Genomic DNA, 69,465 nt, shown 5'->3' with positions numbered 1-69,465 from the left:
TTTTTTTTGAGTTGCCCCGATCGATCAGTCATTCAGCGATGGATGGCATGCACGACGACGGTCTTTATTCTCCGCGACCTTTTTTCATGTGGTTTTCTCATCACTGTTGCTTGAGGAGCAGAGCAGTAGAGAAGCATCAATCCATGTTGGTCTGCGTCTCTGTGCCTTGTCGTCGTGCCGCCATGCTCGACAGAATCTTCCTTTTCCATGCCAATGCGAGCCAAATCAAGAGCTCCTGCTAATGCACGGACAGTTGGATACTCATTGCAAGTGGTTGCACGGATCGATCGACGTAGGTGTGCCGCCGTGATTTTAGACGTATTCTCCGAGCACGTATCTCCAGTTCTCCACTGGCTAGTTATGGCGGGAATGCATGTATGCAGTACTCTGATTGATTCTGGAACGTACTACGACTAGTATTTCTATAGTACTATACTAATAGTGATACAATCCGTATACTTAACCCCAATATAGATTGAAATTGGACAGCGGAGACTTGTGCTTAACTCAAGTGTCGTTTCCGACGAGGATCCGACACCTGCCTGACCGCGGAATTTATAAAAGCATAGCAGGAGTATTGATCACCACGAAAATCGACAGGCTTACGTGCACAACGTCGATTTGGGCAAAGGATTTGGGGATCGCAGAAACCGCGATTCCCCCATGAATGCGCCCCCACTGCAAAGCTATGAGTATTCAATTTGTGCCTCAGACCATCGGCAACGACGAGTCAGCCGGACCTAAAGGAAAATTGTTCACGCAATCCATCCACAAGGACCGAGTTAAAAGCAGGGTGGGTGCAGTGGGAGTAGGACTAACTGGTATAGTACGAGAGTAGGAGTACTCGTTAAGATGTTAACCCCGGGACAAGTTGTTGGTAGGCAAACTAGCGGCCAGGTTAGGCTAGTTAACCCAGCGGATCAAGCCAAGCCATCCGTCTAATCCGAGCCAGCCTTCCCCCACAAGGATCAAATCGTTCGCGCGCCGGCACATGGTCTCTTGCACGAAAGACAATCATCGGGCCGGCAGCGCGGACTGGTCACGCACCGTCTCGCAGGCTTCTCGAGCGGCCGCATTGGCGTCTTCCGGAGCTCGCCCATCACCCACGCGCACGCACACGTTCCTCCAGGCTGACGCGGCGCGGACAGGCGAGCCGCCGTGGCCGCGAGCGACGACGTACGTACGGCGGGCGAAGCGTGGCCCGGGCTGTGCGACGACGAGACGGCATTAACTTTGGCGTAGCCGGGAAGCCGCTGTCTTTACGCGGAAACCGTCGCTTTCGGGGCCTTTATGCGCTCCCGCTCACTGCCGCGCCACACGTCGCCATCGCGGCGCAGCTCTGAAGGCAGTGTGCAGTGCAGTCGTGCAGGTCCAGGACGACGACGAGCGGGAGGAGTCAATCGATTAATCGCTAGCGCGTCTCTTCTCTTTTCTTGTTTTTTTGTTGTTGTTGTTGTTGTGCTGTGGTTAAGGTGGAGCTGGAAGGCTGGGACGATTTTGAATGGCGTGGACGAATCTTACCGTGGCTTCCAAGGCCGGTGACGAGCTGCTAAAACACCGGAAAGGTGCAAATCGGATGCGTCATGCGTGAATATCACACTGTCCATTTGGCCCAAATCTTGCTGGATCACTTTTTACCACTAAACAAAACAAGCTAGAAAAGGGATAGTCGAAGATAAGATGCTTGTTAATTATACATATTCTTGTCCCCCAAATCAAGCAAGGCGAGGAAAAGGAACTGACTTTATACAACCTCGCATGCTAGATTTGGCAAAGAAAAGAAGAAAAAATGGAAGGAAAAAAAACAAAATACAAAGGGAGAAAAGAAGAAAGAGAACAGAGCAGAAGCAGAGTAAAGAAGAAGAAAAGAAGCACCGCCATGTACAAGCCACTGATCGATCTAATACACGGAAGCATGACTGGCTCCCATGAGCAGCCACATTGATCAGTAATCCCACAGCATGGGCTCCTCGAGGCGGAACACGACGCCGCCGGCCACGTCGTCATCGACGGCCCACGACGCCCCGCACGAGAGGCTCGAGGACGTCTCGTATCTCAGGTCCAGGAGCAGGTCCGGGAGGTCGAACAGCGTGCTGTCAGGGTCCGCTTCGGCGTCCGGCGGTGGCGGCTGCGGCGAGGCGGCGCTGGCGACGGAGCAGGTGTCGGGGCTCTTGGCATTGGCGTCGACGGAGACGGAGGGGAAGTCGGCTGCGGCGGCGGCGAGCAGCGCCGCCGCCTGCACGTCCTTGGGCGCCGCGGTGGCCGGGCGCGGGAGCAGGTGCGCGAGGTCCGGGAAGTTGAGGTGCGCGGTGCGGCCCTTGATGGCGAGCGCGGCCACGTCGTGCGCGCGCGCGGCCATCTCCGCGGTGGCGAACGTGCCCAGCCAGATGCGCGACTTCTTGCGGGGCTCCCTGATCTCGGACACCCACTTCCCCCAGCTCCGCATGCGCACGCCGCGGTACGTCGGGTGCCGGCCGTCGTTGCGCGGCCGCTTCTTCGGGGCGACGGTGGCGGAGGACGATGATGTCGACGTAGACGAAGACGACGAGGACGCCGTGTCAGGGGAGGTCGGGGAGGCCAGGTCGTGGGAGTCGTCCATGGCTGCCGCGGTGGTGCGGGTGTGGACTGGAGTAGTTGGAGGCTTGGAGGGGAGCGGAGTGGAGAGGGCAATGGGGTTTTATGGTGTGGCGCAGTGGCGACGTGGCACGGGAAGATAAACAAAGGGCCATACCTGGTTTGTGGGCCAGGCCTCTTTTTCCTGTTTTTTTTTTCAATTTTCTGTTTGAGATGATTAGTAGTAGTATGACACGGCTGGAATTAATTTTCTTCTACTCCCTCCGTTCCACAATATAAGAGATTTTGAGTTTTTTATTACAACGTTTGACCACTTATTTTATTTAATTTTTTTTTGCCAACATAAAAAACGAAAAGTTGTGTTTAAAATACTATAGATAATAAAGTAAGTCACAAATAAAATAAATAATAATTTCAAAAAATTTTAAATAAGACGAGTGTTCAAACGTTGCAAGCAAAATCTTATAATCCCTTATATTATGGAACGGAGGGAGTATATAAGTTCAATGCAACCGATCTACCCGTGTTAATCAGGTTTATGGCATCCAGGTCAGTGTGGAATGGATTTTTTTTCGGCCAAAAAGTGTGAAATGGATTTATTGCATTGTGCACAGCAATGTGGTGCAAAGATATTTGGAAACGTGGAGGCAAGTGTTATCTCTAAACTGAGATTTACTATTTTGTCATGGTTCAATTACCTGGATATCACATATTTAAATTCTAAGCTAGACAGAATATGCTTTCACCCTGTCATTTTCCTGAGTAAGGGGACCCAAGTTCAAATATTCTTTCGTGGGCCATTTATGTGTATATATGTTGAGGACTCGAGAAAATCGTCATGACTATCATATTTCTTTTGTAGTTTAATGCTTCCCAACAAATTAAAACATGTTCAAGAAACGTTTTTTTGTTGGTTTCCACCAAACACCAAATTTGCAAAAGAGAACAAAAATACTACTACTCATTTTCATCTTATAAGTCATTTTAACATCTTTCTTAATCAAACTTAACCAAGTTTGATTAAGTTTATAGAAAAATAGTAACATCTAAAATATCAAATTAGTTTCACTCAATCTAGCATTGTATATGTTTTTGTAATTTGTTTGTTTTGTGTTAAAAGTACTACTATAGTTTTTTTATAAATTGTGTGTTAAATCTAGACCGTGCTATGTCTAAATTCGTAGTTATAAACGTCATGATTTAAAACTCCAGCAGATACATGCATGTACGACTCTATAATCACATAAATGACAAATCCACATAACTCAGTTTTAGCATTATAATGCAGATTTTCCGCAGGGACACGCGAAAATTTCATTTAGTTGAGCAATTCTAGGTGAGGATCCTTGGTGGAAACAAGCCCTATGGTAGTTCGTGTTTTTTTTTTTGTCAAGATATCCTATAACCTGTCCCAGATGGGAAACTAACAAAACTGGTTGTTGGTAGATCACTGCTATATAAACAATTTTTTTTACGAGAACCATACAATTTGCAGGCGGATAGTAAGTTAGTAACCAATAGCCTCTACAAAAGTTGACCTGCATTTTCGCGTACGGTTTGTTAAGAGACCCGTATAAAAAACAGTTTTCTCAAGTGGGTCTCTTAACAGAGCCACATACGAAAATAAGCTTATTTTCACATGCAGACTCTTAAACGATCTCACGCAGGCGAAGCCTCTTAAAGCTATGTCTGCAAGTCTAATCACACTCATCTCTTCCCTCCCAACAACTTCAAATTTTACTAAGGCCTAGTTCTATTTCTCAACTACAATCTTCAACTTCCTCATTTTCCGTTAGCACGCTTTTCAAACTACTCCATCCGTCCCAAAATATAAACATTTTTAGCTATGAATCTGGACAACTGTGTGTCTAGATTCATAGCCAAAAGTGGCTATATTTTGGGACGGAGGTAGTATTAAATAATGCATTTTTTTAAAAAAAATTATATATAGAATATATTTAAAAATTCATATAAATTCATTTTAAGTTTATAATTATTAATACTTATGGCATGTTTAGATCCCACCCCAAAATTTTACACCCTATTACATCGAACGTTTAACCACCTGCATGAAGTATTATATATAGGCTTAAAAAAACTAATTGCACATATTGCGACTATTTTGCGAGACGAATCTTTTAAACCTAATTGCTCCATGATTTGACAATGTGGTGCTACATTAAGCATTTGCTAATGACGGATTAATTAGGCTTAATAAATTCATTCTCGCGGTATACTGACGGATTCTGTAATTATTTTTTTATTAGTGCCCAAACATCCCATGTGACACCCTATATAATATCCGATGTGAGACGCCAAAACTTTACACCCCTGAATCTAAACACCCCTTAATTAATCACGTGCTAATGGGATTTCTCGTTTTGTGTGGGTCAAAAATATCTCTCAAAACAAAGAGATCGAACGCAGCCTAAGCCTCAATCCGTATCTCCTCAACTTCTCTCCCACCTCTCATTCCCCTAATCCCTCCCCACTCATTTTCTCTCTCCCCACACATTTTCTCTCCGTTTCTTCTCCTGGCCGGCCTCTCTACCAACCTCTCCTCAACCTCCTCCTCCTCCTCTCTCTCTCTCTCTCCCCAACCTCCCCTCGGTGGCATCGGCAGCCCCAAGCGGCAGTGTGTCGATAGCATGGGTCGTAGCCATCCCGTCGCCACAGCTGGATCCGGTGGCGTGCGGCAGCCGTCCTGTCGCCACCGCTGGATCCGGTGGTGGTGGCCCTCCCCGCACAGCCCCGTGCGGATCCGGTGGACAACATAAGCACCCGTACATGAAAATCGGATTCTCGCACGCAGGTGAGTCATCCGCATGAAAAAATAGTGATTTTTTTAGATATTTTCGAACAGACGTGTGGATCAACCGCACATATAAATAGGTTTTACCTGTTTGGAAACATACTTTTTTAAGTAGTGGATGTTGATAAGCTATGCGTATCTACAGAGTCCTGTATTTTATTTATTTTTTAAATATGGGAAGCTAACTATGAGCAACTTCATTGAAGAAGTATAAGACTGTTTCACCTACTAATAATAGAAGGAAGCTACAGCTGGACGTTTTTCGTATACTCTTCCAATATAGCATTGTGTTCTCTCTAAATTGTAAGAGGTTGAGACGTGGTTTTTTCTTATATTTCGTGATGGAGATAGTAGTAGATTATTACGGATGACCTCAGTTGTAGTATGGTGCTAACAAGAATACGGTGGGCTTATTATGATTAGATTGAGTCAAGGACTGCTAAACAAGGCCCCCGTCTGCAGTGCCTTACTGCCTTGAGCCTTCTTAATTTCCACCATAGAACCTACGTATACGCACATCGAAGCGTGGCGATCGATACCCCAAGGAAGAACATATCGTCGGACAAGGCGAAGTCCATGGCGCCGCCGGATCCCCACCCAAGTTTTTACACGGGCGCCGCCAATCCGTTCAGGCCATGCCGTGCGTTGATCGATCGATCATCGATGCACGCGCCGGCGGTCGAAGCCACCACGCTTCGTCGACCGTGGCCGGCCCGCTGCTTTGGACTTGGACGCAGAGTTGAGTTGCCTTGCCTGGGCATGGCGCGGGCCGTGTCGTGTCGCAAGCCGGCCGCGACTTTCCACGCTCGTGGGCCTGTGAAAGTGGGGACGGTGTGGGCTCAACCACGCACCGCTCCGCGCATCACGCAAAGTCGCAAAACACAGCTTCCCGTAAAACTACTTCGGGCGACTTTTGGTTGACCTGCTACAAAAAAAAAAAAATCCTGCTCCTTCCACCGATGGCCTGGTTACAGATTTCAGCCTTTCAGGTGTAGAATCGCATAGAAACGGAAGTGAGATGGAACGAGATGCTCCGCGTAGAACGGACAAGTCACTCGACGATGAGATGGCACGCGACGCGAGCGCCCCCGCGGTCTCACAGGCAGCAACGCACCAACTCTCGGCTCTCGCACACTCTCCTCCTCCGTAATCCGTATCTATGCTGATTGATGCAGAAATAGCTAAGCTACAAGTTACAACCACCACATACTGCAGGTTGCATAATCGTCAAACAGTACATATATTCCTACACTGTTGCCGTACCATGATTGGGCGAGTCCGCATTCTGTTGGACTGCTGCGAGCGCGAGCACGCGACGAGTATCACAGTGACACGGGAACGTCGAAACGGCCCCGCCCATAACGCTATCATTTAAGAACAAACGTACGCTTCCAATCTCCATGTCTCCTCATTCCCGCGTCCTGTATATGACCATGTACTACTGTACTATTCTCCTCTCTGCTCTTCACACGCTGTAATTCTACCGGCCATATGAGACATAAGAGGAGGCGTACCACTGATCAATCGAACACTGCTTCCGTTTGGTTATGATAATTAATTAGGGTGAGTTTGAGGAATAGGGGATTGAGAAGATTAGGAAAATATGAAAAATGAGGTGAGCCATTAGCATGTGATTAATTGAGTATTAACTATTTTAAATTGTAAAAATGGATTAATATGATTTTTTAAAGCAATTTTCCTATAGAATTTTTTTGCAAAAAACACACCGTTTAATAGTTTAAAAAGTGTGCGCGTGGAAAACGATATGCTATCTCACTCATTGTCTATGGAACTAACGCACCCTTAGAGCAAGTATAATAGTGAGCTATAAGCTTACTGTAAACTTATGTGGAGGAGAGAGGTAACAAAAAATCAAAGGGGTTGGCTCTCATGCAAGAGCTAGCTTAACACAATCTCCAAGACAAATACATTAAATGTATAAGTGAGAGATAAAGAGAGGAGAAGAAAATTATAGCCAACCTTATAGCTAATATTATTATATATGTTGGCTTTAAGATGAGGTGAGCTATACTATTATCCTTGCTCGGATGGGGGAGATGGGAACCCAACTCCTGCGCACGGAAAACAGAATAGTCCATTAACGCGTGATTAATTAAGTATTAGCTAATTTATTTTAAAAAAAATGGATTAATTTGATTTTTTTAAGCAACTTTCGTATACAAACTTTTTTTAAAAAATACACCGTTTAATAGTTTGAAAAGCGTGCGCGTGGAAAAACGAGAGAGAGGGGACGGGAAAAAGGTGCATGCGAACACAGCATTAGTTAACCTGTCGCCGATGATGATGTAACATGTGTGCTACAGGTAGCCGTGTGTCCTCTGCAAACGTACTGTACTACCCTCGCTAGGCTCCGGCTTGTGCATTACACGCTGTGATGACTGATGAGTAACCCGTCTGCAACGATCGTCGCTTTACCAGCTGTATCTAACCGTTCATCCCATACGTCTGTTTCTAGGATTCTTGCAAGGAACATTGTTGGGTAGCCCAGCAATTAATGATGGTACCATGTACTTGGAGTAGTTTTGATTTAACCCCGTGTCTCAAAGCTTCAAAAGGAATAGCAAGGCCACCATCTTCTAACTCGAGTACATGTGTAAATAGCTTCCTCTTTTGGTTTGTCGAGAGCAGGATTTTCTCAGCATGTCGACGGTAAACCCAGCATTTTCAATCACGAAAACTTATAGCTGTGTTTAAGAAGGGACGAAGGGAGTACTTTGTAGCAGATGATCATATAACAGTATAGTATGAAAGGAAGAGACATACAAGACCATGAAAATGTTTCGGAAACACATCAAACAATAGCGTAATTATGGCAACACTGAGGTCGAGGAGTGGAAGATGGAGATTGGAAAGGGAGGTATAAGGTTGTGGGCATGTGTCGACATAACATAACTCGACAAATACCCGCTAAAGTCTATGAGCTCTCACTTCATGGTATGTGGAGACCCACAGCCTCATCTTTTCGCTTATGCTTATCAACTAAAAATTGAATTTTCAACTTTAAATATAAAGTTGATTTCGGTGTTTTTTATCGAAGTTTATTTTTCAACATTTACGTTTATATAGTTAAGAACATATATATAAAAATTTTATTCATAAATTATTTTTTGTTTGTAAATATATCGTTTGGCTTATTCCCCGAATAAGCGTAACGAGGGATCCCTAGCCAAAAATTGAAAAACGAAAACGACGAAGATCATCTCTCATCTAGAACTTGGACATGAAGTAATAAAGGGAGAGTAGTTTTAGGTCTTAAAGAAGGTATTGGATGTATCTTAATTTTAGGAGGAAACTCCAAATTAGACATCCGATTTTCTGTAAAAAAAAAACGGACGGTCAAATATTTCAGTTGACCACCCGTGAAACATTAAAGAGAGAATCCATTATATGCCACTGACTTTGTTACACCTCTACGATTTACCACTGGCTTTGTCACGTTCTATAATATGCCATCGACTCTTGCTTAACTTCTACGATTTACCATCACCGTCTGGTTAGCCTCCGTTAGCATTGTACAATTTTGTCCAAATAACCAAAATACCCCTAGGACAAAGACTTCCAAAAATTGGATAAAATTATCAAAATATCATATTATAAATATAAGATTGTAAACATCCAAAATTTGGCCAAAAATTTAAAATTTGATATTTTAGAATTTGTATCCGAATTTTGAAAGTTTTTGTCTCAGGGGTATTTTGGTCATTTTGACAAATTTGTACAGTACTAACGGAGACTAACCGGACGGCGATAGTAAATCGTAGAAGTTAAATAAAAGTCGATGGCATATTGTAGAACGTGACAAAGTCAGTGGCATATAATGGATTCTCTCAACATTAAATTATACACGATGAAAAAAATAGTCATTTAAACATTTTTATTTTTTTAAAACACAACAAAGATATACATTGAAAGATGTCGCAATTATGTATTCAACTTCGAGCGTTAACGGATTGAAACATACGGTTTTTTTTCATCAAAATATAATAATGCAACATCTATTTATAAATATTTAATTACAACAAATAAATAGTGTGAGTAGATCGTAGATTGAATAAGTAGTTTATAAGAAAAAAATATTTAAAGAAAGGAGAAGAGAATAAGAGAAGAAGAAGAGAAACTAGCTAGCTGCACATGCGTGTAGGGGAGTGTTAGGGGGTTCGATTTGTTTCTCAATCGGGCGCCCGAGGGTGAGAAATCTCCAAATTTTTAATGTTTACTTATGGTACATTTTGTCACTTGACATACTCCCTTCGTCCTAATAAAAATGAATCTAGTACTGGATGTGACACATTCTAGTACAACAAATCTGGATAGAGGTATGTCTAGATTTATAGTACTAGGATATGTCATATCATCTAAAAGTTACTATATTTTAAAATGGAGGAAGTATTTTAAGAGCTGAGGTAGATTATAAAAGGATCTATGGACTCTGGCCCATTACCACCCTTACCCCGGGTCCCTTGCCTCTTGAGTATTGATACCCAAGTCTCTGCAAAGGTAGAGCTACTGTTTTTAAAGATCAAGAATCGTAGAAAATCTTTTTGCATGACGTGCGTGTGTAACTAGTTTATACTCCCAATGAATCTAGGCGCTACATCAACTTTATTAGAATATTATAGTACTCTGTAAAATTACTTGTAAGAATCTTAATGTACGGAAATTGTATATGCTTAGAAAAAAATTATTTAGGGGACAAGGGGCGAATATATAATGGCGTGTTAGAGCATAAAACTTGTTAAGGATCATTAATTCTGGTAGCTCCCCACAGGCCCACACAGAACATACTCCAGCAGGGAAGGACAAGAGGTTGGCAGATTAAACTAACGGAAAACAGAGAAGCTACACAAATTGGCTTGTCTTATTTTGTGGCCTTTACTGTCCAGCACTTAATTATAGCTTCTATTCTCGTTGTAAACTAAACACCCAGTTGATCTTGATGGTTCTCAAATAAGGAAATGGGCACAAAATCTTGAGATCTCTTGGAAAGATATGCTGTGGTATTTCTTCCCTTCCAATCAAAAAATAGGCACCTAATTAAACTACTTATACATATTATACTTTACGTTGTACCACTTGTCATGCATAAACTACATTTTCTTTATAATTGCATAAACTACATACTCCCTGCATTCCTTTTTACTTATCATCTTTTCTCAAAACAAATTATAAATATTGAAAAAGATGATGTATTATCGAAGTAATTTGCATGCTAAATATGATTATTATACTATTTGTGTTCACCAAAACATCATAATTTAAAAGTTTTTACTGGTCAAAGATAAATTTACACTGGTCAATAGTGTCAAATAAAAAGAATGGAGGGAGTATACAAAATAAATACTTGCATATCCACATATTATTCATATATAGGCCTTCAAAGACCGAAACGTGATTATTATCTGGCTTCAGCCTGTAATGCAGGGATATTTGCTGAATCCAGATCGAAGAAGAAGTTTGTCCAGAATTTAAACCAAATCGTACTAGTAATATGCCCGTGCTAAACGCTACGGTGCAATTCGATTTATCTTTAATAATTGTTAAAATTTCATGTTAGCGGAAATTTTTTTCTATGATATGTGCATTTGAACTTTAATTCAATTCATGTCGTACATTAAATATATTTATTTTACGTAAAATATAATAATATGATACTGCATGGGCACAATAAATCTTTACAAGAATTAAGTATATATAATCACTTCAGTATATAGTACGCTATTATGTTACAAAAGTGAGTTATTTTATTATTTGTTGCGGAAACAAAATAAAGCATTATTTGCGATCTGGAGGAGGTGCGGGAGAGAGGCTGCAGTGGTTGGCGATTTGACGGAGGGGAAAGGAAACCGAGTGGTGACCGCGTGCGCGATTATTTGTGATCCCTAATACATTGCAGGGGAAATCTGTTATGTGCTGCCTACTCAAAGGCAGAATTTTCTAAGCCAATCTCATTGTCATCCAAAGTACTACTGTCAATGAACTGACAAAAGAATTGATGAACCAAAGCAGTGACATACTTCTAGACAAACAACTTGGGCGAACTGAGAGAGCTCCCATGGTTATAACATATGGAAACTGATCCTACAATAAAGAAAATAATTTACACTGTAATATAAGAAAACAACTTTTCTGCTACTTGAGGTTTAGAAACTGAACTTGAGGTGATGTGTTTAGAAACTGAACTTGAAACCATGGTTCTGGTTTGATCCACCTGAACATCTCATGGTTATCCATAAGTACAAGGCAAATATGAGTAGATGGCTAATTCGCTATGGAGCAAAATAATACTGAAAGACTGGAGGTGGAGGTTACCTTCTGTTGTTTTTATGTAATGAAATATGTGACACAGAAGATCTCAAGAAAAGTTTCTATGTACGGATAAGGGCTATGGCTTATAAACATGTTCATGTTTTTTTTCCGGTTTGCAAATTGGTATTCTAACCTGGACCAGAAACCTACCATGAGTTTTAATATTAACATAATTGTTTTGCATTGGAATAATGAATGTTATGCAAACATTATGCAGTCTCCTGAAATGAATCATCCGATAATACCAAAGTAAATGAAGCAGCACCGCATTTATAGAGAAAAAAAATGTTTTCCCTAAGTAGTCCTACACTTCCAGTTGTAAGAAGGATTCAAACTTCAGAAAAATCACCCTTCCATTTGTATTCATGCTTTAAAATTGTAAAATTTTATCTTATATTCTTTTCTTTTTACCAATGCTTTCATACACTTCGGGGACAGACGGCGGAGATGAGACGAACATGGGTAGATGCATGGCAACCTACGGAGCGGCGACAGTTAGGGTTGGGAGATGCCGCAGCGATGTGGTGGTGGCGGTGCGTGTGGCAGTGCCGGTTGGTAGTGGCCACGGAGGAGATCGGCGTGGTGTCACTGGTGTTGTCCTCGACTGTCGGTGGCGGCATGGAGATGTCGAGGGTGGGCTTTGGCGGCGCCGGTGTGGCCCCCCGAGGTGGAGGTTGCCGGATGTTGTATCAATAATCCCTAATCCTATACAGCAAAATAAGAAAATCAGGAGGAAGATTACGGTGGTGCAATGTTTCATGAAGCTTATTGCACTTTGCTTAAAAATGAACCATCTTGGTACATAATTAGCCAAAAGCTTACTGAAGTCATAAGTTCATCTTGACCAAATCTGTCAAGAATCCAGAAACAGTTGGATTGTCCTAACATATGCATGGTGATGGTGATTTCATTAATCAAGGAATGAATCTCTACTATACTGATAATTGACATAGATGGTGCATCATCTTAAATATTCTGTCACTGCCAGTGAAAATCGAATTTTAAGGTTTGATTTCTGAAATGTGTAAAATCTTAAATAACCAGATACTATATATTGTTCTTTGGAGATGTTTAGACATGTGCAGACAGTTATGCGTTGTTCATAGACATGGATACTTTAGTTATCATTATCTAAAAACATGAATTCTTTAGATACCAAAACGATGCTTTCGGTTTTCTTTCTTTTGATTGATTCTGGATTATATTAAGAACCGTATGATCAAATCAGCGGCGACTGATGGGGAGAGAGGAAATATATATAATACTGGATTGTGGATTAAAAAAAGGAGAGAAGGATGATTTCTGTACCTTAATTTCGGCGAATCAGATCGAGGATGGGGCGACACTGTTCTGAAAGCAGAGATCGGTGGTTGCACGGAGACGGTCGACGAGCCGGAGATTGGGGGCGGCACGAAGGAGACCGGCGACGCGGAGTTCCTGGTGGAGATCGGGGGCGGTGCGGAGGAGACCGGCGAGAAGGGCGATGAACGGCGGAGTGGCGAGTAGAGGAGACAACTGGCGGGGTGGGAGGGCGGGTGCGGTGTGCGGCGCGCGACGGCGGAGTGGGCGATGCCGTCTGGACGGCGGGTAGGGGCGCGAGCGTCGGGAGACGACGGGGGCGGCGACGTGCATAGGCGTGATGGGCGAGAGAACTGGCGGAGGAGATGGATTTCGCGATCGGAAGGAAAGTGCGACGATTTCGGGGGTGCAGGGGTGAGGGAAGGCGGATGCTATTCTGGACGTCAAATCTCTTAGGGATAATCTGGACCGTTGAGTGACGAATGAAAGAATGAGTGAAAGTATTTGTTGAACTATAGGGTAGATGAGGAATGAATTAGGGGAGACTCATTTAATTCGGACTTTACTCAGTACAGTAAACAATGTATGGCGACAAGGATCATTAACTAGCGAAGCTATTCGCTGGGTTACCCTTTTTGACGTTGCTCTGAATCTACCTTGGGTAACAAACGTGTGTGTGTTTAGTTCACATTAAAATTAAAAGTTTGGTTGAAATTGAAACAATGTGATGGAAAAGTTGAAAGTTTGAAGAAAAAGTTTGGAACTAAACTCGGCCTGTATTCCATTCACTTATAGCAACATGGAGAGTACCTACTCCCTCCGTTCCAAAATATAACAATTCTAGCATTCAAAATTTATCTGAATATAGCAACTTTTTCACCTACATTCTCTTCTCAACCAATTATAATCTTCCACCATTCAAATTCTCCACCAACTTTCTCTTTCTCAACCCATCACAAATTTTTTCCATTTAATATTATCTATTTTTTTAATACTCGTGTCCAAGCTTAAAACTTTCTATATCTTGGGACAAAGGTAGTAGCTACTATCTACAGGGTTACAGGTCCCCAACTTGTCACACAGTTGCACTTTTAGGAGTGTAAAATATGCTGGCGATTTGGTCTACACACGTCTCCAATCCCCTGGCCGCACAGAAATAGTAAATTAAGAATTATGAAAAACCGTCAATTAGAACGTACTTACATCAGACTAACCCCATGCATGTGTTTGTTTATTCTCGCAGTCAAGTTGAAGCCCAATAATTGGCAAACAAATCGACTTATGTGCGCATCAAATCAAGCATGTTAACCCAATAATATACCCACATGCATGAAAGCACAGAAGGTGCCATTTCCATGGCGTCCCGCAAGCCAGTACAAAACGGCACTCTAGATGCCGCCTAAACAGTAAACAATTAACTCTTAAGTCTCTACAGCGACACCGATGTACTGATGTACTCATAATAATATGCGTGAATTCATGGAAAAACTTGGATTGTGCATGCTGTCGTCCTACGATCCCGTATGCTCCAAACTGTCGCCAACACACTTCTGGTCCCTAAAGCTAATTAACCTCCCAAGCACATGTCTTTTTTAAGACTCACATGCCGATTCTTTAATCGACGTAATGAAATCGCGCTAGAAACCAATGGAAAGGCCATAGGTACCAGGAATATTGACCCGACTCAACTAACCTCATCGCGAGAAATTTGTGTGCCGGCCGGCGTGTAGATTTTTGTAGTTTAATTAATTAGGTGATGAGGCGGGCGCTAACTATTGCATGCATCCACATGCATATGGGTTACCAACCATACTAAAAACTTTTCAGCCACTAACTACACCTTACCGTCTCCGATCTTTGTATGTCATGACCAATCTCCCGGCCGGGATGGTACAACTTAGTAGTATAAGGCTATTCCCAACCTAATAACTAAGATGGTGTCCATAGCATTAAATAGGCTGCCATCTAGGATGAAAAATGATGTGGCAAGTGAATAAATGAGAAAAGAGAAGAAAACCATGTCTTGCATGAGACATAGTTTCTACACAATATCCAAGACATCATGTGAAATAAGTAGCATTAAATTTAAGTATGGATAGTGGTGTTTGCATTGGAAGAGTAGTGTCTAGTACTAATTTCTTGATGATGTAGAGTTTATGAAAATTATGTATAGTGTTTTGGGTTGGGAATGGTCTAATACTCCGTATTGATGTAGGGATTGCTCATGATGGTTCATATAAGGTCATACATGTGGAAAGGAGCCATTGGGCAAGGAAGAAACTTTAAAGGTAAAACGGCTGAAGACAAGAAGAGACAGAACGGTAGTTAGCTCGTTAATTCTAGAATATTTCTTGTGCGTTGCATGATTGTGTCCATTGCTTCGTTTATTTATTTATTTTTGGGGACGTGTAACGTCCATAGCCAAATTGGAATAACAAACTTGTGAGTATAGTGTTCTGGCAGTGTGGGGCTCGCTAGCTAAGCTAGTTTGTGGAGAGCGAGCTGGCTTGATTAATTATCTTAATTAAGAATAGCACGTTGTTTTATGAAATTAAACAACACATTGTCAAAACGGGGCCAAATGATATGTTACAACAAAACCTTCAATAATATAAGATAATTAAAAAACATTTGATAATATGTCATCCTTGAGGTGGTATTTTCAGTTTATGAGATACCAAACAAAATCCAATCTTTCGATAGTAAGGATGTGGTGGGTATTTCGAATCTTCCCCGGCGCACCCCCTATCAAGAGTACCACATCATACAACTTGTCACCGCTCTTGTCCGCCTGCATTAGGATGCCATCACCCTTTACATTCTCCTTAGTTTGCCCGCATCCGCAACACTGTTTTGGCGTTGGACGGCAAGGGTGCTACGTGCTCAGATTCAGTCGGTGAGCTTGTGGAAGGACCTTTGCATGAGGTGGACATCGCCAACAAGCTCAAATGTGCGAGATTGGAGGGAAGAGCGGAGCAGGAGGTGAAGATTGTCGGCAACTCCAGGTTGATCTGGCTGGCTAGCTTGGAGGTACGAGCTTGTATCTCGTAGGCGAGATTGGGAAAGGGTCAAGCGGGAGGACATAGGTTATCGACAAACTCAGACTCCAGCCGATCCGGTGCCACCTCTCCCTCTGGCATGGATGATCACGTTGCCTCTCCGCCCCCCACGCGTGCGGGTCCACTGGCCGAGGCGATGTGAGGGGCGGATCTTGCACCCTTCCCTCTTCTACACAGATCCCGCCACCTCTCCACCTCCCAGCCCCTCCAGTGCACAAGGATCCGTCAATGGCGGTGACAGGAGGGGTGGATCCTGTGCTCACTTCCCCTTTCACGCGGATCCGCCAGCCTCTCTACCCCTAATCACTCCGCCCTCCACATGCGCGGGTCCACCGGCTGCGGCGATGTGAGAGGCGGATCAGGCACCCTTCCACCTCCCGCGCGGATCCCACCTCCTCTCCACCTCCCAACCCCCTTGGTGTGCAAGGATCTGTCGGTGGTGGTGACGGGAGGGGTGGATCCAGTGCCCGTTCCCACTCTCAGGCGAATCCGCCAGCCTCTCCGCCCCTACTCGCGAGGATCCATGGGCAGCTTCAAGCGACTTAAGTACCTGCATGCGAAAACACAATTTCCACATGCAATTGCTGTACCCGCATACAGAAATAGTGATTTTCGCAGATACCTAGGTGCAGGTGAGCCATCCATCCGCCTGCGAAAATCAATTTTGACCAGATTAGAAATTCGTTTATGTAGTAGTATGCCTTACTATGGATGTCAATATTTGAGTGTGAAGCTATATGGTGAACTCTAGCAGTTGCATGACTTATTGGAGTTTAAGTGTAGGCCTTGGGTGGGGGATGGGGTTGAGCATGTGGTGACCAGTGGGGCCAAGAGGCAAATAGTTTTTAAGAGATGAAAGGCAATTAATGGTGATGAATCTTACCGTTCAAAATAGGGAGCCATAAATTGCTGATGGTCAGGAGGTTGCGAGTCCCATCAGTTAGCCATATACGGAATAAGCCGTTTTGGTTTATTAGGGAATAAAAATTAATTTATTGATAATTTTTTATATACGTGTTTTTGGTAATTTAAAAACCAATACTGAAAAAGAACTATATATGTTGAATATATTTTAAAGTCAATATTAAAATTAAGCTTGAAAATTCAAATTTTAGCTTTATCTTTAGCTAATTAGGGCATCCCAAGGGAGTCCTGCAAAACATGCACATAGATGGTGGATATAATTGATGGCTGATGCTAGCTGATGAAGTGGGTTAGGGTTGGGTAGTAATTGATTGAAACTCTTAAATGGAAATTAAAAAGAAAATGTAGCCCCAATTTGTTTGGAAGTAAGAACTTTGACAGAAAGGAGGATCAACCAGAGAGATGATACTCCCTTCATCTACTTTTGATAGTCATATTTCATCTTGGCACACAGTCCAAGGATAGGTAATTCTACTTATCATCCGTTTAAACATGCTACTAGTCATTCCTCGTAATCAAACAATTCATTAATATTTACATTTCTCGATGCCCATGTAGCCAATCTTGTGTGGAAGAATGGAGAGTCACGTATTAAATTCGAGAAAGTCATTAAGACGATAGGTTGTTGGATTGAAATATGCTTATCAAAAATAATTTTTTTTAGATTTAGAAATATGACTATCAAAAGTAGATTGAGGGAGTATATGATAGACACTGGGTCATCGGCTACCGGGCCAAAAATTGATTGGCTATTAGGCTGTGTGGAGAAAATGTAAGGCCGGGCATATATAGACAATTCCAACTCAATTATTCCCTCCATCTATTTTTGATAGTCATATTTCATCTTGATACACAGACCAAGGATAATTAATTCTACTTATCATCCATTTAAACATGCTACTAGTCATTCCTCGTAAACAAACGATTCATTAATATTTACATTTTCTCGATGCTCATGTAGCCAATCTTGTGTGGAAGAATGGAGAGTCATGCATTAAATCCGAGAAAGTCATTAAGAGAATATGTTGTTGAATTGAAATATATCTATCAAAAATAAATTAAGAGGATAGGTTGTTGAATTGAAATATGCCTATCAAAAATATGTCTATCAAAAGTAGATGGAGGGAGTATAATATTTAGTAAAACAATATATATGAATTTTATTGACATGTGACAAAAATCAACATATTGGTCCAATCTTTAACTAATGATGCTATCATCGCCTCATCGGAGTGGAAGAGACTAAGCCAAGTGGTCAGTAACACTCTCAAGTTGACCTAGATATTGACAGAAAGCATCTAAAATAAACATAGTCCGTGCATGCTTTGACAAAAATGGAAATATTGTCCATGCATGCATGCATTCACCGTGCCGGCGTTGTGGTCAGTGTTCCCAGAGCACCAGTGGCTCACCAAAGAAGAAATCGTCAGCATCGTCATCCCACGGCGAACCGCAATAATACGGCGGCGGCGGCGGCGGCAACGTGAACCCGAACTCTAGAAGAGCATCTGGCATGGTGAAATACGTGTAGTCTAGTCCAGTGCCGCCGTCCTGCTGCAGTGTCCCGTTCTCAACGATGCAAACCGGCGCCGTCGCCTGCTCAGGCTCCGCCGGCTCGGGCTCGTCATCGGCAGCGGCGTCGACGTCGTGGCATGGCGTGGGCGAGAGCGCGGGCGCGGGCGAAGCCGTGGCCGCGGCGAGCGCGGCGGCGGCCTGGACATCCTTGGGCGAGGCCGAGGCGGCGCGCGGGAGCAGGTGCGCGAGGTCCGGGAAGTTGAGGTGCACGGTGCGGCCCTTGATGGCGAGCGCCGCGACGTCGTGCGCGCGCGCGGCCATCTCGGCGGTGTCGAACGTGCCGAGCCAGATGCGCGACTTCTTCCGGGGCTCCCGGATCTCCGACACCCACTTGCCCCAGCTCCGCATGCGCACGCCGCGGTATGTCGGGTGCTTCAGGTGATCACTGCGCGGCCGCTTCTTGCCGCCGCCGCCGCCGCCGGCGCTCCCGGAGTCCACGGAGCTCGGCGACGACGCGTTGAGCGAGCTGCAGGCGGCCGAGCTCGCGTCGTTGCTGCTGCTGCTGCAGGTGCAGCTATTGCTCTCCTGGGACATCACTTGCTCTTGCTCCATTCGTGTGTGACGAGCTAGCACGCGACGAAAACCAAGATTGCTTGCTAGTGATCAGTGATCACTCGAGCTACTGGCGTTTCTTGCTGCAACTTGTCACTGTAAGTTGGAGTGATCAACAAGTTGGCTGACTAGCTAGCTGTCGTCTGTGGAGATGAAGGCAATGTGATGCACCATCCATGTATATATATTGTGGCTCTAAGTCAATGTGTGGAAGACACAACAATTAAAGTGGCACTATTTCTTTTCTTCTCCCAAAGAAATGTGAATGACATGCAAACGGAGAGAGAGAAAAAAGGTGTAAAATCACGCCATGATATGTAGCTTAAGGACGCGTTTCTTCTCTGATCTGAAGATCTCAATATACTGAAGTTCTGCACAAACTATAGATTTCATTATTCATTGTTCCCGAGCTCGGCGCATCGATTGGCTTCGTGCAAAATGTGTTTCTTTGGACGATCGAGCAATGATTAAAGTAGCCAGAAAATGCCAAGCCACATGGCAACTCCGTACTTAGGTGTTAGCCTCGTGCAAAATATTAAAATGCAAACATATGGGAATCGTCTATATTTCACAGATCCAAATCTTTGGATCTGCGTGCTTATATTGTGTTTCAATAATTAAGTACAAATCAATAATGCAAACGGGCGAAACTAATGGAAAGGGTGTCAACCAGCAGATGGGACAGAAAAAGCAGTGTTTGTTGGGATAAGAAGATGAGAAGACTAAAGAACATAATGCAAAGCAAAGCTGGCAATAACCCATTATTTTTGTGAAGAAAATGCAGCCATGCAGCCCATAGTACCCTTTCTTTCCCCATAATTTTCAACTTAACTATTGATGACCCCGTGTATAATGTTATCTGACAGAATAATCAAATATATACGACCAGAGATTCCAGCGCGGGAACATAAAAAAAACCTACGGGGAGGAACTCGTGGCGTTGCTTTGGAGAATTGGGGATACAGGTGTTTCCTAAGATCACACTTAAAACTTTATTAAGGATTGCTAAGTTGCGACCAAACACCAAAATTCGTCTGGAGAAAAAGCTGGGATAAAACTAATCTTCGCTATTTGAGCTCACCTTTCATTTGGCCCCATGCTAGAATATAGTGACAAGCAATGAGTGCTTTAATTTCTAGTGGTTCGTAACTACTGGAATGGACCAGAATGAGAGTATTTTATAGACTTGAGGATAACTTTTTTTTTTTTGGCTGAGAAGGCATGCATCAATTCGAGAAAACAGAAAAATTAAGGTCAAAGCAGAACAGATAACTAAACAGAGATGATGAGTGAAAACAGCGTGAGGATCTTCAGACTTCAGTGAAACCTGATGATATGAAGAATTCTTCTCTCTCTTTACCTTTACGTTCAAAGCAAATCTCTATTCGTTCAAAAAAAAAAGCAAATCTCTGAATCTTAGTTAAATATAAGTAGCTAGCATCAACCGTAGTAGGAATTCATCGTGTTAATTTGGTCAATTAAAAGCAGATGCCACAGACGGCAACTTTGCACGAAAGCCCAGATGATCGGTTTAGATGTTACCTAATGCACAACGCGAGTACGACTGTTGAACAAAGAACGAAATAAGACGAGAAAGTGCATTCAAGACGATTCATTTCTTTGGACGGCAATTTGAAACCGAAAACACGCTATGTTTTTATACATCTAAAAACGAGTAAAAGCCTTTTCTTATACTCCATATATCTATCATCAAACACTTTAGTGAACAAGGGCGATACGTAGCTAAATACGGGCCTTGCTTCAGTTCTGACTTGACCTTCCTGCCCTGTCCCAAACATTTTTTTCTTAAGCTATGACGACGACTAGCCGTACGTAGCCATGGATGCAGAGACAATAGGAGACATGACAGAAATTACATAACAAATCAAGGAATTCTAGAACACGTATCACAAAGTGCCAGAGCAAATGAGTATGATGTGCCCATATGTAGCCAAGTAAAGAGTGGTTAGTACGTCCATGAGCTCCACGGCCGAAATAAAAGAGTGGTTAAAACGTCCATTTGCTTCATAACTTCCATATAAGTGGTCTTTTTCCTGAAAGAACAGCATGATGCTTATGTAGACGGCTGGAAGAAATAATACTAGATGGTGCTCAGTTCACGAAAGCTACACTTCTACTGATCGAAGCGTCATATTGTTAGACGAAATAATGCGAATAATTAATTAGCTGAGACCACATGCGTTAGTTTCAGTGAAACTAACACGCTGATGGGGATCTGCAGGGCATTATTGTCACATGAAGAACGGTACGTACGCTGGTCAATCGTATTCCCTACTGTATAATTAGTTACAAACTACAAACTTTTTGTGTGTTTGATTCTAATAGAAAAGGACTTTTGACCAATTATGGTGGTCTCAATCGATCGTTCTCCTCACATACGGTTCAATTACATCTCTCTTTTAAGTGTGATCTGGCTAGCTTTTGTTTTAAGTTTTACTAATTCAAAGCCAGAGCTTTTCTCTTTAAAGTGTTCAAAGCAACAGTCGATTGATTGCTACTATTGTCTGGCAACAATATTCAGAATGAATTCTTCAGATAAAGAGAACGATTGTTATATTGCCCATCTTTTCTTATTCCAAAAGAAAATATTGTCCATCTTTTCAATATATTTGTATGCAAGGATTATATACTATAACTAAACATTCACAAATACATATGAATGTGAGCTGTTTTGCTTCAGATATTTCTGCACAGCCTCTTATAACTACTGGTTAAAATTAAACTTGACCAAAACCTCCATTTCATCGTACTATTGTGCCCTATTGATTTTGAGGTGTTATTCGATGGTCTCTAGACTAGTAGAATAGTTATTTCTAAGTAGTAATGGAACTCATAAATCAATAATTTAGATCACTTTTACTGATGATAATTATAGTAGAATATATATTACCGTAAAGTCCTAATTGATTTTAGAGTTCTTTTATGGTCTTTTATGACCCTTGTGGGCACTTAAAACACAAAAGCCCACAAATTTTTTAACTATAGTCCTTGCGAACCAACCTCCAGGGTTTAACTTCACTGTATCCCCCAACCACAAGGACATCCCGATCGTGTCTGATTCCGTTGGCACTTCCACGACAAAATCAGGTGACATCTATCGGAAAAGTGGTATATATATACTCAGCAAATCTCAATCAAGGGCATGCTTGATTAAGGCACGTACGCGTCATAAAATCAATCATTAAACAGATCGATCGATCGGCTGGTCGCACCAACATTCTGTTGAGTGCTTGCTAACCGATTAGCTGCTTAGCTCACACTGTCACACGCATTGGCACGTCCAAATCCCCGCAAAAAATTGCGAAATCCCCAGCGAATCGCCCGCTCCCCTCTCCGCGCCCGCCTGCAATCTCAACCAGCAGCAAATAGAGGTACATTGTGAATATGTTCACGGGTTAGCCACTTACACCCTTAAAATAAGAAAAGCGAACGACTGAAGTCGTGCGGCACCACAGCCTCACATACCGTAACGTTCCCTTCTCCGATCGGCACGCCGGCCGGCCCGGCCGGCACGGCTCGCTTCCGGTCGGGCCGGCGGCGACGACGACAAGACCCCTTTCTGTCATAGGATCCTCTCCTAGAGGCATCATTTCACGCATTATGTAACCGTACATGCGTGTGGTTTAGCCGGTTTTGATTATTATCAGCGCTGCGTCGCTAATTCGACAGCTCGCTCGCGTTTGCTGCTGCTGCTGCTGCAGCTTGCAAACGCATTTGCTCCTCTGGCCATGTGTTGTGCATGTGACACGGTCGCCTCTGCTCGTCCCGCGCTCGACGCGAGCTCGCACTTGGGCTAGCTAGCTAACGTGTACTAGTACCTAAGATCCTCAATTTGCGACTAATTGGATGATTAATTAGGGAAAGGTATAGATGGCGAGCCAGGAGAGGTTAACTGGTTCGCTGCGCCACTGGCGTTGGACTTGGACTCTTGTGGGAACCGGTAACTGGCGTGCGAGTGCTCTGTACCTAACCTTCTAGTCATTGGCTTGTGGTTTTATTTATTTTTCATAACTTACATTGGCAAGTCCCTTGTTATTTTCTAATTAAGATATAGATTTTTTATCTTAATTTTTAAATTGCTAAACGGCGTATTTTGTGTGGAAACTTCTTATGTAGAAGTTGCTTTGAAATATCATATAAATCTATTTCTTAAATTTAAAATAAATAAAACTTAGTTAATTATATGTTAATAGTTTTCTTATTTTGTATATCTGTATTTAAATTTTCATTAGTGAACTCAAACGGACCAACAGAGACAAGTGAACATTGTGTGCACACTGTATGGAACCTTCTTTGCTACTTCCTCTCCTTTTCTTTTCACTCTTCTAGTACTGTTGAGATATTGAGTTCAGTACCACTAGTACCAGCACAGTACGTGTAGTAAAGAAAGGCTGGAAGTAGAAGAGCTTGAAGGCACAGTTGGCATTTTTATAGTTTATTATTTAACTCCCGGTACTTGTTCGAAGGAGCTGTACTCCCTCCGTCAAAAAAAAAAGACAAATCCTGGTTTCCGTGTCTAACGTTTGACCGTCCGTCTTATTTGAAAAAATTATAAAAAAAATTAAAAAGACAAGTCACACATAAAATATTAATTATATTTTATCATCTAACAACAATGAAAATATGAATTATAAAAAAATTTCATATAAAATGGACAGTCAAAGTTGGATACGAAAATTCAGGGTTTGACTTTTTTTTTTTTTTGGGACGGAGGGATTACGTAATAATGACGTGGCAGCAGCAAGATCCGGACTTGTTATGAGCAAGGGCTAATCTGGTGAGAATTTGTGTGAGAACGCACTCTGGTGGTGAGTGATGTACACAAGAATCCATGCACTTACTGCCAAACTCATTGTGAAATCATTGAGGCAAGCAGGCAACACATACATCTCAATTCTGATTTTTGCTGATTGTCCGCTGTTTCACCGCACCATTAAAACGACCTCCAAACGGCCGGCCAGCAGCCCACCACACCCACATGTCCATAAAAAAAAATAAATTATGCACATCAATAATTCAATCAGCTGAAAAAAAATCTGCTTCGAATTAATTAACTTCTATTAGTAGAGAGATCTTTTTGATTGTTGGTACACAAAGCACACAGGCTTCATGGCCTAATCAAGCACAACATAGACTAAACTTTGTCAATAGCAGTAACTACTAAATATAGCGGTAATAACATTTTTCCCTTTTTTTTCTTTCTTTCTTGAGAGTTGTCGTTGTAGCCTATTCATGAGCCCAGAAAGGTAAAATGGCTACTCGGCCCACAAGAGTGGCTCATTGAGCACGACGGCGTCGCCGCCGTCGTACTCCTCGGCCGCCAGTGCCGCCGGCCACACCGGCGACCACCAGAGCCCGTCCCGTAGGTCGAGAAGAAGGTCGGGTAGGTCGAAGAGAGCATTGTCCTGGCCGCCGTCGGCGTGCACCGTGTCAGGGCAGGCGGCTTCCTCCTCGGGTTGCTCGGCGGTGGGCGACGACGACGGCGACGACTCCTCCTCGCACCGCACCTCGGCGGCAGCCTTGGCGGCGGCGGCCTGGATGTCTGCCGGGGAGGTGGACTCCGGGCGGGGCAGCTCGTGGGCGCTGTCCGGGAAGTTGAGGTGCGCGTTCCGGCCCTTGATGGCGAGCGCGGCCACGTCGTGGGCGCGCGCCGCCATCTCCGCGGTGGGGAAGGTACCCAGCCAGATGCGCGACTTCTTGCGGGGCTCCCGGATCTCCGACACCCACTTCCCCCAGCTCCGGCGGCGCACGCCGCGGTACGACGGGTGCTTGAAGCCGCTCCTCGGCGCCGAGGCGGCGGTGCAGGTGCTGCTGCTGTCGACGCCGCCGCCGCCGCCGCCCGCCTGCGCCTTGCCGCTCGCCGCCGCGTTGTCGTCGGTGCTGCAGCTGCTGGTATCCTCCCCTGCGCCGTGGGCGGCATTGGCAGGTTCCTCCGCGGCCGCTCTCTTGCGCTTCTTGGCGGCGTGTTTGGGCTTGGAGCTCTTGGGCCGGTCTTGCGCGCCATTGTCGACGAGGGAGGAGGTGGAGGAGGAAGTGGACAGCGACGAGGAGGAGAAGGAGACGGAGACGGAGGAGGAGGTGGTGGGTGTATGGCTCGCGTCTGCTTCCATGGCTCCCGTTAGGAGAAGGCCGTGGCCCGTGGCGAGGAGAGAGATCGATGGAAGTGCGGTCTGCGGCGAGTGAGCGAGTGAGTGCCTCTGGCTATAAATAGTCGCGCGGCCTTGCTTTCTTGAGGTGGGGCAGGGTATGTTAAAAAGCCTTTTGTTTCCCTTTCTACGCAAGGTTTTTCATTGATTAATGTAGATGATTAATTAATTTCATAGTTTCATTATAGAACTCAGGACCATTGGATGATAAAAACCAGGACCATCGGATGATAAAACCATCATTTTCCAACCATTTGTACGTATAGCACTTCTTGGAAACATAGGATTAAAAAAATAATAATAAAGAATATATGATTTCAGCGTAAAAAAATATAGGATTTTAACAATAATACTTGTGTAAAATAGATAATTGAAAAACATTAAGAAAAAACATGTTTGTTTAGTTAGATGGTGGGAAAATACCGAAATTTAAGAAGAAATAAAGACTCAAATAAAACTTTTCATGAGATTGGATATCATGTTAAATTTCTTATATAATATGCACGGAATGAGGAATTTGTAGGATTCAATATTATCCAATATTTTATTTCAAATGGCTATTTAAGGAAGAACATTTTTTAGAATAAAATTCTATAAATTCCTTACTATGTTTTTTCTTCAAATCGAAACGGCCTAAAATGCTATTTCCTCCGTTTCATATTATAAGTCGCTAGGATTTTTTTTCTAGTCAAAACTTTTTAAGTTTAAACAAGTTTAGAGAAAAATTTAGCAATATCTAAAACACCGAATCAGTCTCATTGAATCTAATATTGAATATATTTTGATAATATGTTTCTTTTATGTTGAAAATTCTACTATATTTTTCTATAAATTAATTTAATCAAACCCAATCAAAATTTAACTAAAAAGTCAAAAGGACATAAATTTAACTAGATAAAAGTCAAAAAATTGTTTTGCCTCTTCTGATCTAAAGCTTTAGAACATAGGGAACCCCAAACCTAAACTAAGATTTGTTCAAGAGGTGGGTTCTTTTGCATTTTAAACAGGTGGAGCTAGTGAAATCGATCCCTGAAACAACAACAAAAATATCATCCCAATAAGTCAAATTTTGACCAAAGATAGTTTGACTCTCATAGTTTGATTCAAAAATAATGTATGGTCAAGGTTTGTTACGAGAATAATCATTATATTACAATTATATATGAGTTTTCTTAAATTTGTATAGAAGAGTTGACATTTTATTCACTTGAGCAACCGGCCGGCATGAGGCAGTTGAAACTAAAGCAACAAAAGTTTGTTTGTTTTTAATCTGGACATTTCAGAAAAGTTTAGAATGCAAGAAAAAAAATACAAAATATATTATGATAAAGCAAATACAGCGACTCTCACTGCTTTTACTGTTTCATCACATGAGTCAAAATCAAACATTCAGATTTTTTTTAACGAACCAATATAAGGTGTACCAATTTCATTAACTATAGCAGGGGAAAAAATTAACTAAACAAGGTAAAAGGAGAACTATGTTACGACTACGGAACAGTCTTCGAAAAACGTTTTGCTCTTGCTAAGGCTTAAGTCTTGAACTCTTCCTTTTTTTTTTCAATCAACGAAGACGCCGATGGCTCAAATATTTTGATTTTGGTACTATATTGAACTACTAATTTGCTTGAGAAGGTTCTGGGCTTTGGCATTTACTTTTAGCGTTGAAACTTAAAAGGGATTAAGCAGAGTATATATATAACTACAACCTACTAACAGTACTCTAGACCTGGTCCCCCAAAAAAAACCCGTTTCTCTGCCGAACTAGTTTAAAGCTAAATATACAGTGACCGTACATACTGACCACGTTGATCGCAATTCTAGCTAATTCTGGTCACGTTTAACACTTTTAACTATTACTACTTGATGCAAGTCAATCGATCTGTACGTAGCACAGGGCATATAGATTAACTCATCCCAAATAAACTATCTCAGAGCCGGTTACTTAACAAGATCTTCAGTAGCATTATTTAGGCCTAATGGTGGAGCCGCGGAGAGCAAGTGGTGTTTGCTTGGGTACAAAATGGTTCGGCGCAACGATAAGATATGGCGCGTCGTGTCGCTGGAGTTCGACACGAGCAAATCCCAACGAACGTTTGGTCGTCTCGATCGGGTCCGATTCGATCCAGAGCCAAACTTTGGCTTCGTTTTCTCATCAGTTTTCCTTTTTTTTTCCCCTCCTTTTTTGCCGTTTCTGCGCTTGACTTCCCCGTGAGTTTTTGCTACTACTCTCCTCGGTCGGCCGAAAGAAAGGGATGCATGTTAGGCCGTGGCACACCACCCTCGCGAGATTTCAGCTGTGATTGATGGGGAGCGTGTCGATCATGGCGCGTATGCTTGCACGTAGCATCCGGATTGAATTGCGATCCGTTGTCTGCATGCCTCGCTCTCTTTCTCTCTTCCGAGGATTTGTCATTTATCAACGTACTGCTCCAAGCCAGAAAGTTGGATTGTAAGGGTCAATAACTCCGTGGAACCCCTAGTGTGCGGATCGCAAGAGATACCCCAGGAAGTATGAGAAACTTATTAGTTTACGGACTAGCTAGCTAGAGGCCGGCCGTCTTCCGAGTAGAACGGAGGGGAATTGAATGCCGTTGTGAACTGAGAGGATCAGTGGATTGAAGAACCTGGGCACCGGAGAGGGAGCAGATTAATATTCCTTCCACGCATATCTAGCCGTACGTGCTGGCATCCAAGTACTAGTACCCAGGTAACCCAACACGATGATGCCCCTCTGTACTCGCTCGTGCGCACGAACGACAGCACGATTAATATGGGGTTCAGAAAGCTTCAGAAAACGAGTATACTTTACTCTCAGTAAAAACGCAATCACGATTCGATCAGGACGTACACCGGAGCTGATCGAGACAGGCAGAGGTAAAACTAAGGGAGAAGGCCTGGCTGTCAGCTGATTAATACTAGTAGTAATTCAGAGGATCAAGGCACGGAAATACTAAGCTCCCCGAGACGTGTAGTGTGGTTAACGCGACGCGATTAAATGCTTGCTGCAGGGCTTGCTCTTTCGGGCAAGCTACAGCTACAGCTACAGCACAGCCGCGCCCTTCGCCGATCGTGCAACACGTTCTCTCTCTCTCTCTCTCGCGCGCGCGCGCGCGGGAGATGCGAGATTTGACCCTTTGACCCTGTGGGGGCACAAGACAGAAGAGAAAAGAAAAGGAAAGAAAAAACAAACGATCGCGCGGTTCCCGCGGGTCGCGAGCCGCGCGAGGAGCCACGTGATCTGAGCTACCGCTGCCTGCGGCGCCCGCGCCGAAAAATCCACCGAGTCTCTCATCAAGCAAAATCGCGGTGGTTTGGCACGCAAAACCTCTCACGTCGTCGTCCTCGACACCAAACGCGATCCCATCTTACCAGTAGTCCCAGTACACGAGTACTAAGGGGGTGTTTAGATGGGGCTAAAACTTTTTAGCCCATGTCACATTGGATGTTTGGACGCTAATTTGGAGTATTAAACATAGACTAGTAAAAAAATTAATTTTTATAAATGAGAGCTAATCCGCGAGACGAATTTTTTAAGCCTAATTAATCCATAATTATCAAAAGTTTACTGTAGCATCACATTGTCAAAATCATGACGTAATTAGACTCAAAAGATTCGTCTCGCGAATTAGTCCAAGGTTATGGAATGGGTTTTGTAATTAGTGTATGTTTAATACTCTAAATTAGTGTCTAAACATCCGATGTGACAGGGACTTGAAGTAAGTCCCTAGAAACCAAACAGGCCCTAATCCTGTACTATGAGCTAACCTTAGCCAGTGAACTAACGAGACCTCCATTGATCATCCTAGTAGTACTAGACGGTAGCCCTGGTACAAAAGTCCCGGCACCAAGGGCATTACTTCTAAGTTACAGAGCGTGTCTACCTGTCCAACGCATTTATATATACTCTCTCTACGACGAACCCGGGCGGTGTACGTGCACGTACATATACGTTGCATACTGCTGCCCACTAAGGCCAGTAGACGGTCGACTCTCTCCAAGCGTCGTCTTATATATACAGGCAGCAGTACACCCCTAGCTAGCTACTGCTTGCAAGTAACAATTCACCGTCAAGCGTCAAAGTTGTATCCAACCTCTTCCGTATAGCAGCGACCGGAGGAGTCCTCCTCGCAGAGAGTCGCAGTCTTCAATTCGTACGTGCTTTAGCATTGTAAGATTTGGGTAGTATTAGTAGTACCAGTTCTTAATGCACGGCGACGAAACTACACTCGCATTGGTTATCCTAGCGCCGAGACACAGTACAGCTTAAATGCGATAGCCCAAGAACAGATGAATGGTAGTAGTACCAAGAGCTTGAGTTATTGCTCCTCGTTAAGGCAAGCTTAACAATTGCAGCGTTTAGTCTGAACTTTTTCTTTCTTTTTTGCAGTACTGCAGATATATGCAGTGTGCTGCTACAGTGTAGAGTAGCAGGTACGAGCTGCCCTAGATGCCAACGGCAGGTAATTAATGCTAAGTACCAAGCTGGCAAGCTGCCCTAACGGAAAATTACTGTATTGGTTAATTCTCCATCACGTCAATGAGTACAGTAACCGCATGCTACCGGCCATGCATAGATATGCTCCTGCAGAGTCCTAATCTACTCCTCCCGATGATATCTCCCCGCATATTAATCATCTCCAATGTCCAGCTGAGCGTGCAACGCAACAGGCTGTAGTTAACGACCGTAATTTAAGACGCCGGGCGGTGTCAATGCCGTACAACCAGCAGTAATTTTGTCATAACCAATGAAGCATTTAACCAGTGATGATGCAGTGTGCGTAGTTTGACATAACCAATTAATGATGAGGCGTTTCAACCTTGACCACTCAGCTTACTATATTGTACCATCGCCAACTCCTAGTTACGTTGATCAATGAAATAAGCAATGAACCAATGAGTAACTGCAAGCCCCCAAGTTACCATGTCCACACGCAAAGAATGGTGTTTACATTGTGATCCATGCTACCATGTGTCTAGTAGAAGCCTCAACTCTAAACACTCAAGTTGGACTGGACACCTGAACTCTCGGTGGAACTTGGAAGTAGTAGTACATGTACGGGGCAATGGCAGATTACGGCTTTTACTTGGCGGCTTTCCTTTGTATTCATATGATGCGGTCAACAGCAAGTTGGCCGCAACGGTTTGGCGAAAACCGGACACAATCCATCCGTATCAAAGAGTTCGGCACACAGGCACAGACCATGGCGAGCTAAATCCTGAACCGCGCCGCCACCATGAGCCGGAAATTATGGCAGATTGGCTGTGAAACTTGGAGAATTTTCAGTTTCAGGCATATCTACCTGAAAAAAAAGGGGGCTAATGGCGGCGACAGGAAGATGCGTTAGCATTAGCAGCTACCACAAAGAGCAGGGATTGTGAATTACTAGAGCCTCTGCTCTTGGTAACGGAGAAGATAATTAAGACAGGTGGGTCACAGCTGGAATTTCAGCTAGTAAGAGAAAGTTTAAAGAAAAGACAATTATCGTCACTAATTTGGAGTAGCCGGGGATAATACATCACAACTGCACTAACTCTAGCACACTAATCTTAATATTTTTATTTTATTTGTTTGTCCAATACATTCTTTATTTTTTTTCCTTTTTTAGAGTTTGTGTGGAGGGGTCCCTTGCACATGGATGACTCCATCTATGTTTTTCTTCGAGTAAAGTGCATAGGCAGTCTTTAAACTTGTAAGGTTATGTCATATAGGTCCCCAAACTCTTAAAATGCACATCTAGGTCCCAAAACTTGTCAAAGTGTATCATTTAGGTCCCAAATCGACATAACCCCTATAGAATCCTATATGGCGCTGATTTGGCATGCCATATGGTCGTGATATGCCCTTTTCTTCTTTTTCCCTTCTTTTTTCTTCGTTTTCTTCTCATTCTTCTTTTTTTTTCCTTTCTTCTACTCGGGAAAAGAAAAAAAAAAGGAGAAGAAAGAACAAAAAGAGGAGGAGGAAAATATAAGAAAAGAAGAAAAAGATAAATGGGTTTCATTTGTTAGTCAAAATGATGCCACGTCTTGTCCGTGTGGCATGCCACATTAGTGCCACGTAGGATCCTATAGGGGCTGGGGCGATGTGGGACCTAAATGACACACTATGACAAGTTCTTGTACTTGGATATGTATTTTGAGAGTTTAGGACCTAGATGACACACCCCTACAAGTTTAAGGACCGCCCGTGCACTTTACTCTTTTTCTTCTCTCTTTTATCTCACATACTAGCTTATGTGATGTCCTGAGACAATGCTCTAATTCAGGCTGTGTTTAGTTCACACCAAAATTGAAAGTTTGGTTGAAATTGGAACGATGTGACGAAAAAGTTGGAAGTTTATGTGTAGGAAAGTTTTGATCTGATGAAAAAGTTGAAGTTTGAAGAAAAAGTTTGGATCCAAACAAGGACTTGATGTGATGAAAAAGTTCTTAACCCAATGACGCGTTGATCTAGTTTCCATCGGAGCCACAAGGGACTGTCTAAACAGATTTGTTTCTGTCTATAAGCTCCCAGTGCATCATAGGAACTAGAAAAAAGAGATTCTTTATCTTTCGTATACTTAGGATTATTATTATTGTAATTTACTTTTTGGTTTGGATAGTTTCCGCAACTATTATATCTATTTGCACAAATACCTCGACGGTTTCCAATCGTTAATACATAAAGTCCGATAAGCATGTCTTGGGTTGGTACGCAAATAGGATCCCCAATAGCGGGAGATAGGAGATTCATATGAGAAAACATAAGTAAACGAGCTTCCGCCTGAGCTTCCAAGGATAAAGGTAGATGAACAGCCATTTGATCCCCATCAAAGAAAATTTGAAGAACAAAACACGGCCTCAAGATTCAGGATAATGGAGTATTTTCGTCAATGTTTTTCTGGCCCTTTGCATGATTCACATTACTTATTACATTGGCAGACAATGATCACAGTTGCCGAAATACGGTTTACTTTATGATCCGCTGACCTGCAGACTTAGAACTCTGTACTGTTAGCTTTTAGTAGTAAGAAATTACTGTGAATCCTGCAACGTGGTTTTACTTTAGAGAGACCAACTAGTTTCTGGAATTCTGGCCAGTCCTTGCCTCTTTGGACTTCTCAGCTCTAAATCACAAATTAGCTTTTAGGAGTATCGCATAAAGGCTTGTCGCTTCCTAGCTACTTTTGCTGACTGCTTCATACTGTACTCAGCATCCCAAACAGAGACGCATCGAAGACCCTTCAGCATACCATTTTCAGTCAATACAACATGTAAATATGTTCATTACCAATAAAAACAGAAACGAATGCTCATCCACCACTTTCTCCTAGGTAGGAGTATATCTTATGAAGGCCAAGAAAGCCTTATGTTGTTAGCACAAGCTTATATATCAAACGACACAACTTAGACATTCACTATTTAATTTAACTAGTACAAAATACACTAAAATGAACAGTCTCACCAAAAACTACTTAGTTTACATGGAGTATCATCACTTGCGCCAGAAAGTGACACTTCTTACTGTTGAGCACACTGTACTCTTGGAGCATCCTCCTCCTCATCTTCGTCGTACGCTTCCTGCTTCCTTTGATACTGCTTGCGCCTCATCTCCTCTTCTATGTTCACATCATGCATGGTAGTTTCCTCACATTGATCCAGGTCCATATCTGATAATTGGTGCCCAGGTTTAGGTGGTAGGATCATCTCAAGTGCCCGGCATTGGTCACGGGAGAGTACACCAGATTCAGGGAACTCAACATTGAATTCCACAAAGAGACGGCCCTTCATGAAAGGCCGGCCATGGTGTGGCATTCCCTCATCATTTATGGCCTTGTGTTGACCTGTTTGGAAAATATTTGAGTTAATTCTTTAAAAAAGTCTGCAACTGATTAGAATCTGAATAGAAAAAACAGAATTACGAAGTGGCAAACAAAAAGGCTAGCATTTTAAGGGGATGAGATACCAGGTTTAATAATTTCGCCAGGATTTGCCTTGATTAGGAGCTGCCTACTGTCCAGATGAGTGAGGATGAATTGGAACCCACACAATGCCTCAGTTAAAGAGATTGTGCGCTCAATGAACAGGTCATCATATTTCCTCTTAAATCTTGGATGTACCTTAACTTGCAAGATAAATACTATATCTCCTGTCACTGTATCAGGCTGCAACAGCATGAAACACACAGTGCAAAATATTAGATAAAGAAAGTAGTGCATGCACAGATATTCATTAGCACAAGGATGGATGAATATGTGGCTGCAAGTATGTATACTAGTATAAATGGACAAAATAAACTTACAGCTTCATCAGCTTCACCTTGGAATACAATTTTTTGGCCATGTTGCATTCCCTTCTCAATATGAACCTCAAGCACCTTTTTCTCCTGAATAACTTTGCTAGCTCTGCAGTTTGTGCATTTATCCCTGTCACTTATGATCTCACCTGATCAAGTATAGAACATTACAAACATAAAGCAGGCTCCTAAGAAATCACAATTTTGCAGCAAGATATAGCATAAAAATTGGAGCAACTGTTGCATACCTGATCCTCTGCATTCAGGACAGACAGTCTGCATATGTTGAATCATGCCTAGTCCTATCTGTCGCATTATATTCCTCATTCCTACACCATGACAACCATAGCATGTTGCTGGAGCCTCAGATTTGGTCCCTTTTCTGAAAGCAGAGAGTAAGATGGAAAAGGTGAAACACTACAGTCAACACTCAAAACAGATAAAAAAAACATGATAAACTAATTATTTTTTTGAATGAAGGGCAAAACCTTTGCCTCTTCTATATTTATAGAAGGAATTTTACAGGGCCCCTCAGAATGGTGAATAAACCTGGATTGAAATGGGCCACAAAAAAAACATGAATTTTGCCTCGTATATATTTTGAATGATAAACTAAACTAATTATGGTGATAGAGCTAGCTACGCCTCAGAATGGTGAATAAACCTGGGTTGAAATCGGCCATATAGATGTATTTGATCTGTGTAATGTGTTTTAACTGGGCTGGACTTATTTTTAAAGCTTTACTGGGATGAAGCATTTCAATAGGCACTGTCTATTTGATTGGGTGCACTGTCTATTTCTTTATAAAATGGGAGGTTAGCTTTCATTGCACATTAGATGTCGTATTTACAGAGGCAGTCAAAATTAGACTAGGTATTCGGTAGTCGGTATTGCAAGCTTGGCATTATATAGGCCAATTCACAGCCATCTTAATCAGGATTTACATACTACATATGTTATTCTATAATTATACTATCTGAATGCCCCTGCATTGCAACATGAAGAGAACTCCTCCATACACTTTACAGCCTCAAAAATTAATAAAATTATTCTCATTGTAAAATCTTCTAGTCATATTATTTGTCATCATTTTTACCTCACTTCAAAAGAAAAATTTTCTGTTTGATGGCTTGAGGTTGGGGAAGGGGCAAAAGTCCACCTACCTCACTATTTGGGGGACCCACATGCAGTGGTGGTGGGTGGTGGCAAATTCAATACTCACCACCACCATTGGGGTCTTTTAGAGGAGTATAGATATGTAGGACTATAATAAACATTGGCTTTAGCATGGAGTCCAACATATTCCCCAAATGTGCAAGATACCCTTATTAAACTAGTTTTGGACTTTTGGGGATGGTTCAGGTTCTATAAAATTACGTTTGCACCTTTTTTTAATTCAATAAAAGATTCAAGAATAGAAGCAGTGTGGATAAATGTAAGGATATCTTCTAACATTGTTGGCTGACACAAGCATGTATCCGTTAGCATTAGGTCTCTCATTAATGATTTTTTTTATGGATAGGTTGAAACAGAACATAAATGGAATGGGATAATGTTAAGGGATTATCCAGTAACCGAAACATTTAACTGGGTTTCCCTGCATCTCAAGTACATGCAAAAATAATAGAAATAAGTGCGCACGAAAATACAAAACAAATACAATCACCAGTTGATGGATTTAAACTAGCAATATAGAGAAATTACAGTGAACACTTCGGGATAACTATTTACACCTTATTTTCAACTAGATGGAATCATATGTATCGATAATGCTAAAGTGAAAGAGCATGATAAGTAATAATTTTGCCAAATAATGAGTACATCATTTCCTCCAGTTAGCAAATTGAAGTGCAGCAATAACATACAAAGGCTTACCCTTTGCACTTTGGGCACAGAATATTTCGTGATAATGATAGTTTCTTCATAGATCCATTATACACATCTTCTAAAGACACCTTCAAAGTATGCGCCACATCTTCACCACGTCTCTGTCTGCGTACTCTTGAGCTACTCCCTGTTAACCATAAAAGTTAGCATGAATAATTCTGTTTTTTTTTAAAAAAAAAGTTCAAACAAAAAAATGTTGAGGGTGCTGGAAAATTTCAGGGTACATATGTTGCTTACCCCCAAAGGCACCACCCCCGAAAAACTGCTCAAATATGTCAAATGGATTATGGAAGTCACTGCCTCCTCCCATTCCATCCTTAAGAGCATCCTCCCCATATTGGTCATATATGTCTCTCTTCTCAGGATCAGTGAGAACCTCATACGCTTGTGATAATTCTTTAAACTGTAAAACACATAAAAATGTAAAAACAAAATAGAGATTCTGAATTCAAACAATTGCATGTCACACTGGCACATCCTCACCTTTTCTGGATCCCCTCCCTTGTCAGGATGGTTTTTTATGGCAGCCTTCCGGTATGCCTTCTTTAGCTCATCCTTGCTTGCAGTTTTAGGAACTCCAAGAACCTCATAGTACTTGGTGTTGTTACTCCTCGGTACACGCCCAAACATGTTTACAGATCACAAGATAATCTCCCTGTAAATCTGTAGAACTAAGGGTCAGTCTGCAGTGGTTGAGTCGGTGACATATTGTGCATTGGAGTCTACTCAAAATAGGGGAATTTTACTAATCCTAGTATGACTTTGTTTCCCTGTTACAACTATAATTAAAATGCTTATAGTAACAATTTTTAATCAAACATCGAAATAAACTATGGCTTTTGAACAGCCACCGAAATGCCAAACAGAGAGTAAAAAGGCCAAGGATCACTGTAATTTTAATATATATACTCCGTACTCAACGATCAGTAATATGCTAGTAATATAAAATGTAATCAGTTCTGTTAAACAAACTAAAATGGGAGCTAATTTTACGCATTTACAACAAATATAAAACCAACAAAAAATCGTAGAAGGACGACTCCACCACATGCGCAAGTGCCTGACCACATTGAACTTTTAACATATTTGGCACCCAACTCAAAAACATCCGGAAAATCGAAGGAAAATCTAGTCTCATCCCCACCGAACTCTGTGTTTCGAGCGGAGCAGACAACTAAGGTAAAAAAAAAAATCCCCTAAGGAGAGCTGATCACGAATATTTCTCCAGCCACCGCGAACCCCCACGAGGTGTCCTACACAACCCTGGAAAACTTCGCCTCCCCTCCAAATCAGGACAAGGCTCCACCTCTCCTCCGAAGAATCCAACCAACAAGATCGGTAGAACAGCCAAGAAAACGGCGCAGAACAAGCAAAAAATACACTCGGTTTCCCCCCTCCAGAAAAATCACGGGGGGCTCATACGCGATCCAACCGGTCCTTAGGAGAGTCTCGGCCATGAAAGATTGGGGCGTAGTGAAGCGATCGTACCTGAATCGGCGGCAGAGAGAACCTCTCGGTGGAGGCGAGGCGGACGGAGGCGAGCGGTGTCACCACCGCTCAAGCCACGCGACCGAGAGAGGGCTTGCTAAGCTTGTGGTCGTGGGCCTTTATCCTTGCCGGCTTGCCGGTTGGTGTGCTCCCCCTGTGAGGATGAGGTAATCTGGGCCGTTGGTGGAAGTGATTGTGTGGCTTAGATTGGTTTTCTGGTCTTTAGGATAAACCGGTGCAGATGAAAGGCAAGGATGTCTGCTGCCTGCCTGCCTTGGTTTCATGATCTTCCATTTGGTTTGTTAATTAAAACATGGTAGTAGAAAAAACTGGTAACGTCTACATTTGTCAATAGTTTTTGCATTCTTTATATCTTTTAGGCCAAAACTGCTCTTCGCCAATACAATTTATAGCAATTTTTTAACAAAATATTTTTATAAAAAATAAAATAAGTTCGACAATATTCCACGTGTAACTTGTTACATGTGAAATAGCAGTGATGATCGCTAAGTAGTTCACTGAATTAGTGTCCTATAATCTATAGTAGTACGTACTGCATAACAATTAGCAAGCGGTCACGCGCCATCGTTGTTAACTTGGTAGTACGACTTATATATACACCTTACATTCTGCATCCACACTTAGAAACATTGTCACATTAATCCGACACGTTAGAAGGTTCAGTATAAGTAGGCTATGCTGTAAGCTGTCACAGGCACAAAGATATCCAAATTGGCAACCAGAAAAGAATCACGCAAACTGCGTCACTCTCCATCGAGCAAACCAACCCGCAAAGTTCACAACACGTCGTCGCGCGACGGCGATGGCGATGGCGATGGCGGCGGCGGCGGCGGCGGCGGCGGTGGGGGCTGATCAACAGCGTCGTCGAACATGTTCGGCGGGAGGTCGTCAAAGGCCCCGTGCTTGACGGCGTCATGCGCGCACTCCATGCCAAAGAACGGCATGATCATCGGAACCGACTGCACCATCGGAAGCAGCTCCTGGTAGGCGAGGCCATCCATGGCGCCGGCGTCCACGAACCCGTGGCCGACGTCGACGTATCTCTCCGGCCATCCAGGGAAGTTGATCAGAGGGTACGGAGGCTGGTCGAACAGCAGCGGTGGTGGCGCCGACTGAGCTGCATTGGACGAGCTCGCCTCGCCGTCGGCGGGTGGTAGTAGCTGCAGCGGCAGTGGCCCCTCGAAAGCGAAGAACCCGGAGCATGCCTGATCATATCCCATGAACGGTGCAGCCTCGCGGCATTGCCAGCCGAGGGAGTTGCCCTCCAATGAAGCTTGATCCAGGGAGGCCGAGCTCTGGTGGAACTGCAAGAAATTAAGTACAGTGTCATCAGTGCAAGTTTCCATCAAGAAACTCAAATTCACAGTGGAGCGAGCGCAGTAAATTCGTAACGTTGATGATGATTCATCAGCGGTTCAGTGAAAGGCATGCATTACCGTGGCTGTTTGGGAGTCGAGAGAAGATGACGAGGGCGCTTTGCCCTTGCCGCTGTTGTGCTTGTTGGGCCGTGCAGCAGGGAGAGGCCCGCGGAGGAGCCTGGCGAGCCGCTTCTGCCGAGTGCTCCAGAAATTCTTCACGTCGTTGTCCGTCCTGCCCTGCAAGTAGGTCGCGATCCTCGCCCACTTGTTCCCGAACTGCGCCTGCAACTCGATCACCACCCTCTCTTCCTCGGCAGTAAACTTGCAACCGCTTTTTAAAGGAGGGAAAAAGAACTCGAAAAGGTGGGTTATACATGAACATTTCCATCGACTAGTTTGATCAAAGATAAGCAGATAGGAACATTACAGAGACACAATTCAGTGCAAGTGCGATCAAAGATTGCACAGACCGCAGATATAGAGTTTACTAACACATTATCATGGAGTAGTGGGTTTACAAGCAAAAATTCATCTGGCCAGTTCAATTTAAGCATGTAAGGACGAAACATTTACTTCCTATACTTAATTTGTTTCGAAACCCACACAAATATCCAGAGTAGTGAAGCAGTAACAAAGAAAATTAAACACGAGTCGCATGGCTGGACGCTAGGTTAGAGGAAGCAAACACTTCTAAAGTTTTAACAGAACTAATGTTACTCTCTATCCGTAAAACCAGTGGTGCCATTGCCGGTGAGAAGTGAGAACAACCAGGAACACTGCAATTGCCGTGCCGCTCTAACTTGCAAATGCACGAAGAACTTGACCAGAAAAAAAAATCAAGGAGGCGAGAGAACTGATCGAACCGGGGAAGGGAGAAGATCGAAAAAAGAGAGGGGGGGATTCGCGCTTACCTCTTGAGGTTTGGCCTGAGCTTGTTCACCCAGCGGAGGCGGCAGGACTTGCCGGTGCGCGGCAAGAGGCCTTTGGATCGAATGGAGCTCCAGTCCATGGGGCCGTGGGTGCGGACGTGCTCCAGCAGAACCTCGTCCTCCTCCGCCATCCACGGGCCCTTCCGCAGCGCCTCGCCTCCGCCTCCGGCGCCGCCGCCGCCCGCGCCCCTCCTCCCGCTCCTTCGGCGAACGCCACCAGGTGCTCTCGCCATTGCCCTCACAACCGCCGCCCCACGCGCGCTCGCGAACGCAAAAGCCCAGCCACAGGGGAGGGAGGGAGGGAGGGAGTGGTGGGAGGGAGTGGTGTTCTTATGCGAGAGCGGGGACGACGACGACAATGCTTCGTGCTTCAACTCTCAGTGTGGGGTTCCTGCAACCGGCGTAGTGGCGCGACTGAGAGCCGTCGTGGAGGGATCGGACGGTCGGGTTTGATTCGCGGCGGCACGACTAACCGCCTCGCCACCACCAGCCCCCACGAACGCCGGGTCCGGTTCCACCGAGAATTCTAGCGCGTACGCTCCGGGAGTCCAGGCAGCGCGCGTTTCTGGGCTATACCCTCGCGCGCGGCTCGAACGTGCTTTCTTTTTTTTTTCTTTTTTTTTAGGTGAAACTGCCGCACGCGCGCGGGGAAAAAATTGTGATTAAGTAATTTGTTTCCAAAGAACATGACCTACTAAGATAACCTTCCTTTTTTTTTCACAAAACACAATTTCCTGTTTTTCTAAAAGTTTGAAGATATATTTTATAAATTGGATCTTTTGCCTCCAATTTCAATTGAAAGTTTTTTAAATTGAAGCTGAATGTTTTCAAATTTTGAGACAAAAGTATTCAAATTTGAATAATTTGAATTTTGAGGTGACAGTTTTTAATTTGAGTTGAAAGTTTTCAAACCCGAGTTAAGTTTTCAAATCTCGGCTTGAAATTTTTTAATTTTGAGTTGAAAGTTTCAAATCTTCAATTGAATTTTTTTAATCCGAGCTGAAAGTTTTTAAATCTAAGTTGAAAAGTTTTTAAATCTGAGTTAAAATTTTTCAATCTTTACTTGAAAATTTTCAAATCTAAGTTAAAAGTTTTCAAATATAAATTTATACTTTCAAATCTGTACTTGAAAGTTTTCGAATCTAAGTTTAAAAAAATTCAAACCTTAGTTTAAAACAGAAAAAAAGAAAAAAAAACGTGCATAGAGAACTTTTTTGCCGGAAAAAAGGAAATATGCACGGGAGTTTTTTTTGTCATGTGGAACGAGAAACGCGTAACAGAAGATTGAACCCATAGCTGCCTTGCACCTCGTGCGCGAGACTTGGTGAAATGGCTTATACGCGCCAATTAGTCATCCCCAAGATCCACGGCCCTGTCCGCTGGACGCGGTTTTTTTTTTGCACCTAGCTAGGCCGCGTGCCATCTATCGTTTTCACGCTTTGTGTTGTATTTCTATCGTTTTCGCACCTCCGTAAGTATGGTTGTTATAGACGCTGGACATAATCCCTTCTCGGCTGCTCGATACCCCTCCTCCACCGTCCCGACCACACAATCTGCACCTTGTCCACACAAGCATTCACCGCTGCGCGCCCGGCGGTGATGGCGTCAACGTCGCACGCGGAGTGGACCGCGGCAGGTCATCCCCGTGCAGTCGGCCAAGAGTGTACGGTAGCACCCGCGGATGGAATGGGGATGTCCAATGATATAGCCGCGCCGCCCCGTCCGACAGGCTCTTTGTCCTACACAGATCTCATTCTTAGTTGATGCTCGGGGGTGGGACCTCCTGACGAGGCCGGCATGTGAGTACCCTCGACGCCCCACAACCCCTCGCTGCGGATCTTGACCTCACTCTTATTTAAAATGGCAAGTATTATCAGCCCAAAGGGAGTACTTGTGCACGCATCACAAAGCAATCCTAAGTCTAGTAGCTTGGGTGATGCGGCACTGAGGTGTAGAAAAGACTTTCCCCTATGGACTCAAATAGAGGGCCCACATATAAGTGGCGTTCCACTATCCGCTTGGAAAAAGGGCCCACATATCAGTGACTTCCCTCTGTCCGCTCGCCAATTCGGATCCGTGCCTTCGTGCGGTGGGTCTACCCCACGAATGTTCACCAGGAGGGAATCTCACGAACCGATATAGCATTCCATCATTCTTCAGACCTAATTATACGTCTATAATTATGCCTTTAGTAATTGTTAGCACTGATTTTCAGTTAAAGAAAATCCACGTATACTTTATGCTTTTTATGTTACGAGGTTTGTTTGGATATTGGATTCTATTCATTTCCAAAAATATGCGTAGTTGATAAACAATTTTTTATTTATATAGAAATTTATAAACTAAACGTTTAGTTGCATATATATAAATTCTAATCTATAAAGTTTATATGTAGAAAATTTTTTATATTAAATATTTTCGTGGAAACTTTTTAGATATAGACTTTATGTATATAAATTATTTACATTTAGACTTTTTATATAGAAAGTTTATATATATAAAGTCTATATGTAGAAAGTTTATATACACAAAATCTATGTGTAGAAAGTTTCCACATAAATAATTTATATAAAAAGTTTCCTTTAATAAAACTATAGAAAAGACTAACGAAGAAAAGGAAATTAATAAAAATTGGAAAAGAAAGAAAAAAGCTTCATGCGTACCATGAGAATCACGTTAAAAAAGGGAAAAAAAGTTAGTGAAGAACGGACACGTTTGTTACGTATCCATATCTAATAAAAAAATACATAAGGTTTCCTCATATTTTTTCGTCCATCATCCTGATCCCGTTACTAAAATATATTTTAATCCGCTTAATAGTCCGATCAGACATTTTCCAATCTAGTAAAAAATCGCAGCTGATATAGAATATGTGTTCTTTCATGTAACCTCCAAGCAAAAGTAACAGCTTGCCCACATGGTTAGGAAAGGAAATCTGCCACCAGGGTTCAATTCCCACCGTCCCCTCCTTTTACGCCTATTATTATTTGCACGCTGTATGGTTAAAAAATCAAAAAAGTTTTGCCACGCTGTATGGTTAAAAAATAAACTATTATTATTTGCACGCTCTATGAGCCTCTCCTAGGCCAGATTACCATATCAAAAATTTTTGTACTTATTATTACTCAGAATAAGTCTACTTTACGTCCCACATCTCAAATCCTATTTTCGCGTAATTTTTTTTCTCTCCGCCACTAGCACGGACCATGCACATCCGATGGTTAAAAAATCAAAAAAGTTTTGCCTCTCCTAAGCCAGATTACCCACTCGGAATAAGTCTACTTTGCGTCCCACATCTCAAATCCTATTTCCGCGCAATCTTTTTCTCTCCGCCACTAGCACAGACCATGCACATCCCATGGTTAAAAAATCAAAAAAGTTTTGCCTCTCCTAGGCCAGATTACCCTATCAAAAAACTTTTGTACTTATTATTACTCGGAATAAGTCTACTTTGTGTCCCATGTCTCAAATCCTATTTGCGCGTATTTTTTTCTCTCCGCCACTCGCACGGACCATATATATCCGATGGTTAAAAAAACAAAAAAGTTTTGCACCTCTTTCTTCAACATATATTTATTTTTTCTCTCCGCCACTAGCACAGACCATACACATCCGATGGTTAAAAATCAAAAAAGTTTTACACCTCTTTCTTCAACAGATATTAAGTGCCACTAGCACGGACCATGCACATCCGATGGTTAAAAAATCAAAAGTTTTACACCTCTTTCTTCAACTGATTTTTAGTGATTCTGAAATCTTGTAATGAACCAGTTTTTAATTCGAAAATTAAACATAATTAATGAACCAGTTTTTAATTCAAAAATTAAACATAATTATTATTTTCTTTTCGTCATCTGCAAAAGACGATATATTAGAGTTCGCACCATCTATCGTTCACGCATGAGCCGTGAAACGATCTGTCTCCACGCGAGTCCGTGTTCGATTTTAGAAATTATATCAGACGCTTGCCATGCAAAAGTTGAGAGCGTGTGTTATGACAATATAAATATATCAATATGCAATAGTTGTTTCTTATCAGTCCTGATTATCATTAACAATGCATTAAACAATTTATCTATGTTGGAATATTATAACATATATGTTAACTGTGTATTTATAGCATTTAACTTTCATTATACCCGTAGCGAAGCACGAAGCACGGGCATTTTGCTAGTACAAGAAGAATCACGTAAAAATAAAAAACAGATAATTAGAAAGGAAATAACGGATACCGAATCGCGTAAAAGAAAAGAAAAAGGGATAATAAGAAAGAAAATAACGGATATCTCCGGTTCTCCGTCGCGCGCGCCCTCTAATCCGAGCCATTCGCGGGATCACTAGTGGAGTAGTGGGCGAATTTCCTGTCGTGCACAAGGGAGGGGAGGCGCTCTCTCCTTGAAACCGTCGTTTCGCTCGCTGCCGCTGCCACCGTCAGATCAGTAATGCTCCAAAAGTCCAAAGACAAGGAGTATTCAAATTTTTGACAGGCAAGTTCACAAGAGCAAACAAAGCTTTCGCTGTGAGCATTTGCAACGAAGTATCGAGGCGATTATTGCTTTTTTCTTTTCCAATTCCAGTTCAAACAGACGAACATTTCACATTTGGGCCTTAGACGATGTGAAGCAAAAAACTGAGGATTTCTAGAGCACATACAATGCCTGGGATCTATCGATACAATTGAACACGCACTAGCGTTGTGCTGGTCATGGGTCTCCTCCTCCCTCCACTCGGCGTCGTGGAGGAGCTCCCATCCACCTCCGGATGCTCGCGCCCACGCCCTTCATCTCGTCCACCTGCGTTTACGCGGAGTCACGGAACACATTAGTGCAAAACCAGTAGTCACATGGTGCGATCTGTGAGATTTTTTTTTTTTTTGGAGGATTCGTCTTACCGATCCGACGCCCGCCGCGAGAACTCCGGCGGTGACGGCGGTGGCGCCGGCGCCGACGAAGAGGGTGGCGATGGCGAACGCCTTGAACGGCATCGCGAACGCCGCGCCGCCCCTGCCCCGCCGGAACCACGCCACGCCCGCCGCCACCTGCGCCGCGCTCGCCCCCGCCCACCACGGCCACCTCTCCGCCTCCTCCCCGCCGCCGCCTTCCTCCATCTCCGCCGCCGCTAGGGTATTTGGGGGGGGAGCGCCTCGGAGCCAGAGCGAGTGAAACAACAACCTAAACAACCACGAAACCTCACCGACATGTGGGACCCATGTGGAAGAGGAGGACCAAGCCAGGCCACTGACATGTGGGTGAGCTCGAAGGGACTCACGCCACCGTAGAACAACCAAACCCCGCCGCGAAATCGCAGCTTTCCATGGGAAGGTCACGGAGGAGCTACGCGCGGCTTCTTCTCCTAGGGTTCCTACTGCTACGGTTCAGCTGGTGCTTGGTGAGTGTTGATTCGATTTAGGTTGGTTCCGTGATGTTTGGATTGGGGATGTGATGGATTTAATGGGGGGTTTGGGGGGAGGGGGGGATTTGACTAGGCGGTGGCTGATGACGGCGGAGGCGCGGAGGAAGGGGGAGGGATTTTTCCGGTGGTGGTGAGCACCTGGCCTTTCCGGGAGGCGGTCAGGGCGGCCTGGGAGGTGGTGTCAGCCAGTGGCGGCGCAGGTTGTTCGGCCGTGGATGCCGTCGTCGCCGGCTGCTCCGCCTGCGAGGTGCTCCGCTGTGATGGCACAGGTCAGTTGTATTCAACCTGGGGTGTGGGATTGATTGTAGTAGTTCACTGAGTTTAATTGGGAACAGTGGTGATGCAATGTGCTCAGTGCTGATACACTAATCTGGTTGGTTGGGTCAAAAACTGCGATAACAAACTTCAAGAAGAGTTTCGTTTCCACTTGGAGGAATTTCACCCCTGGCTTCCATTAGATAAGTGATGTTTGACGAGAGTAATAAAAAAAAACAATTCTGATGAACAACTATTTTCAGGCAGCAGGCAGAATATGTGTAGTTTTGATTGAAACACGATATAACATATTTGCATCGCGCTTACCGAACTACAAAAGCACCTTTTACAATCTTTTTCCTGTCTTTCATCATGAACTCGTGAAGATGACATTATCAGCAGTTCCTATTATGTTGCACATAATTATTTGCACTGAAATATAATACACAGAAAATACATTGTATTTCTTGTTTCACTTTTGAATAAGAATATCGAATTGGGGTTTGCCTCCTCTGTTTCTAATAATAATTTCTAGTTTGTCTTACTGTGCAGTGCTTTAAACCCAATAATATAGATCTTGCAAAACCTATTTTGGTTGAATCCCTTGGACCTTATTCAGTTCAAAAACTTGACTACTTTCAGTTAGCTTCATGAAGCAACTATAGTACTGGTTTTAAATGGTTTACATTTCATGCAGTTGGCCCAGGTGGAAGCCCAGATGAGAATGGTGAAACTACATTAGATGCTCTCATCATGGATGGGGTAACAGCTTTTTTACATACTCATGCCACAGCCCACTGAGCATTCTGCAGTTTCTGTTGCAGCATTCTTGGTGTATAATGTGTTGCATTTGTTTTGCTTAAGAAAATTGGCAGACCACAATGGAAATCGGAGCTGTCGCTGCCATGAGATATGTAAAGGATGGAATCAGAGCGGCAAAGTTGGTTATGGACCATACTGAACATACTCTTCTTGTTGGAGAGAAGGCAACATCCTTTGCGATTTCAATGGGACTTGTGGGGCCAGCTGATCTGAGCTCACCGGAGTCTATCGGAAAATGGACAATTTGGAGACAGAACCATTGTCAACCTAACTTCTGGAAAAATGTTGTTCCTGCTGGTAGCTGTGGCCCGTACAATGCTATTGATGTACCATCAGGGGAGTCTAAGGCCTCTGCCAAACGTGTGCTAGAGCGGACTCAGGGGGACATTTGTCAAGGATTATTTGAACCTAATAATTTACTGGAGCCAATGAACTCCCGTCTAAAAATCGTTAATCGCCACAACCATGATACAATCTCTATGGCTGTGATTGACAAGGTATATAGGCATATAGCCCATCCAAAATAAATTGACTTTCTTTTCATCGGAAACTAACAACAGTGACTTTGTCAAGATGGGTCGCATAGCGGCTGGCACATCGACCAATGGTGCTACATTCAAAATTCCAGGAAGGTGAGCATTTTTGCGCTTTTGGTGTTTTCATGTTACCATCTATCATGGAGCCTTTTATTTTTATTTAAGGTTATATTTTTCTCACGTTTGAGTGGTTTCATGTCACTTTAATTTGTGTACTCTGGCATAATCTATTTTCATCATCTAATTCAATTTTCCATGGTTAATGACAAGACTCACAATTCCGACCGTGAAATATATTTTTCTTAGTATTTTTATGCTGTATTTGTATATGTAAAGTCACTGGTGAATGTTGTTGTTAATCTTCTGCATGTCTGCATAAAAAACTAATAAAATGCTAATGTATGGTCAGAAATTTCATTGCCTTGTTAATGATGGGGTTTATATATGTGATTAACAGGTCTACTTTTTTTTTCGTGACATCTTGACTCTCAAAATGGATTTGATAGCTAGACATGGTTTTTAATCATTATGGAATTGCTGTTTCATCTCTTGGTAGGTATCACTGAGCATTGTCTGATCATTTGGTTCCAGGGTAGGTGATGGACCAATACCAGGATCTTCTGCATATGCTGATGATGAAGTTGGTGCATGTGGAGCAACTGGTGATGGTGATATTATGATGCGCTTCCTTCCGTGGTAATGGAAAAATAAATTAGTATTTTTGACTTTTTTCTTAGAAGGATAAAAGTCCATTTTACTCCTCCAGTATTTCCCGGGAGCACTTAACTCCCCAAGGGTATTTCTCTTTTTTGTTTCTCCCTGTAAAAGTTGTATTTCGCACTGGAATTTAGTACTGTAGGATGATGGGAGATGCATCACAACTTACATCTCAATATTTTTTTTTTAGATTTTTTTATCATTGCTTACCTAGGTTGGAATGATCCAATGAAATAGTTTGAGGGAGTAAAATAGACTTTTTTTCCTTACAAGTTTATAAGCACCTCTATAAGTTTCTTCCTAGCAAGTTTTTTTTCTTTTTAAATGTAAGAGAGATACCCAACCATCTTTTGTTCTCTATATTATTATATTGATATTTGCATCCTAGGGGATGATGATATCATTGACATTCAACTATAACAATATTCCCCATCCATTCTAAAGATTAGCCCTTGCATCATGTAGTCTGGCGTTAGTATTTTTATTGATAGGCTGAGTTTACTGATGGCCTCATGCTCCATGTAATCTTCTTATATTTGCTATAGTTATCAGGTAGTAGAGAGCATGCGACGAGGGATGGAGCCTCGGGATGCTGCCATGGATGCTATATTAAGAATTGCCCGCAAGTACCCGGACTTTGTTGGTGCTGTATTTGCAATTAACAAGAAAGGAGTGCATGCTGGGGCATGCCACGGATGGACATTCCAGTATTCTGTCAGGAATTCTAGCATGCAGGATGTGGAGGTCATCACTGTATCACCTTAACATGGGCAGATCGTAACAGCATATGGTGCGTCACCAATATGGCATTTTTCGAACTGGGGATACCCCATTTCCATTCACCAGCAGGTCATGTTTCTCATGATCTAGAATTTTCATCATTCAGTCCCCTGTCAATGCAGCAATGTTATTTGGGGATTGTACTGGCTTATTATTGGATTGCACTCCTCCTGGAAGTTCAGACGGCCTTGTAAGCAGATTGGATGCACTCAATTCATTCTTAATAACCTCGTCTGAGTGTTGTCTAAAAGATAGTAATAGAACTACATGTGATCAACTTTTTTTGCAATTATCTGTTCAGTAATACCTAGCTAGGTTCACTCCTCTAAAAAAGCTAGGTTCACTCGAGCATCTTCAAAGTTGGGAAGCCCATCTATCCGTTTTGCAGGCATGTGGCTTTCAAGATTCTCAATAGCTTGCCACCTCCTTTTTTGCTTTTGCTTTGGTCTGTTTCTCTCGTTTTTTAGAACTCATGACTTTTATTTAGTTCAAACAGTTAGAAACAAAGTACATTAGTTATGATTGCCTCTTCCAGAGAGAGAGAGGTTTTGCAAAGCAAATATGTTAGGGCATCTCGGTGGTAACAAACATGAGTGTTGTTATGACAAGTATATTTTTATTTTTTTAGCCCTCAGATCATATCTTGTTGCACTAGCTTATCAGCTACTATTTCATTTGCCTTCATCGGAATCCACCTGACCTGTAAATGTTAACCATGTAAAAGATGAAGAAATTTGGACAGCATGTATTCTCTTTTCATCATATAAGTTGTCTTCGTACTCAGAATATCAAATATTAGTGACTGAAGAAGGGAGAGAATTGTGAAATCACACGCTTACAATATTCTATGGCTAGTTGGATAGATTACGTAATCTGTGTATCTTATTAGCAATAATCATCATATATTTCTTGCATTTTTAAAGCCTATTATAAGGGGATAATTGCAAAGCTTCCGTATTGTCGCCGATTAAGAAAGCCAGTTGGGTATCTTGGTGAAGGTCGTGCTCTCATGTCCTCGTTGGGATGTTTTGCCCTTGTTTTCCGCTTGAGAAAAACTAGCGGCCTGCTGGTGGAATGACACTTATCCAGTTATCAGCTATATCGACCGCTGTCCAGTACTGACCTACTAAATTTTCTCCTTTTCCTTTTGGAAAATTGACTTAAATCTATTTAGCGGTACCTGCCTGTACAATGGCCCCTGAATTCTCGAAGGGGTACTTGTGCGCTGCAGTGCTGGAGATTCGAAAGCAAGCCAAAACTGTCAATTTTCTTCCTAATACAAAAATTATGATCACCTATTTATTATGGTTAGAAGAAGCTTAAGGAAAAAGAAGTCGTTATCTTTATCTAGAAATTGCTCCCACCGTGCTGAATACAAGAGATACTAGATTTACACTCTCTTTGTCAAAAAATATAAGAGATTCTAGATTTATCCTAAGTCAACTATTGTAAGTTTGAAAACAATAACAACATATTTCAAAGTGAATCTAATCTAATGAGGCTCATTTAATACTTAAAACAATCATATGATCTCTTATATTTTGGGATATTTTTGGATGGAAGGAGTACCATATTCAATTGTAGAATGTCCAGATCAAGATGTTCATGATTGATCAACACAATTGTATAATTGTATACAAGCTGCAATTGTATTTATAGGAATATACGTAATGCTGTTCACTAAAATCAACTTTTGTTCTTTTTTATATTTTAAAAAAAACCTACTCCTGATAAGGATTGTCCAAATTGTCGACAAGGAGAGCTCCCATCCAAGTTAACGTTGGACAGGAATTGCCATGGAAAATTAGTAAATGCAAAAAAAAAATCATAAACTCAACTAGTATCCAATAATAACGAGAAAAATACGCAAGCAACTCTACAACTCGTTTTTCTTCAGGAAAAACTGGGATGTAAATAATAACGAGTAAATTAATACCGAGTATCCAATAAACTCAACTAGTATCCAATAATAACGAGTAAATTAATAACTGGGATGTTTTTCTACAGGAAAAGTTGATATATACGCAAGCAACTCTACAACTCGTTGCAACGCAAGCAGCAACACTTGAACTAATTACAAGAAAGGGCGCCGTGTGGAGGAGGGGCAGAGGACGGAGGAGCTTGAGATGGAACCTTAATCCGTCGGAAGAAAAGGGGATTCGTGAAGCAGATAGGCACCACCATGCTGGTACTCGAGCTGGGGATCTGGATCATCCCAATGACGCTCGTCTTGGTGCTGTGCCGGCGGCTGAAAGTTTTACATTTTGGTCCTTTTTGAAAACTTATTTTACAAATAGGCCCCTGGAAAAACTTAAACCGGGAATGGTCCTTTTTGGGGCGCCAGAGTGGCTGGTGCCGTACCCCAACATGGCGGCGCCAGCCACACTGGCGCCGTGCCCGTGCCACCGTGGCACTAGGGCTGTTGTGGAGGTGCTGACTGGGCAGAATGGGGGCGCCAGCCACACTGGCGCCGCCCCTCCTACCACGGCGCCAGCATGGCTGGCGCACCCCTCCTCTGTGGGCCGACCCCTTAAACCCCGTGGGCCCCACCACCTATCTCCTCCCCACTCCCATTTTCGCCCAAGCACCAGCCCGAGCTGAGCAGCAGCAGCTCTCCCCCTCTCTCTCCTCCTCACCTCCCCACCTCAAATCCACTCCATTTGAACTCGTTTTTCGCGGGATTTTTTGTGGAAATCGAAGAGAAAGGTAGACTCCTTCATTCACCCCTCTTTTTTTTTCGTTTTTATTGGTTGAATTTGTAGATCGGTGGGTAACCCTAGAACCCCTTTTTTACCCAAATTTGTGATTTTTAGCATTTGTTCTTAGGATTGGCTTGTTGTAGTGCTACATGTTTGCAATGTACTCATTGGTGTCACTATTTTTTTAACCATATATGTGGTAATGTTAATTTTTGGATGGTTTGGTTGGATGGATGGATGAAAAATTATGGTTGAGGCATGAAAGTAATTTTAATTTGATGGACTTGATGCTATAGTCTATAGGTTAAACTTTTAACCATTAATTATATGAAGGTGAGAAAATTTTGGTTGCATTATATAAATTGATTATAGTTAACTAGAACTAGGTTGGGTTGTATAACGGAGTATTTGTAATATTTCGATGTGTAATGCACTAGTAAACTTGTTGATAGTTGTAGGTGGATTAAATATTTTTTTGGAGTAGTAGCTTTGGGACAATTTAAGTTATGCATTGGTTATAATATGTCGGTTTGGACTACGTTTAGGAATGAAGATTTAATTTTTGTTGCAAAGTTACATTTGATTTTTTGGTGTAGATGGATAGACTTATTCGTGTTTACTACGGTGGTAGAGTGGTGGAACCTTATGTTGGTGCACATGTTGAGTTTGAGGATATGTCATTGAAGACCATTTTGTTTCCCACCCACCCAACTCTAGATGAACTAAGGTCACGAGTGAAAGAAGTTCTTGGATGGACCGAGGATAATGTGGAGATTCGTTTTTATGGGAGATACGATGTTGGTCAAGGGCATAAGTATATATTAAATGTGATAGGTCAGTTGGAATGGGAAGTTTACTTTGATTTGGTAAAAGAGTCTCAGTTTAGATCTCTAGAGGTGTTTGCATCAAAGTTAGTTCGTACCGTACTTGGACTATACACCAAAATCATCTTTTCTCAGAGTACCTTCGTTGGCTGCATAGGACATATAGACTGTTCCTCCGCCCTACTTGGACGGAAGCCGACATAGAGGATGACTGCGACTCCGATGAGGGGCGGAATCCCTATGATGTCCGGACTAGAGTTGGATATCAAATGGAGCATGCCCCACTTAGAGACAGAGTCGTAAGTTTTCTTGCATTTGTCAAAGTTATTTCCATTTGCACCCTAGACCCTAACATATATCTTCTCACGTTTTCAGTCGAGAGAGCTCCTTAGGAGTGTGAATGAAATGGGGCATGCCCTCCAAGCTCCGAGGGGTGGTGAGGACACGGAGAACACACTCTGCAATGTTTTAGAGGTAAAATTTATTTAGCACTTTGCATTACTTGAGTTATGCCTAACAAACTTCTTTTTTTTTTTGAAATGCAGAAAGTTCGTCAAAGGTGCCGGAAACTTGCAGCAAGATTAGGTTGCAGGTCGGTTGGATTGGACGACGTGTACCAACCGCGGAGACTACCACCACCACTACCTCAATCCGCGCGTCCAAGTACCGCTCGACACTCCATCAGGATAGAAGAGCGTGAAAAAGTTGGTGGCTCGTCGTCGTCACGCATTCCGCAAGGGAGGGGAAAGGGGAAGGCGCCGGCTCCACCTAGCGATGACGATGACGACGACGACGAGGAGGATGAGGACTACGTCGCACCAGACGCTGAGGAGATAGACATGTCGTAGCTTCCCGACGCGCCTCAGGGGACGCAACCCACGCAATACAACTTGCGATCCACTCGGGCAGCGAAAAAGAGGTAAAATGAGCTTATCATTCTCAAATGTTATTTGATTTCCCTCATTTTGTTTTTAAAATGTTTTAAACATTGGATTTTCAAATGTAGGTACACTCCGGGCTCGCAAGCTATTCGACGCCAACGGAAGAAGTGATTTGTATGAAGTTAATCTATTTGTTGGTAGTATGACATATGTGGTGCACTATGTGATATAAAATGTGATGGACTATGTGAGGACTATGTGATGGACTTTTGACATTGTTTCATGTGTGGAATATAGGATGGACTTTTGGCATTGTTTGATGTGTGGAATATGTGATGGACTTTTGGCATTGTTTGATGTGTGGAATATGTGATGGACTATGTGAGGACTATGTGATGGACTTTTGGCATTGTGATTTGTGCAATTGGAACTTGTTTTAGTCCGTACGAATCTGTGAATTGTGATTTGAATTGCGAACTGTGAATTGGTACATTTGTGCAATATGGATCTTCAATTTGCAGGGAGGCAGAGGGCGGCGCCAACCACCCTGGCGCCGCGGTTGGGGAGGACGGCGCCAGCCAGTGCCGCGAGGCAGAAGGGTTTCGGGTTGGGGGGAGAGCGGCGCCAGCTACCCTGGCGCCGTGGTCCATGAGGACGGCGCCCGCCGAGGCCCGGAGGCAGAAGGGCTTCGATGGGGGGAGGAGGGGGCGCCAGCCACCCTGGCGCCGCGGTCTGGGGGGGGCACCAGCCGTTGCCCGGAGGCAGAAGCGAAAATTTTGAAGGGGGGAGAAAGTTGGTGGGGCCCGCAGAGGAGGGGCGCGCCAGCCATTCTGGCGCCGGGGTATGAGGGGCGGCGCCACTCTGGCTGGCGCCCCCTTCGGCCTAGTCAGCACCTCCACGACAGCCCTACTGCCACGGTGGCACGGGCACGGCGCCAGTGTGGCTGGCGCCGCCATGTTGGGGTACGGCGCCAGCCACTCTGGCGTCCTAAAAAGGACCATTTCCGGTTTAAGTTTTTTTAGGGGTCTATTTGTAAAATAAGTTTTTAAAAAGGATCAAAATGTAAAAAATTTTAGTGCCGGCGGCTGGTCACACTGGTCGCCAGGCTGCAGCAGTTGGAGGAGTGCCTCGCGCGGCCGGGGCCGCTGCTGTCGCCGGAGACATGGAGCCGCGTCTCGACGGTGCACACCATGAGCATCATGGTGTGATGAAGGGGGCGGGGCGCCCGCGGCCCGCGGTGCGCGCCGGCCTTCTGCTGCACGCAGTTCTGCTTCTGTACTGTGGGAGGCTCACTAAGGTGAAAATTCTGTAGTTTCTTACTTCTCGCGAGAGCTCCTTTGGGATGGGGAAAATCTGGCTCACATCTGCGACCTTGTTCGTGCCTGTTTTCCTTGTTGCTGCATGCGGTTCTTTGCTTCCTTAGACCTCAGAGCTCAGACGTAAGCAACTTATTCATGCTTTGTAAATTGACCCACTTGGTGCATTTGTTTCCAAGGACAAAATCTTCGTACAGACGCTCTTATGTATTCACACAGTCAAAGTGTTTGCGGTACATGCACTTGCCGTAGAGATCTACTCCCTCCGTCCTATAGAAAATCAATAGTACTATAAATATCTGGTTGTAGGTTGAGTTTTTTTTACGGAGTGAGTAGTGACATTAGGTTGATCAGCACCTCTAGCCTGGCAGCGCGCTAAGCCATGTCGTGACCAATCGTATCTGAATACCCGCGCCATATACTGTACCATGACGCAATCTCCCTGTTCCGGTCTGGAGGCCGGCGCAAGTACAGTACAGATCTATTGGGTGGGTCAGGGTGGCTCGTGCTTGGTTTTTCCACTTTTGGGATGTACTATCTGACTATATCTGGCCCACGGCACCCCGGCAGAGGCCCATGGGTTTTCGCTGAACATGACAAAGGCTAGCGCCGCAACCATCTGCGCGGGCCGTGCGGCTCCGGTTGTTCTTTCGATATGGGCTATTGCGTTCTCCTTCGGGAATAAGATCACTTTGACTCCCTCAACTGACCCCGAATCTAAATCGTATCCCTCAACCGCAATACTAGAAATCTTAACCCCCGAACTTACAAAACCGGTGCAATTTGACTCCCTCGGTGGTTTTGGAGGGTGGTTTCGCTGACGTGGCGCACACGTGGCAGTGTTGACCTAGTCTTTGTACAACGTGGCATTGACGTGGCGCTGATGTGGAATTAAAATAAAAAAATATATGCGGGCCCATTTGTTATTCACAAAAAAAAATTTGTGGGACCCATTGGTCCCACATGTCATCCTCCCTTATCCCTTCTTCCTCCTCCCTCTCCTCTCTTCTCTATCTGTCCCTCTTTCTCTTCATGCGAGAGCGGTGTCCGGAACGGCGGCGGCGACGGCGGGCGATGGACGAAGCAGCGACGGCGGACAGAGCGGCGACGGCGTATAGTGGGGGTCAAACCACCCCACAAGCTTTGGCGAGATTCGAAACACGGCGGAGGAGTTTGCCGTCGCCGAGATGCCGCAGCCGCCGCCGTCGGTGTGCACAAGGAGCGTCACCTCCGTCGCGCTCCCGACGCATGGAGATGGCGGTGGCTGCTGCCGCGTGCCGCTCTCCCCATTCGACGCATACTGGGTCGCGCTGCTGTTCGTCCGCCACCACCACCGTTCGGAGACGTCGTCCACGCACTCAGGGACTCCCTCAAGGCGTTGCTCCCAGCGTTCTACCGCTTCGCCAGTGCGCTGGTCTACTCGCCGGAGGAGGAAGAGGAGGAGGGGTCGCTGTCCATCGTCGTGGAGGCCGGAGGCGGCGTGGCATTCGTGGAGGCCGAGGCGTTCGTGGCATCGGTGGTGCGCTCGCCGCGGGGGATGATGGTGGCGGGGCTAGGGCCGCGCTTTGCCATGCAGCAGCAGCCGACGGTCTTCGCGTTGCCTCCGCCACCGCCGCCGCAGTAGCAAGGATTTGGCTTCGGCGGGTCCGGGACTGGAGCGGTGCTAGCGCCACGGGAGATGGGGAACGCTGCCGCCCCAGCGGCCATCGAGCCCCCTGCTCCTGCCGCCAACTTCCCAAGTCTCTGCGAGGCTGCCACGGGCGCGGCCGGCAGCAAGTCCAAGAGGAAAAAGGGGCGGTCTCGCGGCGGACGTGGTCGGGGAGGGGGCCCGTGTCGAAGGAGGAGGAGGAGCTCCAGTCGCTGCTTCGCATCATGGCCAGGTCGACGCCGGAGCGCTCGAGGCCAGTCCACCGCCACGCGTTGGGGCGCGCGAGCTATTGCTCCCTTTCCACCGCGGCCACCGCCCACCTTGCCGTCGATGCCGCGGCCGCCGCCCACCTCACTGCCCACGACACAGAGTGGGGACAAGGAGCGGCGGCTGGGAGCGTGCTCCCATCTCCCCCGACGCATTTTGTCGCACGTCGCCCGAGGTCCACCGCCCATTTCAAGGAGTAGCTGCTCCCGCGCTTGTCGCCCGAGGTCCACCGCCCATCGCAGCCACCACTCCGGCACCCGCTCGCCGATGCCGCCACCGAGCCCCTGCCGCCGGCTCATGTCAAGGGGAGAGAGAGAGAAATAAGGGAGAGAGGAGGAAGAAGGGTAGTGAGAGAGAAGATGACATGTGGGACCCACATGTTAGTGGGTCCCACATTTTTTTTTGTGAATGATAAATGGGTCCCGCATATATTTTTTTATTTTAATGCCACATAAGCACCACGTCAGTGCCACGTGGAATAAAGACCAGGTCAACACTGCCACGTGTGCACCACGTCAGCGAAACCGCCATCCAAAACCACCAAGGGAGTCAAATTGCATCGGTTTTGCAAGTTCGGGAGGTCAAGAGTTCTGGTATTGCAGTTGAGTGATACGATTTAGATTCGGTGGTCAATTGAGAGAGTCAAAGTGATCTTATTCCTCTCCTTCGAGGGAGGACAAATATGTTCCACGATAAGGCCGTAACTCGGGCCTAGTATATGCAGCCCACGACACGCACGAACAGCATGCCGGGAGCGCACGCGGCACGCCAACGCCATTGATCCGCCGGCCGGCACCCGACGCCGCGCCGCATACCCACCACCACTGCCGCGACACGCTCACGTCAACAAGCCTTTTCCACTGCCGCGGCGCATTTATCCGGCGAGTGACCATGAGCCCATGATGACTCCTCCCCCCCGGCCTCAGGCCCTGGCGCTGCTGCATGGCAGGCAGGCTTGCAACAGCATCATGCGATTCATGCCAGTGAAACTTCCGCCCGCCGCGCCTTTACACATCAGAGTCAGGAGGGTGACTCAGCTGCAGCCTGCAGATAGCTCTGTACAGTACAGGGCAATCCGTGAGAGCCCGGCCCGGGAACGCGCGGTCAACATACGGGCACCCACCACCGCGCGCGGCGCGGGGCGGCGCCTCCTGTCCGAGACATTCGGCGGGGGCTCGCGCGCGCGGGCAATGATCATTCACACCGTGCCATGATAAGCAGTGGCACATGGATGATGGCAGTCAGGAGCAATGGCTGATATGGTCACACATGTCCGGACGATATGGCTCTCTTCCTCCACACCTCCCGTTCAGGATTTTATCAACTGATCGACCTCGGTTCCTTTCACTTATGGCGAGACAGGTGCTATCTAGCAGCTTATTGCCTGCGAGGCCAGGCCATCATCCGGTTCCTTGCAAATCAAGCCACTCTACCCAGCTTTCGGATGCCATGGTTTTTAGCCAACAGGGTACGAGTATGAATGCTTCAAGTGATCATAAAATCTATAGCTTCCCTTCACAATCTACTCAGTTCAGACTTCAGTGTATCCTTGAGTGCGAAATTTATGGCGCTAGGGGAAGCCATGATCGAGCCTGTAGCATTATTCACCCTGCGTGTGTAGTCACTAATCAGGCACACATGACTGGTTATCCACCAGCTGGTCGCATGTGAATGGCTACTAGCTCGCGATATGATTCTGACGGTGAAGGGGGGCATCATCTCGGCAGGCGTTCCATCACGGCTAGCAGCTTCCTGCTTGCCAATAAGGGCGCGAGCACGTATAGTAGTTTCAGCTTTCTTTGTATTTTCGAAAGAAAGTTTCAGTATATATATATATATATATATATATATATATATATATATATATATATATATATATATATATATATATATATATATATATATATATATATATATATATATATATATATATATATATATATATATATATATATATATATAGTTTGTGCTTGTGTTGCAGAGCATCATATGGCAATCCTTGCACTACAGTTCCGTTCGTGCCGGGCGCGACGCCTACTTCGCTTCTACGTCACTGAATCGAAGGAGTGGGCTGCAGTTACTCTCCGCGCGCAGACACCGCATTTACCTTTGTCTCGTCACGCGGTGAAAGTGCCTGTCTGGGAAGTAACTTTCCCGTCTCAGGCCTGGCGAATGAATTCCCTGCGCAGTGCAGGTTTGCCGTCCGGGCCCTAGCAGTCAACCATGCTCGCATCACCATCAGGATCAGATTGCATGTACATGTAACGTGCTACCTAACAATCCTAACAAAAAAAAACACAATCCTAACAATCCTAAAAAAAACACAATCCTAACAACAAGGAGATATTAGAGAAAAATAAAAATAATCAAAATACCCCCTATTATTGAAAAAAATAATAATGTTGATAGGTAGGTAAAGGATATTTAAGAGAGAAAACTTCTCGTTTTATGTGTCGAGATTACGTAGGATGGTAGAAGTTGGATTTTTGTTACGATAAAATTCAAATTTCAGAAGTTGATTTTTTTTTACGGAGGGAGTACGCCACTGCCAAGTTCATTCAAAGTGAGAATTACCCAAAGATCACATCACACTCGTTGGTAGATGTACATCTACTCCAAACAGCTTCTCCGGCATCTCAAAATTTAACAAGGGATCTTGGGACTGAAATAATAGTCTTATCCACAAATACAAGAGATTTCAGTGCTTAAAATTTATCCACGGATATAAATGGATTTTAGATAGAAAAACCATTACTATTTTGCCTTCCCATCTAACATTCACTGTTCGCTGTTAGTTGCATCGCTATACGTGAATTTTCATAATCAAGTATATATAGTCTCAGGAACATGAAGATAGTAATTCACCTAAACATTAAACTTTGCTAAATAATTTAGAATCAATTATATTTATGGAGGAAGAAAGTAGTAGGCGCTCTAGTACTACTCCTACTTCATTTACTTTTGATATATTTCCATCTGAACACCACAAAGCTGAAATTGACAGGATGTGGCTAAATTAAAGATCACACAAATTAACAAAGCAAGACGGAACCTTTCTTATATCGGTCGTAATATGAAAACAGAAAAACCGTTCTTGCCGAACCTGGTAAAATGAGCTGATCGATAAGACCTGGAAAAGAATGAGCTGATCGATAAGACCTGGAAAAGAATCACGCAAGACTAAGGTAACGGTATTACTACTCCCACTCCTACAAACTAAGGCCATGTTTAGTTCCCACGTAAAAATTTTACACCCTATCACATCGAACGTTTGAACATATGTATAAAGTATTAAATATAGAAAAAAACTAATTGCACAGATTGTGACTAATTTACGAGACGAATCTTTTAATCCTAATTGCTCCATTATTTAATAATATGGTGCTACTGTAAATATTTGCTAATGACGGATTAGTTAGACTTAATAAATTCGTCTCGCTGTTTTCTGACGGATTCTGTAAATAGTTTTTTTTATTAGTGCCCAAACACCCCATGCGATTCCTATATAATATCCGATGTGACACGCAAAAACTTTACACCCCTGAATCTAAACACCGCCTAAGTAATTTCACCCTTTGTGGCTTTTATGTCTGGAGATGGGGACAGATGGGAGCAGTTGGTATGGGGCTAAAAAATTTTAGTCCTATCACATCGGATGTTTGGACACTAATTAGAAGTATTAAATGTAGACTAATGACAAAACCTATTTTATAACCCTGGACTAATTCGCGAGACGAATCTATTAAGCCTAATTAATCTATAATTAGCCTATGTGATGCTACAGCAAACATTATCTAATTATGTATTAATTAGGCTTAAAAGATTTATCTCGCATATTAGCTCTTATATTTATACAATTAATTTTATAAGTAGTCCATATTTAATACTTTAAATTAATATCCAAACATTTAATATGATAAGTAATAAAGTTTAGTCACCGAATGCAAGCACCCAGCAGAGAGAGAGATATCAGCTCGGCTGCGTAGGTATGGAATTATGGATGATGCGGGCTCGGCGAGAGGTCGATCCATCGATGAGGACGACAATGATTGGCGGCGGTGGATGGTCGAGGACGACAGGACGACACGCGTGAGAGCGGATTGTTGGTGGTGGCGGTGGCGGTGGGGGGTGGGGGGTGATGGGTCCCCTCCGCGAGTCAGCTTGGCGGGCCCGGGCGTCACCTGTGTGTGCCCGTCTTTCCCCGCCTTTTCCGCTTTGGCGAGCAGCGCGAGATCGATCCATCGATCCACCGATCCGACGACGACGGGAGAGGGACGCCCGCCCACGTGCCGGACCACGGGCGTGTCGGACCCGGGCCACGTGACGAGATCCCGCCGGATTTGCCCATCTCCCCTCCCCCCGCGTACGTTGGCCCCAGCCCGTCCCATCCCACGGTTCGATTCTTCCATCGCTCCGCGCCTCGCCTCTTCCGCCATGCGCCCCTCTCTCCTCTCCCCTTTACCTAGCCATGATTGATGTACCCATCGGTGAGCGCTGCGTGCGAGAGGATCACCCGCTCCTCATGTGTAGACGGACTGTCGGGCGAGAAAGCGTACGGTTCCAATAAGAAGGCCCTTAAACTGGCCAGAAAAATTACAACCCGTGATGGCGTTGTCCTTTCCCTTTCTTAGGGCGAGATATAAGCTGGTTTGCATGCGACCATGTCAGCGTAGGACAAAACACTAGGGGCACTGTTCAGCTGCTCCAGGACGTCGACAACATGGCGTGCGCCGTGCAAAGCTCTAACTAGGCTAGAGCAGCCGCTAGCGGTGGTACACCATGAGAGTATTTGGGACCATTTTTCTTTGATGAAAACGGCCTTGTTAGGATTAATTTTCACACTGCTATTTGGACACCATTCGACGTGACTTTTAGCCGGAGAAAGAAAGTGTGGACAAACATATAGATGCGTGTGGGTTACTGTACACGAATTAATTAAAACATGTCAAATGGTTTAGAGAACATTCTTTTCGTGGTATATTGGATCTTACACCGAATCGATTTATTTTTTTTCAAATCTTGTTTTAGGAGTGCAATTGGACATCATCACACACACATTTCTTTACATATATATGCTTGCGATATTGTCATAGACATCAAATATCTCCTGAGCATGAGCACACACATACCCACTAATGCACATGTGTGCGCATATACCCTTAAAATTGATAGGCACTAGCACTGAATCTACTCACTTTGTCCAAAAAAAAAATCAATTCCTTTCTTCGGTTTGCAGACCGATAAATTTTAGCCTCTCAAAACCCTTTACTTACACACTATTTCAATACTATTCTGTTATTAACGAGGGACATTTATATTTTTTTCCTCTCCCTTAAATCTTTTTTGGATGTTAGAAGTAGATGAGTAGTCCATTTTTTCAGTTGACGGAGGGATTAGTATTTAAGCTTCAGTGAGCTAAGTGCACAACCATATCACCCACCCATCTGGTAATATATAGGCCATCCTAGTGACTGTGAATACTTTAACCTTGCCCCTCTCCATATTTAGTGTTCAACCTCCACCAATGTCTAGTTAATGTATCTATCGAATCTCCAATACTGGCTGTCATGCCTTTAATTTTTCTCACCTCTCATATTTGGTGGTGCTTTTTATGGATGATCTGCCATTGTCCCTTCCTCCACACAGGGAGGTGGATACAACCCTAAATTTTCTGAAGATATAGTTGTTTCAATCACGGATAACACAGTCAAGCTACTATGTCAGTAATAATAAAATTTGTTTACGTATAGCAGTTTCTATGCATGTTAATTATCTAGTGCATACAGTACAACAGGAGGGGCAGGTAGACGAAACTTTCTCTTTCTAATAGTAGAGATATGCTCAGTCGCTAATAGATGATAAGTTCATAAACCAAGGAATCGATAGATTATTTATCTAGGGGTTTAACATCTCCCATTGTAATGTCTTCTTTTGTTTCTGTAATGGTGGATCTAGGAAATGAATGGGGAGGGAGGCTTATCTCCTTCCTCCTCCTTCAGGCCCCCCTACTCTTCCTCTTCTCCCTTTCTTTCCTCTCTCATCTCCCATTTTCTCAATGGTGATTCAGTGGGGTAGGGGGACCTAAGTCTCCCCAGTACGTATTACGCTCAATCCGATCTTGAATTTAGATACCTTTCTAACCGGAACAAATACTAATCGGATTAGCCAACGGACCCTCTCTCGCATGAAAACAACCCTACACATCCTCAAGCATGAAATTAAACTACCCTCCACATCCTCAAGATTTCCACCCAAATATAACCAGCACTAATCAAACTTCTCGAATCTCTATCTCCTAAAACCAATCAAGCAAAAGAAACACGTAATCACCCGTAATAATCAATCAGACCAATGAATGTAATTAAGTGCGTAATAAACCCCAGCCGCTTTCAGCCCATGCAAGAGAGTCCATATTGCCGTGTCACAAAGGTTTTTGGGAGGGTGGACGGAAGGCAATGATGGGATGATGATGGTCGCGGAGATGAGCCGTGGATGTGGGGCCTCCGCCCGCGGGGGGGATAGGTGCGCGCGTGCCGGCTCAAAGCGGGACACGATGATTTGGGCCTGGGGGAAAGGCCATGCGAACGCATGAATGGACACTTGAACTGGCCTTTCCCTGTGGCGCCTAGCTAGTACTGTAGCTAAGCTTGGCATGCCCTACCAATGCGAGCAGAGCACGCCCTCTGCAATCATGCCGTCCATCCCCAGGTCCGGCAGCAGCCTTGCCTTGCCCCGGCGTTGGTTTTTGCTGGTTGGTACCAGCAACTCGATCGAAAAGCCAATCATTTCTTCATGCACTGCTCCTACGTGCCGCGATCATTGCTTATTATCCCCAAAGCTAGCATGGCTCTCCCCTAATCTAGTACTCCTGCACCTAGCATTTCAATGTGCGGTACAGTTTCTCGTCTCCTGCTTCTACTGTGTGAAAATGTGCAAACAAATGAGCATTGAGCTAGCTATAGCTAGCAACCTTAAAACATCGAAAGCTTGCACTCTATCTCTAGCTACTTGTTGACTGGATTGGAGGATGGACGGTAGTCGGTTGAGATTACTGAAACTGGTTGTCTCTCTGTTTTTTTTTAAAAAAATGTTCTGATTTGGCAAAAATACTTCCGTGGAATGATCGCCGAAATGTACTAATTGTACGCGACGACGACTAGTTTATTTTGCACCACGTACGCACACTTGTTCACGGGCCATAAATCAAAGCGCATGTTGGTTTGCTAGATACTCCACTCCATTCGGTGGACCAGATTATAAAACATTCGTCAAAGCGGAAATGCATGCCCCTCCTTATATATATTTTTTTCTCCTAAAACAAATGCTACTTTGAGTGGAGAATAGCTGAAGTTAGCTAAGATAGCAATTTTAAGCCTTTAAGGTGAAGGAGGTGGGGAAGTTATGATTGCACCAATTAAGGAGCTCGCCCCACAAGTTAATCATTGCTGTCCCAAGAACCGAGTGAGATCCAACATTCCTTCCCACCCTCTCTTTAAAACCCTCACTCTCCCCCACTTCTTTATCACTTCCAAGTTCCAACTCTCAGCTAGCTGCAAACTCTACTCAGTTTGCATCGAGATATACAGAGATCGAGTAGTCAGAGCTGAGAGCTAGTGGAGAGAAAGCACCAGGGAAGAACGCAGAGAGAGGTTACAGGGAGCGATGATGGAGAGGGCCGAGGACCTGCGCCTGAGCCTCAGTCTCAGCTCGCCGCTTATTGCTCCTCGTACTCACCATGTCGCCATGCTGTTCCACGCTCCTCCAGGTACCTGTCACTAGCTCGATCGCGCTTTTCTGCGGAAACTTCAGTTGTGAGACTAGATCGATTTGTGAGTAGTTGCTGATGATTAACCTTTGAGTACGCGCGTTGTGTCTGTGGATTAGAGAAAAGATTCCTGGAGATGCCGCTGCTCCCTGCTGCGAAGCGGAGCGAGGTCGTCGCGGCAGAAGAGGAGCGCGCGGGCCTGCGCGGCGGCGGCGGCAGCGACGAGGAGGACGGTGGCTGCGGCATCGACGGCTCACGCAAGAAGCTCCGGCTTTCCAAGGACCAGTCCGCCGTGCTCGAGGACAGCTTCCGGGAGCACCCCACCCTCAACCCCGTGCGTAAACACCTCCGTCCTCTTCCTCTTCCTCTTCCTCTCCTGATTAATTGCTTAGTTTAACTATTTTCGGAGACCTAATTTAACACAGATGTATAGTTCGCGTGCATTTTCTCTACTACTGCTGCTGCTGCATCTCTAAACCCTGCGTGTTACATGCGTGCAGAGGCAGAAGGCAACTTTGGCGCAGCAGCTCGGGCTTCGGCCTCGGCAGGTCGAGGTGTGGTTTCAGAACAGACGCGCAAGGTACGTAATAAGCACATGCAATACCGTACTGTACATCTTGGGGATTAATGGACTGTTAGTTTAGTGGTTTAAGCTTGGATCGACATGAGTCTCGCTCTCAATTAATCAATCGATCGGGATTATATTCTGAAACCATTGTTCTTTGCGGCCTGTGTAACTAACTCAGGACGAAGCTGAAGCAGACGGAGGTGGACTGCGAGTTCCTGAAGCGCTGCTGCGAGACGCTCACGGAGGAGAACCGGAGGCTGCAGAAGGAGGTGCAGGAGCTGCGAGCGCTCAAGCTCGTCTCGCCGCACCTCTACATGAACATGTCCCCGCCCACCACGCTCACCATGTGCCCCTCCTGCGAGCGCGTCTCCAACACCAATAACAACTCCAGCGCCGCCGCCGCCGCCGACCGCCGCGGCATCAGGACTACTACTGCCGCAGGCGGCGGCAGCGTCGTCGACACCGCCGCCGACGGGGGCATCCTCTGCCACCGCCCGATCGCCGTCCGGCCGCAGCAGTCATGACAAGCTAGCTAGCTTTTTACTTCCTAGCTAGACAGACTACACCCGTACACTGTCCCCATGTGTCAACGAGGCAGCAAGCAGTGTACGTGCACATTATATTCGCGCAAGCTGTGTGTGTTGCGCTCACCGATCGATCGCTCAGTTGTTGTTTTTTTCCTTTTTGTTGGAAGCAGCTAGCTGGCTAGCTATTAGCATGGTGTTCATGCGTCAGGTGGAGTAGTAGCTATAGGCGGCGCTGGGATAGAACAGGAGTGTCTCGGCAGCTTCTGGCCGGCGGTGGTGGTGTTCGCGGGCGGGCCGGCTGGGAGCTGGGCGTAGCGAATATTTAGCTGGTCCAGGGGAAAGTTGGATATGGTGGGATACGGGTGTAGGGGAAGTGGGGCGCAGCGGGATGGCACGGTGGTTTGTTCTGTCCCGGCTGACGATGACGGCGATGATGATGAGAGGGTCAGTTTGTTTGTTGGACAGTCGTTTCTCTTAAGCTTGATTCTAGCGATTAATTTAACACGGGTAGGCATGTGCATTTGGTCTCTGCTGAGCTTAATTTAGGTGATTAGTAGTGTGTTCTTTAATTGGCCGGCCGGGAAAGCCATAGCTTGCATGCATGCATGAAAGTTTCCTTGTGTTTTGATGGGATATTATCCGCTAACTGAAAGCGTTCGATCGGTTTGTTCGCTTAATCATGTGAACGGCTAAATATAAATATGTACTACTACTGGATATCGAGTAACGAATCATCTGGATATAATCGAATTGAATTGCCCGGTCGAGGAATATGCACCATTCGATCGGAGGTGGTATATATATGTCAGTTCTTATCTATGCTGATTGAATGGTGCTTATACCGCTATACCAGGTGTTTGTTCTTAGTTGCTCTCATGATCATAACGGCACAAATTCATCGTACGCGCGAGCGTATAGCTGCAGGAAGAGTGCCTAGGAAGCTACACCGAAATGAGGCCCAAAATCATGTACGTACGCGTGACACCATGGCACAATATAATCGCCAAGTTCACGTCAAAGTAGAAATATTTTCCATCACTCCATTTATTCTCTTGTTGTACAAGTCAAACTGTTATAAAGCACAAGTGTATCGCTCAGACTCTCAGAGTCACTCGATACGTGGAGAGACTTGCCTATAGGTGGATAGGAATTCTCAGGCTGGTTCACAAATTAATCACACCAAAATTTGGTAACGCCAAATTTTGATATATTTCGACGTTACCAAATTTGGTAGTGTTGACTTTATTTGTTTTGATGCTTTTACTATATTTTGGTAGAGTTTTAAAGAGAGGAAGCTTATAGGTAGTAACGGCTGAAGTATGCATGTTTAGTTTGTTGTTTTACTAAAATTTGATAAGGTTTAAAGTGGCAGCCAACTGAATAGCCCATCAATTTGAATCCGAAAGGATATACTATATGATACCGTTGACTTGGTTGGATTTTTTTAAAATTTTAATCATTTTTTTAGACCAAGTAGGGGGGGCGCAAAAACATCAAATTTAAAGTTTGAAGTGAGGAGCTAAAACCTTCTTCCAAGGGTAATTTTACCGCTATATTTTCTAGTGTAAAAAGTTAATACCTCTAGGTACTAAGTATTTTAAGGTATAAAAAATTTTAGTATAAAATTTAGATACCTCAAGATACTTTCTAAAGAACTGTAAAATCCCTCTTCTTCCAAACAGAGCTTGCGTCCCTATCTTGACTTTTTAAGTCTGACAGTCCAAAAGTTTGTTTCCTACAAACACCTTCTTGAAGCCGAAGCAACCGAGGGCGCCATGTTTCGAAGACCACATCGTGTCTATGATTCCATAGAACCTAGGAATACAGGAAATAGAAGAGGCAAAATTGCCTTGTAGGATTCAAATAATATCCTACATGCATTCAAATATGGAGGGAGTGGAGTTTGTCATTGAGAAAACCAGATCAATTGAATATTGTGGGACGTTGATCCTCTGCTGTACTAGAATGCAGTGGTACTGTAGCAAACTTACCTCGACAAAATATTATTATTCCTCTTCTGTGTTCGAGATCACTGTAGAATTTGTTTTCGGCCGTTTGATGAAGATCCGACGGCAAAAACAACGCCTAATGTCAGTGTACTGTAGATCATCTGCAATTTCTTCTTCCCAATGCAGAGTATACTCGACGCAATGTATCGCCAGCATCCACTTCAGCTGCACGGTGTGCGTGCGTGCAATGCCTAAGAGTACGTGGACACAAACACGTATGCATGCAGCTGTAGTACCATCTCAGCCAGTACTACCCACTGTAGCTATAGCAGCTACAGCGGCCAAACCTTTGGAGTTTGGAGGTCACGCGACCCACGCGGCCGCGCACCATAACTTGGGGAGCAAAAGCTGGGGCTTTTTCCCGGCCGTGTTGCATGCAATGTTTTAGTATAAGCGGCATGCATTAATCCGTGCCGTGTGTTACCACTCATTGGCTCCCACACCGGCCCCCGCCTTTTACGAGATTGGCTAGCACAATGATTCCCATGGGAGAGCGTACTCACATGGCTGGTCGTACTGCCTGTTTGCTTGCTGCTGGAGCCCAAAAAATCAACGGGTAATCAAGCTGAAAGGACTAAATAAAGAGGCCCTGTCGTGATTAACTGAGAGATTTATGGTGCTTATATTAGAGCATGTCGCGTATGAGACCGTCTGCAGTAGTAGGCTGTAAGCCACTAATTACCCTATCGTGTTTCCCCAGCTTTTGTCAGTGCGCTCGGCTTCTAATTTGACCACACATGATGTACGCTAACGTGCTGTCCTGTACTCCTGTGCCTGTCCAGGCTAGTCAGTTTAGGCTGAGTTTAGTTCCAAAGTTTTTTTTTCAAACTTCCAATTTTTTCATCACATCAAAACTTTTCTACACATAAAATTTCAACTTTTTCATCACACCATTTCAATTTTAACCAAACTTTCAATTTTAACGTAAACTAAACACACCCTCAGACAAATCATGTAGAAATCAGAAAGACCAGATCGTCCAATACTGTCCAGCTTTCGGCCCATGGGCTTTAGACCATAGCCTATTAGCTCATACTAATCACAACGTTGGGCTTCTTTTCTTCTTTTCCTGGATTCCTAACGTATAACTGGCATATATCCGAAAAGAAGGCACTATGTAAGGGGGATCTTAATGGGCGATCGATCGTCCGGAGACGGGGGTAGCGATCGATCCCCTCCCCCCTCCACCCCTCCACCTGGTTTCCTTTGTTGGCACCGCATTACTTTCCTATTTTAGTAAATTTATACACCTAAAGTTTATACACCTCAAGTTTACACATCTAAAGTTTAGAGACCAAAAGTTTATAAGTCGAAAGTTTATATATCCGATTCAAAATTGAATTTGAATTCAAATATTTTTTATATATATAGTATTTCTATACATCTAAAGTTTATAGACCTAAAGTTTATAAGTCAAAAGTTTACATACCCGTTTCAAATTTAAATTTGAATTCAAATATTTTCTATATATAGTATTTCTATACATCTAAAGTTTATAGACCCAAAGTTTATAAGTCAAAAGTTTACATACCCGATTAAAATTTGAATTTGAATTCAAATTCAAATTTGAATTGAAATATTTTCTATATATAGTATTTCTATACATCTAAAGTTTATACACCTAGGGTGTGTTTGGATAATGGGTTAGGAGAGGTGGGATTGTGAAATGGAAATGAATAAAAGGATAGGATGAAATGGAATGAGAAGAATGGATGGCTAGGATTGAAACTTACCCTTTGAGGGGTGGGAAATCATATCCCAAACCCATTATCCAAGGGGGCTGCTATACAACGGAATCCCGTTTTCGAACGGGATGAGTTCTGATACCTAACATGTATCATACGTTTCTACCACATATCAGGTGATACTTGCGAGGTATCAGATAATATCTATCATGTATCATGCGATTCTTACCACGTAGAGGGTGATACTTGTGAGGTATCAGGTCCTAATACCTAACCGGTATCAAGTGATACCTATCAGGTATCATGCGATTCTACCACGTATCAGGTGATACTTGTGAGGTATCAGATGGTACTTATCAGGTATCATGCGATTCTTACCACGTAGAGGGTGATACTTGCGAGGTATCAAGTCCTGATACCTAACCGGTATCAGGTGATACCTATCAGGTATCATGCGATTCTACCACGTATCAGGTGATACTTGTGAGGTATCAGATGATACCTATCAGATATCATGCGATTCTTACCACGTAGAAGGTGATATTTGCAAGGTATCAGATGATACCTACCATATATCAGAGTCGAGCACCAAAGCGTCATCGCCGGTGGTCCCACCATCCACGTCCCATGCCGGAGCTTGTCGCCGGCGGCCACATCTTCCACCATCCGCGCCACGTCAGAGTTCGTTGCCGGCGGCCGTGTCCTCCGCCATCCATGCCCCACGCCGGAGCTCGTCGCCGACGGCCGCATCCTCCACCGTCCACGCCATGTCGGAGCTTGTCGCCGATGGCCGTGTCCTTCGTCATCCACTCCCAGGCCGGAGCTCATCACCAATAGCCGCATCCTCCACCGTCCACGCCACGTCGGAGCTTGTCGCCGGCGGCCACATCCTCTGCTGCCTCGACGAGCTAGCCAGGTACGTGCTCGTCGTGCTCGCGCCGATGACGGCAGCGAGGGCAGCACCTTCGTGCTCTACTTCCTCATCTGCCGCCGTGTCCGTGTTGGGATCCTCCTCTCCTACGCCGGCGCCGGTGCCGCCGGCGAGAGGCTCGCGGTCGTGGCGCAGTGCGTCGATGGTGCGGGCGTGGGTGCCACAGCCGGCGCCACCGGCGAGGAGCTCGCGGTTGCGGGATAGTGCGTCAACGGTGTGGGCGTGGGCGCCACAGCGCCGCCACCCATGTCGGCCATGCATGCGTGCATGTTGGAGCGGCACCGTGTCCTGCACAGGCAGCTGCTGCTGCTGCTCGGGACGTCCATGGTCAGGTATCGCTCCTCTTTGAATAAGCAAGAGTCCCGTCCGGACGGGATTCCGGTATGTAGCATTCCCGTTATCCAAACATGGCCCTAAAGTTTATAGACCCAAAGTTTATAAGTCAAAAGTTTACATACCCGATTCAAATTCGAATTTGAATTTAAATTTTTTATATATAGTATTTCTATACATAAATTTTTTTAACCTTTTGTTTGTGAACTGTCTCTTCTCCCAAGGAAACTACTTTCTGGGTA

The 69,465-nt window shown here is 44.2% G+C and overlaps 8 protein-coding genes and 2 long non-coding RNA genes across 18 annotated transcripts; 3 read left to right on the top strand and 7 right to left on the bottom strand.

The window, feature by feature from the left end:
- Positions 1–1,666: 1,666 nt before the first annotated feature.
- LOC4336587 (ethylene-responsive transcription factor ERF038) lies at positions 1,667–2,644 on the bottom strand. Its single transcript, XM_015778953.3, has one exon. It carries the CDS (start codon positions 2,597–2,599, stop codon positions 1,946–1,948), a length of 654 nt encoding a protein of 217 aa, XP_015634439.1. The 5' UTR covers positions 2,600–2,644; the 3' UTR covers positions 1,667–1,945.
- Positions 2,645–11,953: 9,309 nt separating this feature from the next.
- LOC136355931 (uncharacterized) lies at positions 11,954–13,439 on the bottom strand. The gene is made up of 2 exons (XR_010740521.1): positions 13,022–13,439; positions 11,954–12,418 (listed from the first exon to the last, which is right to left on the bottom strand). It is a non-coding gene; the product is annotated as an uncharacterized lncRNA (long non-coding RNA).
- A 4,691-nt stretch (positions 13,440–18,130) lies between these two features.
- Positions 18,131–19,376, bottom strand: LOC107277304 (ethylene-responsive transcription factor ERF039). Its single transcript, XM_026025142.2, has one exon. The coding sequence runs from the start codon at positions 19,120–19,122 to the stop codon at positions 18,379–18,381; it is 744 nt and encodes a 247-aa protein (XP_025880927.1). The 5' UTR covers positions 19,123–19,376; the 3' UTR covers positions 18,131–18,378.
- A 4,792-nt stretch (positions 19,377–24,168) lies between these two features.
- Positions 24,169–25,320, bottom strand: LOC4336585 (ethylene-responsive transcription factor ERF038). The gene has a single exon (XM_015780276.3). The coding sequence runs from the start codon at positions 25,251–25,253 to the stop codon at positions 24,399–24,401; it is 855 nt and encodes a 284-aa protein (XP_015635762.1). The 5' UTR covers positions 25,254–25,320; the 3' UTR covers positions 24,169–24,398.
- Positions 25,321–32,473: 7,153 nt separating this feature from the next.
- On the bottom strand, positions 32,474–37,031 carry LOC4336584 (chaperone protein dnaJ A6-like). Of its 2 annotated transcripts, none has more exons than NM_001402407.1 (8): positions 36,941–37,031; positions 35,936–36,115; positions 35,690–35,855; positions 35,441–35,579; positions 33,813–33,946; positions 33,571–33,713; positions 33,235–33,433; positions 32,474–33,112 (listed from the first exon to the last, which is right to left on the bottom strand). In NM_001402407.1, the coding sequence occupies exons 2-8, from the start codon at positions 36,080–36,082 to the stop codon at positions 32,790–32,792; spliced, it is 1,251 nt and encodes a 416-aa protein (NP_001389336.1). In that variant the 5' UTR covers positions 36,083–36,115; positions 36,941–37,031; the 3' UTR covers positions 32,474–32,789. The 2 variants fall into 2 exon arrangements, with proteins under 2 accessions (NP_001389336.1, NP_001389337.1); NM_001402408.1 differs by having other exon boundaries at positions 35,936–36,107; positions 36,941–37,001.
- Positions 37,032–37,528: 497 nt separating this feature from the next.
- Positions 37,529–39,578, bottom strand: LOC4336583 (probable transcription factor MYB58). The gene is made up of 3 exons (XM_015779395.3): positions 39,231–39,578; positions 38,398–38,650; positions 37,529–38,265 (listed from the first exon to the last, which is right to left on the bottom strand). Exons 1-3 carry the CDS (start codon positions 39,479–39,481, stop codon positions 37,738–37,740), a joined length of 1,032 nt encoding a protein of 343 aa, XP_015634881.2. The 5' UTR covers positions 39,482–39,578; the 3' UTR covers positions 37,529–37,737.
- Positions 39,579–43,774: 4,196 nt separating this feature from the next.
- On the bottom strand, positions 43,775–44,431 carry LOC4336582 (uncharacterized). Its single transcript, XM_015780277.3, has 2 exons — positions 44,140–44,431; positions 43,775–44,041 (listed from the first exon to the last, which is right to left on the bottom strand). The coding sequence occupies exons 1-2, from the start codon at positions 44,353–44,355 to the stop codon at positions 43,952–43,954; spliced, it is 306 nt and encodes a 101-aa protein (XP_015635763.1). The 5' UTR covers positions 44,356–44,431; the 3' UTR covers positions 43,775–43,951.
- A 73-nt stretch (positions 44,432–44,504) lies between these two features.
- On the top strand, positions 44,505–48,059 carry LOC4336581 (probable isoaspartyl peptidase/L-asparaginase 3). Of its 8 annotated transcripts, none has more exons than XM_015780271.3 (7): positions 44,505–44,636; positions 44,734–44,929; positions 45,613–45,677; positions 45,791–46,234; positions 46,311–46,369; positions 46,865–46,969; positions 47,543–48,059. In XM_015780271.3, exons 1-7 carry the CDS (start codon positions 44,562–44,564, stop codon positions 47,544–47,546), a joined length of 948 nt encoding a protein of 315 aa, XP_015635757.1. In that variant the 5' UTR covers positions 44,505–44,561; the 3' UTR covers positions 47,547–48,059. The 8 variants fall into 8 exon arrangements, with proteins under 8 accessions (XP_015635757.1, XP_015635754.1, XP_025881028.1 ...); XM_015780268.2 differs by having other exon boundaries at positions 47,536–48,059; XM_026025243.2 differs by having other exon boundaries at positions 44,520–44,636; positions 45,780–46,234; positions 47,536–48,059.
- Positions 48,060–51,665: 3,606 nt separating this feature from the next.
- Positions 51,666–52,577, top strand: LOC136355927 (uncharacterized). The gene is made up of 3 exons (XR_010740518.1): positions 51,666–51,767; positions 51,839–52,212; positions 52,300–52,577. It is a non-coding gene; the product is annotated as an uncharacterized lncRNA (long non-coding RNA).
- Positions 52,578–62,929: 10,352 nt separating this feature from the next.
- Positions 62,930–64,792, top strand: LOC4336580 (homeobox-leucine zipper protein HOX17-like). Its single transcript, NM_001419728.1, has 4 exons — positions 62,930–63,170; positions 63,290–63,504; positions 63,671–63,750; positions 63,917–64,792. The coding sequence occupies exons 1-4, from the start codon at positions 63,068–63,070 to the stop codon at positions 64,260–64,262; spliced, it is 744 nt and encodes a 247-aa protein (NP_001406657.1). The 5' UTR covers positions 62,930–63,067; the 3' UTR covers positions 64,263–64,792.
- Positions 64,793–69,465: the final 4,673 nt, after the last annotated feature.

The sequence above is a fragment of the Oryza sativa genome, chromosome 4 (assembly GCF_034140825.1).
Source record: "Oryza sativa Japonica Group chromosome 4, ASM3414082v1".
NCBI lineage: Eukaryota > Viridiplantae > Streptophyta > Magnoliopsida > Poales > Poaceae > Oryza > Oryza sativa.
Note: the sequence above shows the minus strand (reverse complement) of the source record. Positions and strands in the feature narration are given on the sequence as shown.

Bases quoted from the DNA above. Each gene is read 5' to 3' on its own strand.
- LOC4336585 (XM_015780276.3), bottom strand. From the start codon at position 25,253: ATGGAAGCAGACGCGAGCCATACACCCACCACCTCCTCCTCCGTCTCC.
- LOC107277304 (XM_026025142.2), bottom strand. From the start codon at position 19,122: ATGGAGCAAGAGCAAGTGATGTCCCAGGAGAGCAATAGCTGCACCTGC.
- LOC4336587 (XM_015778953.3), bottom strand. From the start codon at position 2,599: ATGGACGACTCCCACGACCTGGCCTCCCCGACCTCCCCTGACACGGCG.
- LOC4336583 (XM_015779395.3), bottom strand. From the start codon at position 39,481: ATGGCGAGAGCACCTGGTGGCGTTCGCCGAAGGAGCGGGAGGAGGGGC. The intron at 38,651-39,230 runs GTAAGCGCGAAT...TCCTTTAAAAAG, and splicing joins CTCAGGCCAAACCTCAAGAG to CGGTTGCAAGTTTACTGCCG. The intron at 38,266-38,397 runs GTAATGCATGCC...AATTTCTTGCAG, and splicing joins TCGACTCCCAAACAGCCACG to TTCCACCAGAGCTCGGCCTC.
- LOC4336580 (NM_001419728.1), top strand. From the start codon at position 63,068: ATGATGGAGAGGGCCGAGGACCTGCGCCTGAGCCTCAGTCTCAGCTCG. The intron at 63,171-63,289 runs GTACCTGTCACT...TCTGTGGATTAG, and splicing joins GCTGTTCCACGCTCCTCCAG to AGAAAAGATTCCTGGAGATG. The intron at 63,751-63,916 runs GTACGTAATAAG...TAACTAACTCAG, and splicing joins TTTCAGAACAGACGCGCAAG to GACGAAGCTGAAGCAGACGG.
- LOC4336582 (XM_015780277.3), bottom strand. From the start codon at position 44,355: ATGGAGGAAGGCGGCGGCGGGGAGGAGGCGGAGAGGTGGCCGTGGTGG. The intron at 44,042-44,139 runs GTAAGACGAATC...GCGTAAACGCAG, and splicing joins TCGCGGCGGGCGTCGGATCG to GTGGACGAGATGAAGGGCGT.
- LOC4336584 (NM_001402407.1), bottom strand. From the start codon at position 36,082: ATGTTTGGGCGTGTACCGAGGAGTAACAACACCAAGTACTATGAGGTT. The intron at 33,434-33,570 runs GTAAGTTTATTT...ATGCTGTTGCAG, and splicing joins AAGGTGAAGCTGATGAAGCT to CCTGATACAGTGACAGGAGA. The intron at 33,113-33,234 runs GTATCTCATCCC...TTTTCCAAACAG, and splicing joins TGGCGAAATTATTAAACCTG to GTCAACACAAGGCCATAAAT.
- LOC4336581 (XM_015780268.2), top strand. From the start codon at position 44,562: ATGGGAAGGTCACGGAGGAGCTACGCGCGGCTTCTTCTCCTAGGGTTC. The intron at 44,930-45,612 runs GTCAGTTGTATT...CATTTCATGCAG, and splicing joins GCTCCGCTGTGATGGCACAG to TTGGCCCAGGTGGAAGCCCA. The intron at 45,678-45,790 runs GTAACAGCTTTT...GAAAATTGGCAG, and splicing joins ATGCTCTCATCATGGATGGG to ACCACAATGGAAATCGGAGC.